This window comes from Rhinolophus sinicus, chromosome 8, assembly GCF_057876585.1.
Source record: "Rhinolophus sinicus isolate RSI-liver-muscle chromosome 8, RSI-T2T, whole genome shotgun sequence".
Lineage (NCBI taxonomy): Eukaryota > Metazoa > Chordata > Mammalia > Chiroptera > Rhinolophidae > Rhinolophus > Rhinolophus sinicus.
The window spans coordinates 33,729,911-33,801,999 of NC_142508.1; the positions used below are offsets into that span (position 1 = coordinate 33,729,911).

The 72,089-nt window shown below is 41.3% G+C and overlaps 2 protein-coding genes and 2 pseudogenes across 2 annotated transcripts; 2 read left to right on the forward strand and 2 right to left on the reverse strand.

Annotated features, from left to right (window-relative positions):
- The first annotated feature begins 746 nt into the window (after window positions 1-746).
- On the forward strand, window positions 747-32,084 carry NLRP13 (NLR family pyrin domain containing 13). Its single transcript, XM_019710894.3, has 9 exons — window positions 747-1,047; window positions 4,913-4,981; window positions 9,643-11,230; window positions 13,077-13,244; window positions 16,419-16,586; window positions 18,963-19,133; window positions 22,263-22,433; window positions 25,558-25,728; window positions 31,910-32,084. The coding sequence occupies exons 1-9, from the start codon at window positions 747-749 to the stop codon at window positions 32,082-32,084; spliced, it is 2,982 nt and encodes a 993-aa protein (XP_019566453.3).
- LOC109434158 (L-lactate dehydrogenase A chain pseudogene) lies at window positions 14,909-16,050 on the reverse strand (annotated as a pseudogene).
- LOC109434157 (RNA-binding motif protein, X chromosome-like) lies at window positions 28,337-29,507 on the forward strand (annotated as a pseudogene).
- A 15,976-nt stretch (window positions 32,085-48,060) lies between the features above and the next one.
- Window positions 48,061-69,186, reverse strand: LOC109434164 (NACHT, LRR and PYD domains-containing protein 4-like). The gene is made up of 9 exons (XM_019710893.2): window positions 68,907-69,186; window positions 61,869-63,438; window positions 60,338-60,499; window positions 58,602-58,769; window positions 57,435-57,602; window positions 56,300-56,470; window positions 52,042-52,212; window positions 51,024-51,194; window positions 48,061-48,151 (listed from the first exon to the last, which is right to left on the reverse strand). The coding sequence occupies exons 1-9, from the start codon at window positions 69,184-69,186 to the stop codon at window positions 48,061-48,063; spliced, it is 2,952 nt and encodes a 983-aa protein (XP_019566452.2).
- Window positions 69,187-72,089: the final 2,903 nt, after the last annotated feature.

Sequence of the window (72,089 nt, forward strand, 5' to 3'; positions counted from 1 at the left end):
CACTGAGCTGGGTCTGCATCCTGCGCCCGCGCGGCTCCGTCTCCGTGCGCTTCTCCCTTTCCTCCTCCCTCCACTCGCACGAATCTCCCACCTGTAGGTGATTTCAGTCAGTAGTGGGCCTCTTCGTCTTGCCTGTCTGCTGTGCAGGGAGTCCTTTGTGGAGTTTTTGTTGTTCGATTCTTTGTAAATTCCAGGGGAGCTTTACAGAGGCTCACCTCACGCCGCCATTTTTCCGGAACTCCTATTTTGCCTTAATTTTTAATGGACATTTTCACTGAACACAGAAATCCAGGTAAGCAGGGTTTTGTGGGGGGTTTTTCTGTACAACTTTTGGAGATATCATGTCATTGTCACTTTTATAAGCTAGAGACCCTACGTGTCCCCATGTATGACTGGTTGTTTAGAGAATGAAAGGTGGGTAAGAATTCATGGCGGGGCATAGTACCATTTGTTCTTCTTTCTGTCACCGAGGGCCTTGTGTGCACCAGGCCCTGGTGACACAGCCAAGAACAGGCAACATCTCCATTGAAAAGGAGCTGACATCCTTGTGGAAGAGAGAGAGAAATCTGCACAAACATGGGTAACAGGAAGTGCTAAGAGGGGAAAATAAATAGCGAGGGTACAGAGCAGATAGTTTTGGAGGATGTGAAAGTCGCAGCTTATGGTTTCAACTCTCTTTTCTAAGGTCCTGTTTGTTTGTGGACGTGACGGGTCTTGGGTGAAGCTAGGAATTGTGTGTTGGCAGGATGAGCTCCTCCGCTAACCTCGTGGTGGACGACTGTTCCTGTGATAAGCTCCTGTCTCACCTGAGGGGTCTGGATCAGCACCAGCTGGAGGAATTCAAACTTGGCCTCCAGTCCCCACGGCTGCTGCCTGAGAACTTCCAGCAGATCCCCTGGGCCAACTTGAAGGCCGCTGATCCCACTAACCTGCTGTGTCTGTTGCGTGAATACTTCCCGGAAAGGCAGATGTGGGAAATGACCCTCAGAATCTTTGAGAACATGAATCTGACTTCACTGTGTGAGGGAGTTAGAGCAGAGATGGATGGTGAGTGTGTCTGATGTGGGGATGGGGGGTCCAGGGACGGATGGAGGTCTGGGTGACAGGACACAGAGAGAGGAGGGGGACCGAGAAGACAGCTACCCTCAGGGGAGCAAGGAGGTTGTTGCTGGATTTCCAAGTTGCTAGTCTATCCCTAAGAAAGAATCTCCCTAATGGGCTATGAAGGATTAAAGCTTAAAGGTCTAAAAGCTGTAAAGATTGGGAGTTCTAATGTGGGAGGGAATTGGAAGAGGCACATTCATTCTGTTACAGGGCTTTTTTTTTCAGTTTTACAAAACAATGTAATAGACATTTACACCCCTCACAAAGTGATAATCCCCCTCCCCCAATCTACTACCCCTCTGATATTGTATGTAGCTGTTACAGTTCCAAGGACTCTATTCCCTATGCTGTACTCCACATCCTGTGACTATATATTTATCAAATTATAGCTGACACTCAGTATTATTCAGCTTCAGCTCCAGGTGTACACTGCAGTGGTCAGGCATCTACACCATCCATGAAGTGGTCTCCCTAATAAGACATGTACCCATCTGATAACCTACAAATCTTTCCAGCATTATTGATTATATTCCCTAAACTGTCCATCGTATCCCCATGGCAATATTGTGGTTACTGACTGTGCTTTCTAATCCCCTCACCTTCTCCCTCATCCCCCCCCCCCCATCTAGCAACCCTCAGTGTTTTCTCTATGTCTCTGTAACTGTTTCTCATTAGTTTGCTCATTTATTCTGTTCTTTAGATTCCACATATAAGTGAGATCATATGGTATTTGTCTTTCTCCGACTGATTTATTTCACTTAGCATAATGTTCTCTAGGCCCATCCACATCATTGCAAATGGTAAAATTTCACTCTTCTTTATGACCGAGCAGTATTCCATTGTATAAATGTACCACAGTTTCTTAATCCAGTCGTCTACCGATGGGCATTTTGGTTGTTTCCATGTGTTGGCTATTGTGAATAGCACTGCAATAAATATAGGGCTGCATATATTTTTTCAAATTAACATCTTGGATTTCTCTGGATAGATACCTAAGAGTGGAATTGCTGGGTCATAAGATAGTTCCATTTCCAGTTTTTTGAGATACCTCCATACTGATTTCCATAGTGGTTGCACCAATCTGCAATCCCACCAACAGTGCACAAGGGTTCCCTTTTTCCACATCCTCGCCAGCACTTGTTGTTTGTTGATTTATTGATGATAGCCATTCTAACCGGAGTGAAGTGGTATCTCAAAAAGGCACATTTGTCCCAATGCAACATTGTATGAAGAGATGCTTTGAGCATAGCAGGAGTTCCACGTTGCTTGATTTTTTTTCCCAAGGGAAACATGCATGATTTTTTTCCCAAGGGAAATACTAGGTAAATGCAAAAAAAACCCAAAACCCCAAAACCAAACAAAAAACAAAATTGCATCTGGCTGTAGTATTTATTTATTTTAGCATTGTAGTATTTTTACTGTAGCATTGTAATATTTATTGTAGTGTTATATTTACTGATTAATTGTAGTGGTAATGTTTCATAATCAGTTAGTAAGTGTAAAATTGTTCTACCATTTTTTTCAGCTTGTATTTTTAAAATTTTTTTTAAATTACAGTTGACGTTGACTATTTTATATTAGTTTCAGGTATAGCATTTTTGTTTAATGTGTTACTGATTCCATTTTCCTAGATAATAAAAACCCATGTGGTCTGTATCATGCAACCTTACCTACTACAGTATTGTGTCATGTTGTGGCAGAACTGACTGCCTCTGAGACCTGGAGAAAAAAAAATCATAACTTTGCTGCTACTGGTTACAGTCTAGGCCTTGATCCCAGTGCTTTCTGTGCACTGTTACTTTTCATGACACTCATAAGAAGAAGGTCCTGCTGTTCATGTCTTACAGCCAGGGAAACTGTGGCCCAGAGCTCAAGTGAAGTGCTCAAGGTCGTGAGCTGGGACTTAACCAGGCTGTGGGTTTCCAGGGGCTCTGTGCTTGACCATATACTGCTCCTGTGCCCGCAAATGAGGGCATGAGTTCTGAGTCGCCAACATAGTCTTCCTTATCAGAGCTCTGGGTGTTGGAAGCTGAGTCATGGCAATTCAGGTTTTGTGTATCATCTGGTGGGCAGGAGGACAGGATGGGGACCCACAGGAACCCCTCTTGGTGGTCCTTATCCAGTTACCACTTGGCCTTCTAAAGGGATGGGGCTTTAGAAAGCAACCTCTTATGCAGGAGGCAGCCCTAGCCCACATCCATCTCACAAGCAAAATGGGCAGTGATAAAAAGGTCAGGGTCACTTATGCTGCCCCATTAGCTTCATCTCCTAGGACACACAGCATGCTGAGTGTGTCTGTGCGTGAACAGAGCTGTGGAATATGTATTTGTGAGTAAGTTTGTGAGTGTGCGTGTGTTTACAGGCACATACATGCTGTCTTCAGGCAACTATGGGTTTAAGAGCTCAGATTCTAGCGTCCAACTGCCTGATTCAAAGGCTGGTTCCACCTACCCAAATGTACTTTCAGGCAAATGACTAACCACTGGACCCCTATTCTTTTTTTTTTCTTTTTTTTGAAAGTGGGGCTAACAGCATACCCACATCTGAGTTTCCAGGATGAAATGCTTAGAGGGTATGGGGAGTAGGTCCTCACTCATTTGTTCATCTTTGGGATGTTTTATTTTCTAACAGCATCATCTTTCCTGGTGGTTTCTAGAGGCTAGTTTGCCATCTCACCCCACCCAACACAATTTCAACAGATTTGGGGAGGTGAGGCTGTGGTTCAGCAGGCTTCCTCCGATAGCCAAAGTCAGAATTGCAAATCCATCCTTCCTTCTTTCCTTCCTTCCTTCCTTCCTTCCTTCCTTCCTTCCTTCCTTCCTTCCTTCCTTCCTTCCTTCCTTCCTTCCCCTCTCTTTCTTGGAATTGGACTTAAATTCCTGACTATTCAGCTGGAACAGCACGGCTCTTTACACAGGTGGCCCCCGCTAGATATAGAGTCTTCAATTTAATGTGTCAAGATACAAGTCGTGGCACCTGATACTCAACAATAAAGCCATACCATGGAAGGTTCACACTGGGACCACTTGCAACACAGCAATGCCACATGTCATGTAGTTGGCTTACAGGCAAATGGAGTCAGTGACAAGGGACCATCTTAGCTTTACTGGGCTGTGCTTGGGAAAAGATTGCCATTGTGTTTCCCTGATGCTAAGTGAGATAGCCTAACCCTGGACTGACTGCCTCTGGGGCCTGTGGGGCTCCACAGAATTGGGCAACTGTGGGTGGAGAATAATGGATTCCTGTTCTTCAAAGGAACAGGGAGTGTGAGGAGGAATCTCAGGACCCAGTTTGCTACCCAGATGAAGTCCTATAAACCTGGGCAATCAATGGAATCATAAATGTTAGAGCCTTATCTCTTTCAGATTCAAATTTCTTATGGGCACTGGCTCATAAGTACTAGCCATGTGCTTAGTACTGGGCCATGGAATTTAGGTTGCTGGTGTGTGAGTGCATCACAGAAGGGGTCCTTTGGTTCACGGTGAAGAGGGGATTCAGAGCAGTTATGTGAAACACATTGGTGAGCTGGCGTTACAACCCAATTCTTAGTACTTTTCTTCCTATGGTATTTTATTCCAAAAATATTAGAATGTCTTCTATGTACTGGGCACTGTTCTACACACTTGGGACAAATCAGTGAGTGGAGACTAGCCATGTGTGTCCCCTTCTAGCTGGAGGATGTGACTCCTTCCATCTCTCCCATCCCAAGCTTATCAGGGAAATAGTTGGCTCTACTGAGAGCACCAAACATTGCCTACTCATTTCCAGCCTAGGGAATCTCAGATCCCACAATCACTGTTTATTTCAGAGCTGTCCCAGATGCAGGGACCCCAAAACTCCGACCAAGAGGAACCAGAGATGCCAGGAGAAGAATCAGGTTTGTACACTGTTTTATGATGATCACAGGCAAAATGCTTGATTGGGCATTTTACCAGATCTGCATTTGTCATTTCCCCTGAAACTTTATCCTATTTATAGTATTCCAGAAGTGACCCCCTTCTCAACCTTTCTTCTAGCACTGCTTATTCAATAAGCTACTGTGCCAGACACTCTCTCTGATTCCACTAAGTTCTTCGATGCCAGTGTTTGTTTGTGGACTTTGTGTTGACTTAATAGGTAGCTGTAATTTTTTTTGTACCCATGATCACATGGAGATTTTCACATTGACAAAGTAATACATGCAGTTATAGAACAAGTTAATTTCATTCAAGAAATAGATGTACTTGTGTATAATACAAAAAGAATCACAGAAATGCAAAATGTATAATGAAAGGCGTCAATTCTTTGCCTAACCCTTGAATTCTGATCTACAGAAGCAGCCACATGCCACTCTCAGCTGCCATCTTTGCTATCCATTTCTTGGCTCATAAGTAATTAACATGTACTGCTGTTTCTGAGTTTTTCAATCAATTATCTACTGACTTCTTTTCATGGTAGGTAAGTATCTCTCTTCTATCCTCCAATAAAGTTATATGAGTGTGTGTGTGTGTGTGTGTGTGTGTGTGTGAGGAGAAGGTATTCAGTGTGTCCTGTGGATATACACATAAATTAATGCTGAACTATGTAATAAATTAGGATTACATATTTGTTTTCTAGAGCTGATGTAATAAATTAGCAAAAACCGGGTGGCTTAAACAATAGGTTTACTCTCATGGTTCTGTAGACTAGACATCCAAAGTCAAGGTCAAAAGTCAGCAGGGCTGTGCGTCCTCCAGAGGTTTGAGAGATGAATTTGTCCTTGCTTTTTCAGCTTCTGGTGGCTGCATTGACTTTCTTCATAATTATTACTACATTATCGCAGAGTTATTTGGGAAGCATAATGCAATCAAACAGATGAAGGAGTCCATCAGCTCCCTTGTCATTCTTTCTAGATGGTTTCCTGAAGCCCCATATTTTCCAGTCTGTATCGGTTGCCATGCAGCCCCCATCCTGTGACCTCATTTAATCTCAAATTCCGTTTTCTACTCTGGAATGTTGCCTCCATCTTGTCCCTGTGGATTCCACGTCCATCTGTCTGTCTCACCACTGTCCCAGTGGACCCATTTTATAGTAACTTATTGAGAACTGTCAATACAAGAGGGTTTTCCAGAGCTTCCTTGATTGAAAATTCCTCTAGTGCACTTTTTGATGAATAATTTGTGTCATATTCCAAGTCAAGAGACATCTTCCCTTGATATTTCTGGTGTCCAATGTCCTCCAGTGCCCAGTGGTGATAAATCTGATGCCACTTTGATTTTTTATGTTGTATGTGACCTGTCTTTCACACTATGAAAGCTGTTGGAGTCTTCCCCCCCGTGTTCTGAAATGTCCTCGTGTGACTAGGATCTGGGCCTGGCCCTACTCATTGGGTTGCATACAAAGTGGGACTTTTACATTTAATTAATTAATTTATTTATTTATTTATTTATTTGTTTGTTTATTTATGTTGTCAATTACAGTTGACATTCAATATTATTTATATGAGTTTCAAGTGTACAGCTTATGGTTAGACATTTATATCATTTATACAGTGATCCCCCCGATAAGTCTAGTACCCACCTTGCACTATACATAGTTGTTACAACATTATTGACTCTATTCTCTATGCTGTACTTTACATGGGGCCTTAACATTTAAAAACATGTGTCCTATTCTCAAACTTTTTTATTTCTTTGACAGTGATCATTCCTTCTCTGTTCTTGTTTTGGTTTTTTTCCCCCCTGAAATTCCAATTAGGTGTTGTGTTTCCTGGGATTAACATTTAGTTTTCATACCTTCCCACCAGCCCCCACATGCTTCCATCTTTTTTTTTTTGGTTATAATTTGAAAGATTACTTCAACTTTCTATCACACCTGTGATGAAACATTCCATCAACAGTATTTTTTTCAATAGATGTGATATCTCCTTAAATATTTTTCATAACTTTCGGGGCAGTTTTTGGTTTCCCAAATTATCTGTTCTCTGGTCAGAGTAAAGTGATTAAACAATGTAAATGTGTTTAATATTAATATTAATTTGTAACATATTCAATATTTTAAAATCTTCCTTTTCATATGTAAGCAATTAATTTTACAAAAATAACCACTTTAAGAATGTTTGTTCTCCCAGCTTGAATACATAAATTAGATGATAGGTCTACACTGCTTTTCTCAATTGATCATATCTTTATATAAACACATCAGCCACATTCTTTAATGAATATGCCATTGTATGGATATATTTTGGTCTATATCTAACATCCTGTTGACAGGCTGCCAGGTTTTTTTTTAATAGTTAACACTACTTAGATATTCATGACATTGTCTGTCTGCAAGTTATTTCTGTAGAGGACACTCCTAAACTAGAAGTCCTACATGAAAGCATGTATGTAATATAAATTTTGATGTGGCAAGTTGATCCCCTAAAAATCTGTTTAAAAGGCCATCCCCAATGATACCGTGTCTATTCTGTCCTGCTAGCAACACAAAATTCCTTCAAAAAATTGCCAACTTGATCAAAGTAGTCGTGATTTAATATTTGGTATGCATTCATTCTATTAGTGAGTTGAAAACCGTAATTGCATATTAGCTTTTTTATTTCTTGCAAAATGACAATTCTGCCCCCCTTCTCACTTTTCTGGTGGATGCTCATTTTCTTCTCATTGACTTGTCAGAGCACGTCACATGTTGAGGATGGCCTCTTGGTTTGTCACATAGATGGTAAATCTTCTCCCTCATGCAGTTTTCCTCTCTTGAGTTTGTGTGGTGCTTTCATGCTCAGCTTTACAGCGTCTGGATGGCAAGACTCATCCCCAAATCGGTTAGGTTAAAGGGTGCCTCTGCTGTGATAGCCACCTGAGATTTTGATCTGATAGTTTTAGATTTCACTAAACTCGAGCTGCATAGAAGAGAAACTAAGGCAAACAAAGGGAGATGGCTTGACTCATGCTGAGGGAGCAGGTCCTAGAGGAATCACCCTTTGGTCCATAAGATCCATTTCTTGAAGGCTGATCGATCAAGTCTTGGAATTTGCTCAATCCAGAACAATAGTTCTTTTCTGGAGGTGGGTAAAGCTCCGGAAGTTTGGACATTTGAAAAACGCAACATTCCAAGATGCTTGATAATCCGATAGAACGTTGCCCAAGATCCCATCTCCAGAAGATGCCTCTTTGTAGGCAAAAAACAGTGCTTCTGCATTCTTTCCTGGTTATTTGGATTTTACAGACAAGGGAACCAAGATTCTAGAAGTGTCCACAAAGCTTCGCAGCCATAAGTATCAGTTCTAAATCTTGAAGAAAATGTGAGGGTAGTTCTTGATATTCCTACTCTAATGCTTTCTCTACCAGAAACTTTATATATTTAAAAACTTTATATATTTTATATTTATATATTTATGTAAAATATACATTTTATTTATATATTAAAATATAAAAATATTAAATGTGTATTTAGATATTTACATTAAAATATATTTAAATGTTATGTATTTATATTTAATTTATATATAATTTATATATTTATGTAAAACATATAATTTGTATATTTAAATGTAATATATAATATGTTTAAAATATATTTTATGTATATATTTAGATATTTACATAAAATATATTTAATTTATATCTATAAGTGTGTGTGTTTATATATATATATATATATATATATATATATATATATATATATATATATATATATAATTTTTTTGCTGGCATGTGGAATCATCATCCACCCTGATATTTAAGCCAAAACCCTAGAATCTGTGCAGAACTCAAATTTCCTTAGCATTCCCCACCCCCTTGTTATAAATCATTAGAAGTCCTACTGGTTCCATTCTCAATATAGACCCTAAATCTATTTCTTTTATTTCTAATTCTGTGATCTAGTCCTTCTGAGGCTCTACGTTCTTCCACAAAAGAACTGGGGATCTGTGGTTGTTGTGTTACCCATGGCCATGTTTGACCAAACAGACCAGCTTTCACTTAGATACAGGTGTAGTTTTCTCACCTGGTCTTCTTGCCTCCTTTCTTGGACCACAGTCCCTTCTTCAAAGAACAGCAAACTTCAAAGAACAGCAAACTTTTACGCATGTAAATTATGGCTTTTCAGCTCTAGACCTTTAGAATGAAGACGGTCATGACCTAGTTCCTCCCCACTGTTCAGTTAGCCCCCTACCAGGCCCCTCCGTCACTGTGCTCTAGAATGTTCTCATTCCCATCTCAGGGCATTTGCACTCATAGTTCCCGTGCCTGAAAGCATCTCTTTCTACATCTTGGACTGGCTTCTTCTCATGATTAAGGTGTCAACTCTCATGCAGAAGTCTGCTGATCCCTTTCCCCCTTCAGAAGGCATCTTCTATCTCTCTTGTGTCATCCTAGGGTTTTTATTTGTGTATATCATCACACTATTTAACTTTTGCTACCTTTTGTGACTTGCCACCACCACACTCACCCACCTCCCAAAAGTTAGACCTTTAAAGGCAGAGATTGTCTGTTTTGTTCAAGGCGACTTCACTATTGAATAATTCCTAATGCTGACATTCCTTCTGATTGCTGTTGTGTTTTGCCATAGTTCTCTGTTTAGTCCACAGAAAAACATACAGAGAGAGGATGAAGGCTAAAATGCTGGTGATGTGGGACAATATCCCTTGGCCGGAAGACCATATATACCTCCGCGATGTGACAGAGAATGAGCATGAAGTGCTGAAGAGCCTGGTGTATCCTAACAGGACTGGCGCCCAGCCCCAGACTATAATCTTGGAGGGGATGGCAGGGGTTGGGAAGACTACGCTGGTGGTGAAGGTCATGCTGCATTGGGCAGAGGGCTTTCTCTTTCACCATAGGTTCTCCTATGTTTTCTACATCAGCTGCCATCAAGTGAGAGAGATGAGGGACACCACCTTTGCTGACCTGCTTTCCCAGGACTGGCCCAACTCACAGGCCCCCATTGAAGAGTTCATGAGTCACCCCGAGAGGCTTCTGTTTATCATTGATGGCTTTGAGGAAATGACCATGCCTTCCAACTTGGCTGACAGCCTGCCATGTACAGACTGGTACCAGCAGCTCCCAGTGGCCAGAATCCTATTCTACTTGTTGAAGAAAGAACTGGTCCCCATGGCTACCTTACTAATCACGACCAGGGATGGTAGGCGTGAAGATCTTAAAAAGTTGTTACTAAACCCCCGATTTGTACTAATCTCAGGGTTCACAGAGGGAGACCAGGAGGAGTATTTCTTCAGGTACTTTGGGGACCAAGACAAAGCCAGGAAAATCTTGCATTGGGTAAGAAATAACAAAACTCTGTTTCATTCTTGCTCCGCCCCCCTGGTGTGCTGGATTGTGTGTTCCTGCCTGAAGCGACAGATGACAAGATGTCCTTATTTCCAGCTGAGCACCCAGACCACCACCAGTCTGTATGCCTATTTCTTCTCCAGCTCATTTGCAACAGCAGACTTCAATTGGTCAGGGCAGAGTTGGCCAGAGCAATGGAGGGCCCTCTGTTCTCTGGCTGCAGATGGGATGTGGTCTTCAAACTTCACATTTGCAAAAGAGGACATAGAACATTGGCACCTGCAGGCACCGCTCATTGATTTTCTCTTCAGGCTGAATATTCTTCAGAAGGTCAGTGACTGTGAGGATTGTATTACCTTCACTCACCAAAGTCTCCAGGTGTTTTTGGGGGCTATGTTCTATGTACTCAGGGGAATGGAAGGATCCACCGGGGGTCTCTCAACTCATCAAGAGATGAGGGTACTACTGAGTGATGCCTTCGCTGACATGAACGTCTACTGGCATCAAATGGCTCTTTTTTTCTTTGGTCTCTTAAAAAGAGACCTCTCAAGAGAACTGGAAGATACTTTGCATTGTAGGCTGTCTCCCAGGATAATGGATGAATTGTTAGAATGGGCAGAAGAGTCCTTGAAGTATGAAACAGTCTCCTTCCATTTTGAATTCCTCATGTTTTTTCAGTGCTTATATGAAACACATGAGGAGAACTTTGTAAAGCAGATTTTGGATTACCTCCCTGAAGCTGACCTGGACATTTTGGGGGACCTACAACTCCGAGTTAGTTCATTTTGCCTAAAGCACTGTCAAAGATTAAGTAAGCTAAGGCTTTCTGTCAGCTGTCTCAACCCTCAAAAGGAGTCAACTTTCAACAGGGAAACTCTGGGGTGAGTAATGCTACACCATTTCTTTACCCACATTCTCTCATCTTCACATGCTCTGCCTGAGTTCTACCATGAAAAACGGGGGTTCTGCTGCTGCTGCTGTGTTATCAATGGTTGTGATTGACCAAACATCATAAATCAGCCCCAACCTGTGAGAATATTTTCCTTTAGTTATCATTGTGGGTTCCCTGGCTTCTTTAACTGGCTGACTTAAAGGTAGATCTTCTATCTCAGACACAGCCTATCGAAAGTTTCTGTGCCAGGCATTGTGCTGAGACATCTTTTGGCATCGAATTGATGCCCATAACTGAATGGAGGGGGAACTGTTATTGCCACTCACCGATGAGGAAACTGAAAGATGGGAACTCAATTTGCTTACATCCATGTGGCTGTTAAGTACTCAGCCTAGACCAGTGTGCCCAGCTCTCGCCCTCTCAGAGCTCTAGATTGTAATAAAAATGCTGATGCTGCTTATTTGAGTGTGAGCTGGGGTGGGAGCAGGGCAAGTGGTGTCAAGTAAATCCTAATGTTTGTTCTAATGAGTTTGTTCCTTTGTCTCCTGGAAGAAGTATCCTGGAAATACTTCACCTACTTTGGCTTCTTATCCTATGACCTTGTGTCATCACTGACACTAATGACTTCCAGTTTGGGAAATAAGGAAACCTGACTGTTCTGCTAATTATTTCAGGTCCCAGAGATGTTTTCTAAACTTTTCTTGTAAGTAGAGCCTGCTACATGTGTTCTCAACCCTTGTTTAACCCTCAAACCTGCAAGAAGTACCATTTCAATTTTGGTTGAACATATTGAAATTTCAAGAAGACTAATTTATTTGTGTTCACCCAGATTGGAATATTAGTAAGGTGATGTGTTTGGAGTAATAAATGTTCAATATATACTGGTTATCATTTACCCTGTCTTGGAATGCCTAAAACTTAAATAAAGGACTTTATTTAGGGAGGGGCCCCTGTTGGGTCATGTCAATAAGTGCTCTTAATACAAAGTATTTTCCCAAGGATCATTCCATTTATTTGAGGATCGATACTCCATCAACATCATTTCTCCCTTGACACATGATCACCCTAAGGCTTCCATGAGACTTCATGCCTTCTCCAAAGGTCATAATAGATCTTCTGATGTTAAGGTCATTTCCTATTTCTCTACAGCACAGCTTCTTACTGTTTTTCTGAGAGGTTTTTAACTGCATATTAGAATGAACTGGGATGTTAAACACATAAAGCACACACACTTAAGATTGGAAACGATTACACTAACCAATGCTACATTCTGGGCTCACAGAGCAGATGTAGATTAGGAAATTTATATCCTTCAGGTACTTTAGGAATGTTCTTTGTTCGACTTCCCTCATCTTATCTGAGGTTAAAAAAAAGTATTACTTTAATGCTGTTTTGCTCTTATTAACATTGAAAGCCTACTGTATTGGGGAAATTCTAAATAATTAGAATGCTAATAATTCTAAATATTTACATGAATCTAATCATCACAAGATCCTATGAGAGTAAGTTTTATTATGTACTTTTAGAGATAGAAAATTGGAGCACAGAGTTTTGAATTCATTTTAGGTCTGATTCACTTAAAGTCTGAACTTTAAAGGGTTATACCTGTAGTCCACCTCACCTCACTTATGTGGTTGCTTTCCTCCAAAAATAGTTGTTGAGGATTGCAGGAATTACACATCCGGTGTTTTGAGATCTATGCTTTTTGGGTTACAGATCTCCATACCCAGAATGCTACAGAATTTCCACACCATTTGTTAGGGTCTCTTTTTGCCTCTTCTGGGTGTTGGTTGAGCTTCATTTACTCATCAGCCTTCTCTCTCTCCCTCATAAAGAATGAGTCTCGTCAATTCCAAGATACATCAGTGGGAGGACGTTTGTTCTGTGTTTCACAATGGGAACCTGAGTGAGCTGGACCTGAGTAACAGCAAGCTAAATGCTGCATCTATGAAGAAACTCTGTTATGAACTGAGAAATCCAAGGTGCAAACTTCAAAAACTAACGTAAGTGTGATATTCTCACTGTTTGATGAATACCAGAGGAGACTAATCCTCTTTTTTCCCCTTCTATTTACTGCAATATGTATTTGCCAGAAAGTAAGCTAGGTGCTCAGAAGAATTAAATAATTGTGCCAGTATTAGTGAAGTTGCTACTTAGGCAAAGATGATTGAAATTTATAAAAAATGGCAGTCATGAGTGATCTTGCCCTAGAGGTACATGTAAAGCAGCAAATTTTTCCTCAAGACCTCTGAGTGAGGCTGCCATTTTGAGCTGGATATGAAGGAGTGGAGAGGTTCTAGGATGTTATAGGGGCATCTCTAGCTCCGTTTTTGGATTGTGAACAGAGAACAGAGCAGATGAATTCCTGCATCCATAGAGTTGACATTGTGTTAAAGAAACACACATAATGGTCAGAATAGTATATGAGATGGTGACACCTCCCAAAGCAGAAGGAAATCAGTTCCTTAAGAAGGGCCTACTCATTGGAGCTGAAACATAGTTTTTTGAATTGAGTTTATTTGTTCTCTAGCATGATGTCAGTAGACATTACGGGGTCTCAAGTCTGGCTTGAAGATAGGGAAGAATAAGCAGGTGGAGGTGGACCTTGTGGGAGAAGCCAGGAAGAAATACTGAGAGAGGACAGAGTGAGTAATGCTTCGAGTGGAATTTGAGATGGCATTTGGTTGGATGCTGGAGAGTCTTGGCCAACTAATTGTATCCTGCTCTTCATCCACAATTCCATCATACCTTGAGGTTTAAAAATTCAGACACATGCTGATTCAACGAGTTAAGAGCAGAAGATTCAGCAATAATGACTGTTCTCAACTTCAATGTATTGAATGAGCTGGATCAAATACATGGAAGGCAGGCTTAAACAGTTGTCTTTTTCGTCTTTTTTCTTTTTCCCCTACCCCATTTTGGTTTTGTCACTTAATCCTCAAGATAAGGAGAAACAAGCTCAAGGAAAAACAAGAGGCGTTTTCTCACCAGACCTCTCTGGGTTGGTATGGGGGGGTCACCTTCCTAGAAGACCAGGTGACCCCAGGACTTTATTTATTTATTTATTAGTTTTAGGTGCACAAAACAATGCAATAGCCATACATGTACACCCCTCACAAAGCAACAACCCCCCCCCCAATATGCTGTGCCTCTGACATCATATATAGCTGTTACAATTCCATTGACTCTATTCCCTATGCTGTACCCTAGGACTTCTTTTTTTTCACTGTTCAAGGTTTATTTGGTGTTTTTGTTGGTATGATACTTGGATAGTTGGCTGCATTATTAATATGTAGACTTTTCATTTTGTATTAGCCTCCAGTATATGCTGATGCATATAGTACATAAAATAAGGTCCCTTAGAACATGCAATTTTGTATTTATACATTGGATCCCCAGCTTTGGGACTGGAGGAAAGAAAGTTGGACTAGGCACATAGGGTAAAGGAACCGAGTTATAAAACACACAGTAAACACACGTCTGGTTTGAAGGGCAACTGTAGCATCGTGTGCAACAATGGCAGTGGTGGTGCCTCTGGGGGTGGAACTAGTCCACACTAACCAAGTTAGGATGAGATAAGTACCATCCAGCATCAGGATATAGCTGCAGGGATTTATGAACCATTCCTATTGCTAACTTTAGGAAATCGATGTTTTCCCTAGGCTGTCTTAATAATATTACTGCTTTAGTACAGATCAGATAAAAAGGACAATATGCACAACCTCCAACTAAAATCCTGTTGTACCCTAGACAGTGAAGTGGCACGACATTAGAAGACTCTAAAACTGCAGCTCTTTTTGGATCCCCCAAAGTGTATCTGCACTCTTCTTCAAATGGGCCTCTTCCTCAGGTGTCAGAGTCACCTTCACAACATCTGAGATTCCAGTCTGTCCCAAGATGCAAGAAACACTAAGGAAGACGTCATCTTTTATTCCATCTAGACCCTTAATCACGGTGGAAATTGGATGCACCCGCCTAAGATTCTTCATCATACTTTCTGCCAAATCTGCCACGGATAGTCCCATGGCTCAGGATTTGTAGCCTTTCAGTTTGATCACCTCATAAGCACTGTCAACCATCTGTTTGTGAACTTCTTTCCACTGTTCCTTATCAGCATCAGTGCCTAAATTAGGGTGCAGAGACTTCAGGGAGACACCAGCAACATTCACTCTACTCCATACAGGCATACTCGGTCTCCATGCTCCCCAAGGACCCATGCATGACAGCTTGGTGGGTGAACTCCCAGCCTTTCCCCCAGGAGATAACGGAACCGGGCTGAATCCAGATTGCAACCACTTCCAATAACACAGTTTTTGGGAAAGCCGCTAATCTTCCAAGCCACATAGGTCAAGATATCCACTGGATTGGAAACAATAAGCAATTTGCAGTTGGGGCTGTATTTGACAACATTAGGAATGATGAATTTAAAGATGCTCACATTACACTGGACCAAATTAAGATGGCTTTCTCCCTCTTGTTGACGTGCCCCAGCTGTGATAATCACCAGCTTGGAGTTTACAGTCACATTATAATCTTTGCCAGAGACAATTTGTGCTGTTATAAGGAAAAGGCTGCCATGTTGGAGATCCATCATCTCTCCCTTCAATTTGTCTTCCATGACATCAACATGAGCAAGCTCATCTGCCAAGTCCTTCATTAGGATACTGACGGCACAGGCCATGCCAACAGCACCAACCCCAACCACTGTAATCTTATTCTGGGGGCTTTGTTCTTCCTTAAGAAGATTCACAATCAGCTGATGCTTGAGAGTTGCCATATTGAATTTAGAACCAAAAGGAATCCAAGTTGAGTGACATCCAACAGTTGACGCTGCTTTTCCCCCTGCTGCTAAACCTTCCGAGTCCCACAACTCCTAGTGCCCTAGGACTTCTTAATGGCAAATTGGGGGGGGGGGGGGCGGGGAAGAGCTCGGCTTGAGTGACTCCTGACTTCATATATCCAACTGAGAGTCTTGACCAACTAATTGTATACTAATTGTAACTAATTGTATCTTTGGGGAGTATACCATGACTCAAAAATCAAATTTTGGGTTCCTCTTATATCTTCTACATCCTTGAGGGTCTCTGTGTGTTTTTAATGGTAGAAAGGCAAGATGAAGAAACAGTCTCCCCTACACACATGCCAAGCTAAGCTTTCTCACTGCTTCTCTTCCTCAGTTGCAAATCGGTAACCCCTGTGAGGGTTCTGAAGGAGCTGGTCCTGGTACTTTATGGTAACAGCAGGCTGACCCATCTGAACTTGAGCTCTAACAACCTGGGAATTACTGTATCCATGATGATCTTTAGAACCTTGAGACACTCAGCCTGCAACCTCAAGTATCTGTGGTAAGTCTGGTTTTCCAGATCTGTCCCCAAGGTTACCCCTAGGTTTGATGACTCGGGGAGAACAGGAATGAGCATGGCAGTGAAAGATACAGAGAAAGATTAGCAAAGGGAAAAGGTACATGGGTGTGGAGCAGTGATTCTCAAATTTTAATGTAGATCAGAACCACCCACGGGGTGTGTTAACACACAGATTCCTGGAACTCACCCCTGAGCTACAGCAGGTCCACTGTGGGGCCTGATAATCAGCATTTGTAGTAGGCCTGGAGGCAATGCTGGACCGTGGACCACACTTGGAGTAGCATTGACTTGGAGGCCGTCCTGCCTCTGGAAGGGACAAGGAATGGGGAGAAATCAGCTTTTGTTCATGGAGTAAGGTGACCTCTAACTGAAAACTACTCTGCCCAGAACTAACTGCCTGTCTGGGGACCTTTTTGCCAGGTTGGAGTCGTGTGGCCTCACCTCTCTGGTTTGTCGGTGTCTCTTTCTGGAGCTCAGCAAGAACTCCAGTCTGCATTTCCTCAGTGTGGGGGACAATGACCTCTCTGATATCCAGGAGAAAGGACCACAGAAGCCTTTTGACATGTCAAAGTGTGCCCTGAAGGAGCTGTGGTAACTCTTCCTGCTTTGAGGGGCAAAGCCAGGGCAGCCGTGGGAGTATGTTTTGGGGAGCCTTGGGGATCCCCCTATTGTATTTACCTATCCTGTTGACACACTTCTTTTTTTTCTTTTTTTAAAGATTTTATTGGGGAAGGGGAACAGGACTTTATTGGGGAACAGTGTGTACTTCCAGGACTTTTTCTCCAAGTCAAGTTGTTGTCCTTTCAATCTTAGTTGTGGAGGGTGCAGCTCAGCTCCAGGTCCAGTTGCCATTTTCTAGTTGCAGGGGGCACAGCCCACCATCCCTTGCGAGAGTCGAACCGGCAACCTTGTGGTTGAGAGGACGCTCTCCCACCAACTGAGCCATCTGGGAGCTCAGTGGCAGCTCAGCTCAAGGTGCCGTGACTTGAGGAATTGAACTGACAACCTTGTAGTTGAGAGCCCACTGGCCCATGTGGGAATCGAACTGGTAGCCTTCGGAGTTAGGAGCATGGAGCTCTAACCGCCTGAGCCACTGGGCCGGCCCCTTGACACACTTCTTTTCATCTTCATCCTTTCCACCTTGTATCGATGAGTATTATCGATTGCTGTGCACAGACTTAATTTCAAGGCTCGATATGCAAGACACCACCACCACAAGCTGGGATGGAAGTTAAAGAGTTTTATTACAAAGCGAAAGTAAATAAGACAAGATAGAAGTTAGGGGAATATATCATCATACCACTGACAAGCAAGGTGGCAAATCATCATACCACCAGGACGCAGTCAATTAGAGGCGCAGAAACAGCACCAGCCTTTCATCAGCACCGTCGAAATATCTTGCATCAGCAGAGGCAGCGCGGGGAACAACCGTGCCTGCCTTTGTTCTTCTGGGGTTTTAAGGACTTCACTAACAACAGTGGCAAGGAGCCAATAAGCATATGTGTCAGCAACACAAGGAATTGGTCCCGGATCTGGCTAGGAGCTGGGGCCAGTCTTTGGTACCAGATTAGATGTGCCGGAGCCTGCGAAGGCCAGACTCCCCATCCTGTACTTGGTCCTTCAGAGGGTAGACAGTCCTCCCAAGGCCAAGCACATATCCAAGTCACTGTGAAAGTTTACCTCCCCAAATGTTCCCAGGTAGACCTTCATATATTCTATCCTTTACACACCTTTCTCCCTAGGCCTCAGTCTCGGCCAGTTTTGCCCTCACCCAGACTGTGGGCCTCTTACTTGCTGGCCTCTTTGGTTTAACCCCTTAGGCTTCTGTCAGCCTCCCCTAAACCCAGTGATTTTCAACTGGGGCAATTTTGTCCCTCAGAGGACATTTGACAATGTCTGAACACATACTTTGTTTCCACAATTGGGAGCGGATGATGTTTCTGGCATCTAGTGTATAAAGACCAGGTATAACCAATATCCTACCATGCACTGGGAGACCCCCCACAACCAGCGTGACCTGGCCCTGGAGGACCCCCCACAACCAGAGTGACCTGGCCCTGGAGGACCCCCCACAACCAGAGTGACCTGGCCCTGGAGGACCCCCCACAACCAGAGTGACCTGGCGCTGGAGGACCCCCCCACAGCCAGAGTGATCTGGCCCAAAGCTCAGTAGGGCTGAGACTGAGAAACTGTACCTTGACCTACCTTTTCCTCCTTCTTGAAGCTTTTGTTTTTTACCTGATTGAATCTTGCCATGATGTTGGGGTCCCAGACTGTGGCCCAGCTGAGGGTTTGAGAAAGAAAGAAAAAGGAGGATGGGTATAGCTGAGGCTCACCTTGAATCTGCACCTTCCACAGCCTGGAGAAATGCAACCTGTCGGTGGCCAGCTCTGAGGGGCTGGCGTTGCTTCTCACCAGCACCGAGAGAACAACTAGGCTGTGCCTGGGGTTTAATCAGCTCCAAGATGATGGTGTAAGGTGGCTGTGCACTCTCCTGAGTCAACCCGAGTGTGCCTTAGAGAGATTGGTGTAAGTTCCTCTTGGTTCCAGTTCTATAAATGAGCCTCTGGGAGGTTCAGCACTGGGGAGAATGATGGTTCCTTCATTGGGGACCCACTTATATCCTTGAAAACTAACATGTATTGAGCAGTTATTCCACGTGCTAGGCATTGTTGTAAAACACAGATTGAGTAGCATCCCAGGTTTGTTGATTCAATTACTGGGGGTTGTGCCAAGGAATTCAGTTTTAGCAAGGACACCGGGAAATTATGGTTGTTTTAGTCAACCCAGCCCTGACCTCCCATCTCCAGACACTGAGCTGGCACCAAGGTCAGGGCAGGAGACAAGACAGACATGCTTCCTGCCTGTGTGGAGGATGTAGTTTCATGAGTGAGAGACCAAAGAAAAGCCAACAGTAGTGCAGATATGAAGAAGGACAAAGAATGAGTAGACCGAGTGTTGGGGTTGGTTTCCCAGTAAGGTCTCCTCTCACCATCTTATCTGAGGAGGTGATGCTTGCAGACTTGCGCAAAAGACAGGAAGCCATACACAGAGAGAAGAAACAGGAGGGTTGGCCTGTTGGGGTAGGAACAACAAGAAGACATGTATGGCAAGAGTAATGTGAGTGGGGCAGGGGAAAGCCTGAAGAGGAAGTTGCAGAGGCAGAAAGATGCTGGAATATGCTGGGGCCGTGTAGGAATCTGTGTTTTGTTTGGGGGGAGATGAAAAGGCCTCTGGGGGTTGGAAGTTGGACAGTGACATCTCTGAAAAGTCACTGAGGCTGTCCTTGAATGATGGACTCTGATGGGGGCACAGGGGGAACAGAAGCAACTCCCTGAAGACCAGATGAGACGGTATGAGGGAGTCGGCCTGATGAGGTGTAGGATTTCAGGGCATATTTGAAGGTAGAGCCAGTGGGACTTGGCGATGGATGAGAGGTAGTTTAGGCGGGAAGGGAGCCCAGAACCCCTGCAAGTGATGGGCTTGGGCAGCTGGGGGGAGGGTGGTGTCATGTTATGACATGGGGAGGAGTGGAGGAAGAGCAGCTTTGGGTGTACAGAGTGTAGACTGGGACATGGGCGCGGGACGTGCCTGTTCATGTGCCACGTGGAGGTGTCATGGGAACAGGTGTAGGTGGGTCGACAGGGCTCCAGGGCTTCACTGGGCAGGGATGAGGGTCCATTTGCAGTGTGATTATGCAGACCTTTTCCTCATTAGCCACGTCTGCTTCCTGGTGCAGTATGAAATAAATGGAGAGTTGGGTTTTCATGGGGTCAGCTATTGTGCAAGTGGGTATGAAAGAATGGAGAAGGCCAAGGGTCTGAGGTCCATCGGGGGGGCGATTATGGTAAAAAACTATGAAGTCTGAGCCTGGGAGCCAGAGGTTGGCACTCACCTAGCACTGGGTCTCAAGGAACCAGAATATTAGTAAGAAGTTAATGCAAATATAGGATGAACTGATATTATACATGTACAATTATTTGTTATATTTATAATATAGTCTAAAGTATATAATATAATTAGCTATGTTATAATTATGTTTATATACTTTAATATATAATTTATGATGTGTCATATTTAATGTCATATATAACTATATAAAATATTTAATAAATAACATAATAAATAACAACATATTAATATATTAATAATCATAATGTATTCTCCATATAATAACATTGAATGTAATTTAAATTATATTTAATAATTTAATATATAACCATATTATATGTAATATAAGTAATATGTATCATTTATATAAGATTTATTATGTTATATAAAATATATATAGTTATATGTATGTAATACACAATGTTATATATCTATATATCATATATATATCTATAAGAGCTCACATATTATAGGTAATATATATAATTTATATAACATGTAAGATTTGTTACACAATAACAACAGTATCTATTACATGTAATATGTGTTATATAATACCTATAGATCTACTATATATATAAAATCTCTATATGTTGTATATCTCCTATCACTTGTAGTACTGTCCTGAGCACTTTGCATGCATGGCTCATTGGCAGTCATCACTCCTGTGACAAGCCATCGTAGTCTCCACTTTAGAGCAGCAGAGCTGAAGGAGGACACAGCTTGCCAACAGCAGTTAGTGACAGCTGAGTGGCGTCTGAACCCAGGACTGGCTCCAGAGCCTGAGGCTGCCTCAGTACCACTGAAAATGTTTTTCCTCAATTAATTTTTATTTTTACTTAAATGCTTTAAAATTCTCACATTAAAATTTATTTTTTCGACATGTAAAAAGTTGTACATACTGGAGGGTGCCAAAAAACTGTATACAAGTGGACACTTTGGTCAACGTTGCTCTAGCAGTAGTTCGCCATAATCAGAAATGTCCAGACACTGATGGTAACCACTTTGAGCACCTCTTGTAATTGCAGAAGTGCAACGTGACTTGTATTCATCTTTTATTATCGGTATATGTTGACTATTATAATTTTAACAGTTTTCCTTTCTTAAAATGTGTATACATTTTTTTGGCACCCTCTGTGTATAATGTGTACAACTCAGTGGGTTTGGGAATAAGTTACACCTGTGAAGCCATCACCACCCTCAAAACTGTGGGCATGTCCATCACCTCCCCCAGTTTCTTCCTGCCCTTTATTATTATCATTACAGTTGTGGTGGTGGTGGTAACACTTAACATAGGATCTACCATGTTTCCCCGAAAAGAAGACCTAACCAGAAAATAAGCCCTTGCATGATTTTTCAGGATGACATCCCCTGAACATAAGCCCTAATGTGTCTTTTGGAGCAAACTTTAATATAAGACCTGGTCTTATTTTCAGGGATTTTAAGCATATAGACAGCATTGTTAGCTGTAGGCACAATGCCATATGGTAGTAGATCTCCAGAACTTATCTTGCTTAACCGAAACTTTGTACCATCATTCCTTTATCTTTGTTTGAAACCCATCCCTAACTAGATGGGGACATTCTTGCCATGCTTGTTGTCCAGTCTGGAACTGGACAGGACAAGTAAGCAAACACAGATGCTCAACACATCCCAGGCTAGGGCCCAAGGAGACACTGTGGTGAATTTGGTGGGGTGGCTGCTGGTGGCTCAGGCCCTGGGTTTGGGATGCTTTCCCAAGCATCTGTCTCTGGCTCTGCTCCCCAGGCTCTGGTTCTGCCAGCTTGGTGTGCCCAGTTGCAGGTACTTGTCAGATGCTCTCCTCCAGAACAAGAGTCTGACGCACCTGAATCTGAGGAAGAACCACCTGGGAGATGAGGGGATAAGGCTTCTGTGTGGAGCACTGAGTCGTCCAGACTGCAGTCTGCAGAACCTGGAGTAAGTGTCATGCCTCCCTCTCGTTTAGTGGGTGGCAGGAGCACCCTGTGAGTGGACCTGTAAAGCCCTGAGTCCCAGGTGGGGTGTGCGTCCTGGGTGCAGATGTGATTATTGGCATAGAGGAGCTTAGGTTTGTGGGAGGTGGTGGGTAGGGGTACCTGTGGGGGGAAAACTGGGGTGACTATTAAGGGCCAACCACAATGTATGTTGGGGTCCGCAAGATGACCCTCGGGTTTGATGATTCACTAGGACCCTGACAACTCTGCATGCAGTCGTTTGTGGCTATGACTTGTTACAGTGAAAGGAGACAAAGCAACATCAGAAAGAGAAGGTGCACTGGCAAAGTCTGCAGGAACCTAGGTGCCAGCCCCCAGGAATTCGCTCCCAGCGGTCACCCAGGACCACTTTAATACCCCCAGCAATGAGCTGTGACAACTCCTGTGAAATGTTGTCCACCACGGAAGGTGTGACCTACACACTCAGTGCTCCAGATTTTCTCCTGGGCTCTGGTCCTGTGCACACTTACCGAGCACATCCCACGATCCCAGATCTGTGGGAGGAAAGCAGGGGTTCAGCATAAATCATGTTTGCACAGCTTAGGCACAATAAGTCACTTTTATCAGGGAACAGGGGAGCTCTCCTGGAATCCGTGTTGCCAGATGCCAACCGAAGGCCATCCTCGTCAGCCGGCCTTTCTAAGGACAGTGGCCAGGCGTGCTCTGCCAGCTCTCCTGCACACTGTGCCTATGTCTGATCTTCTTTATTCTGTGTCTGATAAAGAAGTCAAAATGAGCTTTGGGTCTCCCTAGTTTGCCAGTCACAATATAAATGATTTTGTATGTTATTTATGCCTGTGGATGTTTTTTAACATAGAGACCATATCTGTCTCAAAAAGGCTATGACCCCTCAGTGGAAATATAGATGACACTGGAGGCTATCCAAATAACCACAGAATAGTGTGCTAAGAGATTTGGAAACCTTTGTCTATAATTTTTTAATTAACATTAATAGTATTGGAAATATTTTAATGGCTTAACATGTAGCTGAGCCATAATTAGGTACAGTAGAATATTCTTGCATTGGTCACGGCACCCACATGTGCCTACATTTAAATTAAAATTAATGAAGATGAAATTTGGTTACAAATTCAATGCCTCAGTTACACTAACTACATCTCAAAGGCTTGGTGGTCACATGTGGCTAGTGGCTATCGTAGTGGACAGTGCAGCTACAGACTATTTCCACCATCATCATGGAAATTTCTATCGGACATTGCTGACTCAATGGGAACCAAAGGTCAGATAAAACCAGGTCCCACCGATGTCCTCCAACCACTTGCTTCCCCTCTTTGGGGCCCACCAGTGTTTTCAGTGTCTTTTTTATTTTAATCCTCCCAGAGGTCTTCTGTGCATATATAAGTGTGTTTTTACTCAGCTTTCATTCCCATGAAACATGCACCCCAAACAACATATCTGAGAATGTTGCATACCTGTACATGACAACCTTAACTCTTTTATGATGACATAGTGACTTGTTGAATGAGTGTACAGGTTATGTCTATCTCTCTCACCTCTCCCTCTCTCTGTTTCCTCTCTTATCTCTGCCTCTCCTCTCTATCTCTGTGTCTCTGTCTCTCTCTGTCCTTCTCTCTGTCTCCTCTCTACCTCTCTCTCTTTGGTTGTTTCCAATCTTCTTCAAAAGGTATAACAATTATACACTGTATCTCTGTTCCTGTATCATTTTGGACGTGGAAATATGCTTGTAGAATAAGTTCCTAGACCTAAAATGGCTGGGTCAAAGGGTATCTGCAATCAAAATTTAGCACATATTGCCTAATCGTCCTCTACTAACTCTGTCACCATCTGCCAAGAGCCCGTGTTATCCACACCCTCGCAGTGTCACTAAACCTCCTTGTTCTCCATCAATTTGAGAGGTAGAGTAATGGTAGCTCCAGCTATGTTTTATTTTTCCATGGAAATATTGAAACTGGTGCAAGAGTAGAGAGAGTAGTATGTAATGTATTCCATTATCCACTTCACCAATTGTTGATTCATGGTCAGTCTGCTTTTGTCTAAACCCTCAACGACACTCTCCCCTCAAGATTATTTTGAGGTTAGTCCCAGGGGTCATATTCCTTATTTGTGAACTCAGAGTTCTTGTTTATTTGTGTCTCTGTGAATAAGAATGGAGTTGAGCACTTTTGGAATGTTGAAAGTCATTTGTGCAAACTTACTTCCAAATGAAAAACCTGTTGATAAAACTTAAGGACTATTTTTTTCCCTATTGGCTTTTTTTCCTATGACCCGTAAGCATCCTTCACTAGGCAAGTTAGCCATGCTGGGTGTGATGTGTATAGATGTTTATCGAGTCAGCAGTTCCCTTAGACAGTTTTAATGATGTGGGTATTTTTCATGTAGTCAAGCTATTCCTATATGGCTGAAGCGTGTTGCCTTATGTTCATTTGCTTTCTCCACCTTAAGGTGTCACTCTTCCATTGTTTCACCTCCCTCCTCCATCTGTCTCTGTCTCTTCTCTGTGTCTCTGTGTCTCTGCCCCTCTCTCTCCCCCCCTCTCTGTCTCTTTCTCCCTCTGTCTCTTTCCTCTCTGTCCCTCTCTCTCTCCTCTCTGTCTCTGTGTCTGTCTCTCTCTGTCCTTCTCTCTCTCCTCTCTGTCTCTCTCCTTTCTCTCTGTCCCCTCTCCCCCGTCTCCCTCTCACCTCACCTCCTCTCATTCTCTCTCCAAACACTTACCTGAATTCCTCATCCTGAACTCCTTTTGGTACCATAGCTCATTCTTGGAAGTTGAGGTCTGCCCTACATGAGATTTTAGTATGTTTTCCAGCTCAAGTGTTGAGCTCAGAGGCTGAGACACATGTTCTGTGACAGCAGAGGGGAGCCCGGGCCCCTGTGGTGAGAAGCAGCCCTTCCCAGGACAGGACTTTGTGGTCCCTCCTCTCTGTGTGTCACAGGGAGCTGGAGGACCAGGTGTGGGGACCTCCTAACCAGCTCTTCCTCTTTCCGGGGCTCTGCCATCTCTTTTCCTTGGAAGAAAGTGAGGTGGGCTGGAGCTTATAAAGAGGGCTCGAGGATGATTTCCCTCCTCCTTTTCTGTCTTTATTTTGCAGTTTGTCAGAGTGTTTTGTCACAGCGGAGGGCTGTGGGGGGCTGGCTGACGTCCTCAAGCACAATCAGAATGTGAAGGTTTTGGATATTGGGAGAAACCGTGTCCAGGATGACGGAGTGAGGAGACTGTGTGAGGTTCTCCACTGTTCACAGTGTGCACTGAGCACACTTGGGTGAGTCAATGCTGTCCTTTTGCAGAAGTTCCCCCTTCTCCCCCTCCACCGCCCTGTTACTCCTGGGTGGGGACAGAGTAATATGTGGTCACTTTGGGGGCAAGAAGAGGTGACATGGTAAGGGGCAAAGTTTTACTTTTAAAAATCTCTTTGCTGATAGATATTCTTTCTTTCAATCTGTACGTTTCGGATAGAAGATGCTGGGGGAGGTGGCATGCCCCCTGCCCTGTGAATCTTCACTCTCTAACAGGGAGATGGATTTTTTTTTTAATTAATTTTTTTAGATTATTTTCTAAAATTTATTTTTTAGTTATAATTGAAATACATTAATATTAGTTTCAGGTGTACAGCATAGTGATTCAATATTAAGATGTTCAAATTGGCACTTATAAAATAGTCACAGGGATGTAAAGTACGGCACAGGGAATGTAGTCAGTAATATTGTATTAACAACGGATGGTGCCAGGTGGGGACTAGCCACATGGGGGAGCACTTTGTAAGTGAAGGTGGATTTTAACCACAATGTGATATGTTTGCTGGGCAAACTAGGATGGTTTAGCATCAAGTAGTAGGGTTTAGGGTTTAATGTGGCTCAAATGTAGCCCCTCTTCACACAGACAATGGTTTATTGTTCTCACAAACTGCTTAGGGGCTGGGGGAGGGCTGCACTGAGGAAGTTGGGTTTTGAAATGAACCTTGAAACAGGAGTCTTTGTCCCCACCCCCCTCCAGAAAGAAAGTCCTGGCAGAGAGTGATGGCACGGTCAAGGGCCCAGAGGTGGAACAGAGTGATGGGCCTGGGAAAGGGGAGGACACCATGCAGGGAAAAGTCCTGTGTGGTTTGAGTGCTTACTATGTGCATGGAAATGGGAAACCCATGACAATTATCACTTCATGCTCCAGCGGGGAGACCCTAGGAGGGCAGGAACTTTATACCCATTTTATAGATGGGGAAACTGAGGCAAGGAGGTCATTTAGCTAAATAACGATGGGAACAGGGACCCAATCCAAGTCTGATTCAGAAGCCAATTCTCCCTCCCCCCACCCCAACCAAAGCTTTATTGAGAGATAATGGACACATAACATTGTGTAAGTTTTAGGTGTACAATGTATTGATCTGAGACACTTAAGTGTTGCAATACAATCACCACCTTATGGTTGATTTGATACACATCATCTAATTGCCACTTCTTTTTTTTTTTTTTTTTTTGTGGTGAGAACATTCATGATCTACTTTCTTGTCAATTGTCGAGTATATAATGCAGAGTTATTAAGTATAGTCACCGTGCTGGACATTACATCCCCAGGACTTATTCATCTCGTGAATGGAAGCTTGTACTCTTTGACCATCATCTCCCATTTCCCGGCCCCTGGCAACTACCACTCTAATCTGTTTCTATGAGCTTTTAGATTCCACATATGAGATTATACAGTACTTCTCTTTCTCTGTGGAAACCCTGCCATATACAGTGACATGGACGGACCTTGAGGGCATTGTGCTAAGTGGTAAAAGTAGGAAGCCAATACTTTTCGCCACTTCCCTAACCTTTAAGAAGTATCTTCGGGTGCAATATTCTTTACCCTGCAGGTAAGGAAGAAGCCACCAGATTTATACAAGCAAACCAGGGTCATATTTATGCTTAAAAAGAGTGAGGGTCTGGTTTTAAGCTCTCACTCTCCAGGTACTTTTCCCCAGAGGCAGAAATGAGTAAAACATTTGCAGCAGTTATTGCATCGTCTTTACTGATGAATCTCTTCCTGATTTCCAGTTTGCGTCCATCCAGTCTCACTCTCCAGCGTGGTAACCTGAAAGCAGGTTCCTGCATATCCGCATTTGTATGCACAGGGTTCCATTTTACCATCTAGACCAGGGGTTCTCAGTCTTGGCACTACTGACATTTGGGGCTGAATTTTGTCCTGTGAGGACCATCCTGTGCACTGTAGGATGTTGAGCAGCATCCCAGGCTCTGCCCACTCGACGCCAGGAGCACCTCCCCAGTCCTCACACATCCCCAAATCTCCTCTGTGGGGAAAAACCATTCCTGATTGAGCAACACTTGTCTAGAAGACCGAAGGAATACTCTTAAAGGTACATGTTCAAGGTCAATGATATACTTTATAGCTGTGGCATTAGACCTGAGATTTTGAGACACAACGATTTGACAGTGGAGCCCATATTTTTCTCATACTATGCTCTTCCTGTCCATTAAATGGTACCTTTACCTGGAAGCGTCCTCTGGGTCCTACCCAGCCCCTTCCAACCTAAACAAATAGATTGCTACCCTCTACTTGTCATGTGTTGATTTTGCATGTACAGCCGCATGTCACGTTTCTTTATAGATTCAGGTGGAAATCCCCGCTATGTTAAACTGACATAATACACATTCACTGTCATCTTTGTATTCCTAGTAGCTAGCCCACCACATGTTCAGATTTTGTGTTCTTGAATTTAGAAATAAGATGGAGGTTGTGCAATAGTGTTAGTGGCTTATCTTTTCCGTCTTTCAAGCTGGCAGCCCTCCCTCCAGCTGAACTGCTAAAAGCCTCTGCCCACAAGCTCATAGGAGCTTGAAACTGTCTTCACCCATCTGATTCTCACCGAGGGAAAAATGGTTGAAGCAGATCACCCAGGAAAGCTCTTCACTGGTGGCCTGAAACAAATGCAGAAACAAATGAGAAAACCCTTGAAGGAGTATTTGGCAAATATGGATGAATAGTGGAAGTACTCTTAATGAAAGATCGTGAAACCAACAAATCAAGAGGATTTGCTTTTGTCACCTTTGAAAGCCCAGCAGATGCTAAGGATGCAGCCGAGACATGAATGGAAAGTCCTTAGATGGAAAAGCCATTAAGGTAGAACAAGCCACTAAGCCATCATTGGAAAGTGGTAGGCATGGACCACCTCTGCCTCCAAGAAGCAGAGGCCCTCCAAGAGGCCTTAGAGGTGGAAAAGGAGGAAATGGAGGAACCAGGCAACCTCCCTCACATGGAGGGTGTATGGATGATGGTGGCTATTCCATGAACTATAACATGAGTTCTTCTGGGGATCACTTCCAGTAAAAAGAGGACCACCATCACGAAGTTGGGGTCCTCCCCTTAAAAGATCTCCTTCACGACCAGTTTGCAGCAGCAGTGGAATGGGAGGAAAAGCTCCTGTATCACGTGGAAGAGACAGCTGTGGAGGCCTTCCTCGAAGGGGATACTTGCCTTCTCGTAGAGATGTTTATTTGTCCCCAAGAGATGATAGATATTCTACTAAAGATAGCTATTCAAGCAGAGATTACCCCAGTTCTCATGGTATAAGAGATTATGCAGCACCACCGAGAGATTATACCGTGATGATGGTCACTCCAGTCCACGCAATGACTGTCCACCAAGAGGCTGCAGTGACAGAGGTGGCCATGGTGGTGCTTGTGACTATTCAGATCATCCAAGTGGAGGTTCCTACGGGGATTCACATAACAGTCATGGTAACTCACATAGTGCTCCACCGACACAAGGGCCTCCACCATCTTATGGTAGAAACAGTTGCTATGATGGTTATAGCAGCTCACATGATGGATGTGTTGGAAGTCGAGACAGTTACTCAAGCAGCCAAAGTGATCTCTACTCAAGTGGTCATAATCGGGTTGGCAGACAAGAAAGAAGGTTTCCCCCTTCTATGGAAAGGGGTACCCTCCTCCATGTGATTCTTACAGCAGTTCAAGCGATGGAGCACCAAGGGGTGGTGGCCATGGAGGAAGCCAGTCTGATAGAGAGGGAGGCAGAAGTACATATTAAAAACAAAACTTTGGACCAAAATCCCTGTTCAAAGAAACAAAAAGGAACCTATTTTGTCACAACTACCCAAGAACTACTAAAAGATAATTGTTACTTTTTTAAATTTTCCTGTTAAGTTCCCCCTTCCATAATTTTTATGTTCTTGTAAGGAAAAGCATAAAATATGTTTAAACTTATTTGATTTTTATGACATTGTTTTGAACAAGCAAATGTTACATGTGTTAAGACTTGACTTGTGTACTAATGTTGTAATTTTTCAAGTGTCCCTAATGGTCACTTTCTGATTTTTCCCTGTAAATGAGGCAAACCAATCTAAGATCTTCCACAAACACCTAGCCATCTGAAATGGAGAGATGAATCCCTCTGCCTATGCAAACAAGCTAGCTATTAGAGAGTGGTCGGGAGTATCTACTCTTAGGGTATCAGTCTTCAAACTGAAATCTCAAATATTTTCAGTATGAAATACCTGAGATCGGGTGCTGATGTAAGAAAAGTGTTATTCACCCAGTAAGCCCAAAACAAAGGGATAGTTCTGGCCATATTTTTGCCTTTCGGACATTTCCTTAGGAATCTATAAGAACCTCCCTTTTCCCTCTCCCCCAATAAGACCATTTAAGTGGGTGTTAATCAGTTACAAAATACTAAATAAAAGGTTTGGCCAAAACCAACCATGAAGCAAGAAAAAAAAGATGGAAAAGGTGTAATGAAAGGGTTGTAATGCTGTTTTAGGCCTTTCAAGGGCCTTATAAATAAATCACATCCACTTTATACTAAAATTGTTTCTTTCATGTTTGGTCAGGTGAATCATATTTCCCCCTCTGTCAAATTGGCGATAAGGTGTCATCTGCTTTTATAGGATTTGTGTACAAGGTGTGATCAAAAGATATGGTGAATGTTTAAATAAAAAAAATTTATTACAGTAAAAGATACATTGTCATTCCTCATTGTCAATCTCCCTCAAAATACTCCCCCTCGCTTCGAACATACTTATCCCATCATTCTTACAACTTTCTAAAGCAGTTCTGGAAGTCCTCTTTCATGAGTGTCTTTATTTGTGCTGTCATGGCTGCCTCAATGTCTTGAATCCATTCAAAACATTTACCTTTCATGGTCATTTTGACTTTGGGGAAGAGCCAGAAGTCACATGGTGCCAGATCCGGTGAATAAGGTGGATGAGGACACACCATAGTGTTTTTGTTTGATAGAAATTGCTTTGTTTACGGTGGCCAAGACATGGAAACAACCAAAATGTCCTTCGATAGATGAATGGATGAAGAAGTTGTGGTATATATACACAATGGAATACTATTCGGCGGTAAGAAAAGATGATATAGGAACATTTGTGACAACATGGATGTATCTTGAGAGAGTAATGCTGAGCGAAATAAGTCAGACAGAAAAAGCAGAGAACCATGTGATTTCACTGATATGTGGTATATAAACCAAAAACAACAAAAGAACAAGACAAACAAATGAGAAACAGAAACTCATAGACACAGACAATGGTTTGGTGGTTGCCAGAGGGTAAGGGGGATCGAATATATGGTGATGGAAGGAGAACTGACTCTGGGTGATGAACACACAATGGGATTTATAGATGATGTAATACAGAATTGTACACCTGAAATCTATGTAATTTTACTAACAATTGTCACCTCAATAAATTTAATAAATAAATAAATAAAAAGTTGCCATAAACCAGAAGCGATGTGTGACACGGAGCCTTTCTCATTGTGATCAAAAAATGCTGTGAATGCTGCTGCCAAGTGCCATCCAATGGAAAGGCAGGGATCTTCAATACTAAAAGCAGCACATCAAAACTTAGTAACACTCTGTGACAAGAAGTTTCAACTTGCTCAGCGCAGTCAGTCAGGTATGAGGTGTGATTGAGAGAAGGTGTGTTTTAAAGTGTGCCATAAATCACCCTCCATTATGACAACACTCCGTGTCACACATCACTTCTGGTACACGGCAATTTCTGTCAAATAAAAACATTATGGTGTCCTCATCCACCTTATTTACCAGATCTGGCACTGTGTGACTTCTGGCTCTTCCCCAAAGTCAAAATGATTCAGGACATAGAGGCAGCCATGACAGCACAACTGAAGACATGAAAGAGGACTTCCAGAACTGCTTCAGAAAGTGGCAAGAACAATTGGATAAGTGAGTTCAAAGTGAGGGGGATTAATGGCAATGTGTCTTTTACTGTAAACATTTTTAATTTAAACACCGTATTGATTGATTACACCTCGTATGGATTAAATGAGTCCGGTGTGTGCTAAGCACTCTGCTATTAGCCAGTCTGTTTTAGTAATACTTTCCCCCTAGGCCTTGTTTCAGTTTTCTAATTTCTCAATCTTGGTCGACCATCTTTAATGCTTCCTTCCCACCCCACCCCCTAGGTTGGAAAAATGCGATCTGACGTCTGCTTGCTGCCGGCATCTCGCCTCCGTTCTCAGAAGCAGTAAAAGCCTGGTGAATCTGAACCTTTTAGGAAATGACTTGGGGTCTGATGGAGTCAACAAGCTGTGGGTGTCTCTGAAAAAATCAAAGTGCAAACTACGGAGACTCGGGTAACCCCCACTGACTCTTACAGGAGGAAGCACCTGCTGAGATCTGGGGGTGGATGGGCTAATGTTTTCAAGCAAGCATCAAGTTTAGCCTGAATTCCATTTCCTAGGATAGTGCTGGCCAACAGTACCTTCAGTAATGATGGCAATGATCTCTGTCTGCATTACCCAATAGAGTAGCCACTCGCTGCAGGCAGTAACTGGGCACTTGCAATGTGAACAGTGCAACTGAGGGACTGAAATTTTCGCTTTCTTTAGTTTGAATTAACTTGAATAGCCACAAGCAGCTAGCTACAACCATATTGGATGGCACAGTCCTATAGGCATTAGGGCATTTGAGGAGTCACGTCATCTTTCCCATTCTCTAGTGCCTACTTTATTTCACTCAGCAGATATTCACTGAACAACTTCTTTTTCCGTGCTGACTGTGGGTCAAGCACAATGGCATGGTGGACAGTGGGAAATAAATGGACGTGAGCCTTGTCCTCGTGGATCTGTATTCTCCCCAGGGAGATGGCAAATTTGAGACCTATGAAAGCAGTGTTAGTTGTCATAAGTGCTATGAAGGAAACTCTGGGTTGTGGTATAGAAAATAAGAGTGGTCAGGGTGGTAAGGAAAGGCATGTCTGAGGTGATGTCATTGACCCTGAGTCCAACAAGACTAGAAGGAGGAGCCCATGTATCAGGAAGGGAACATGGAAAGTGACTAGAGATGAAGAGTCGAGTGTCCTAAGGAAGCAGCAGTAGCATGCACAAAGGTCCAGAGAGTATTTAATTAGAACACTCTATACCTCGATCAGTATTCTGGAGATGATGTCAGAAAGATATTAAACTAGGCACATTTTAGCAGAAATCATGTCAGAAAGCAAGGAACTTTGCCTACTTGGAAGTTGGTCAGAATCTGTACATGAAAGCTTGCTACCAACTTCACATCGAAGTAATGCATTTTTACAAGAGTTCTGGGCTGGTGACCACCAGAGATGTACATGTCTCCCCTTACCCATTATGTATGTGTGCAATTCAGGTTGTAGAGGGGATTTATGGCCAGGTACCCAGACGCTCACCTCTTTTCAAAGAAGGGAATGTAAGGACTTTACTTTCAAAAGTCTGATAAGCATAGACTAATAACACAAATGAGAGGAATCAGATTTATGCACACGCATAGCAGTGACCTCTGTTACTCTGCCCTATGTCTATTTTGTCATCTTTCCCAAGGATTTTCCATCTCTTTCCTTTCTGGTTGTGCCTTTCCCTTATGGAAAGGGGTCCTTGTACCATCATATCTCCTGCCCAGTCTCTGTGGGTGAAGCTAGACGGGGAGGTATACCTCTGTGAGGGCACACAGAAGTTAGCCTCTGTATTTTATCATCTCATTCCCTCATCTCTTCTTCTCACTCTAATTATATATTTGCAGGCTGGAAAAAGACTTGTACAATATAGTAAAAGAGGAGTTGGAGGAATTACAGGAGAAGGGATCCTACCTGAGAATCACGTGTAAGTGGGATTTTTATGACCTTGAAGACAAATGGTGGTGGTGACCCAAGGAGAGGCCACCACTTTTCCCTGGAAGGTTCTTGGAGCACAAACACCAGCAGGCCCTGACCTACGTGTTGCTCAGATGTCAGGATAAATGAGCTGTTACCTCCGTTGTTTCTCCAGTTTGTTGTAGGCAGCATTTAAATACCGAATCTCCAGAATTCTAATCTAATCCTATTTTTGACCTGAAGAGCCTACTTTGACCTTGAAGTTGGTGGGGGTTTTTTTGTTTTTGTTTTTGTTTTGGTCTTTCTTGGTGTAATGTTTTTAATTCCTGGGTGTGTTATAACGATTCAATAAAGTGAAGGATATGAAAATACCTTGAGGAAGTCTAAAGCTTCATTTCCCATGGATTGAGAGGTGATAATATACGTGATTATAATACCATAGTTATTACACTGTGATTATATAAGCCCGATGGACATCCAGAACCCCTTCTAATATGCCAGTACACCCAACTTTGGCTTTTGCTTCTACCTTTGAGTGACCTGTGGCTGTATTATATCTAAAATGTATTTTACCTACCTGAAAAATACCAAGGAACGTGGACCCCACACAGGATGCAATGTGAACTCGATGATGTCGCATGGGGTTGTATGTGAGGAACAGGAGTTCATTACATTGTGATTTTTCTCTCCCTTGCCCTAACACCAAGATTACGGTATCAGGAGCAGTCTTAGGGCACAGTTGGATATTCATTTTATTTTGCATTTCATAGCTGATAAAACATCTTCATGTTTTATCTTCAATCTTCATCAGAGCTCCCCTGTAGGTAGGGAAATCCTGCTTTCCTAATTTAAAAACATGCTGACAGAAAATGCTTTGCAACAGATCAGAGAAATAGTAGGTCACATAATTGGCCTTTGAATGCAACTCTTTTGTTAAGAGCGAACATATCTTACAAGACCTAGTGAGGTCTTCTGATATGTTGAATGCTATGACCCTTCTATCCAGCCATGTACCCTCACTATTAAACATTTTAAAACATATGTGAAGCCCATGGTCCTTGAAATAAGTATCTCATTCCCTTCCTTCTTCTGCATCTCCATAGTTCATTGTAGGTGCAAGCTGGGATAGAATGAAAGTGGGGACAGGTATATGAAATAATTTAGAAAATTGTGTCAAGGTAGAGACTTTTGAAAAATCACAGCTTTAGATCTGCCATAATCAACATGTCATCAATTCATCACATTAGGTCACTAGTTTTTAAAATGGGATCATATGACAAGCCATGCATTTGTTAACCCCAGATCTAAGACGATCCAAAATTTCTTTGAAAAACAACACAGGAATATTTTTTCTGTGAGTGCTGGATCCACAAGTTTTCAGTAACTGTTTTCATCATGTTTTAGGAACTTTCTGTTATTCTAGAATTCCTGAATTTGTCCTGGAATCACTTCAGTTACATCAATGTACTTCAAAACAACATTTTTAGGATACTTGAAGGTGATTTCAAAGCAACTTCACAGTAATGCCAAATTGAGTTGGCAGGGCTTGGGGGTTAATACTAGATGCACCCCACCAGGAACAGGAATGCCAAATATGGGAGTTCAAAGCTGGCTTGCTTGGGAGTTCTGGTCAAGATGGTGGAGTAGATAAACACTGCTTACGTTCTCTCATGACCACATCAAAATTACAACTAAACTGGAGCAGATCAAAATGGCGGCGTGATGTGAGCCTCTGTAAAGCTCCCCTGGAATTCACAACTAATTGAACAACAATAACTCCACAAAGGACTCCCTGCACAGCAGACAGGCAAGATGAACAGGCCCACTACTGAATTCACCTAAAGGTGGACGAATTGCGTGAGCGGGGGAGGAGGGAAGGGAGAAGTGTGGAGACGGAGCCGCGCAGGCGCAGGATGCAGACCTAGCTCAGTGCTCCAAGCTCGCTACATCCTGGAACTACTGCAGCTGCAGGAAAGGGAAGAACTCGGACTGCTAAGGCTCCGCTTATGGCCCACAGGGCTGAGCGGGCAGCATATAACACGGCTGAACCCAATGCTCACCGCAGAGACCTCGGAGAAAAGACTGAGGGAGGAAGGCTGAAAATGGTGGTTTAAGCCCTCACTGCTGAGCAGAGAACAGAAGCCTTAGGCACTGAGACAAGCCGTCCCCTCCCTACCCTCTCACACTCGCACGGCCCCCACCTACCGGTGTAAGAAGCAGAACAGTAGCAGTGTCAGATCAAAAGAACAGAATATTTGCTGTTCTGAGAACTGTAAAACACAGACACAGATTCACAGCCCAACTACTTCCAGCAAAGCGGAGGGAGCTGTGGAAGCAGGACCGGCTGTGGTGATGGTCACCGCCATTGCTCTGGGCCACCTCTCACAACTCACCCCGCCCCTGGCCCCACCTATCTGTGCAGATACATGCAGGAATAAACAGAACTGCTGAAACATATGGGCTCTGAATCTGGTGCAGGAAGAGCTTTGGAACTTCAAAAGCTCTCCGCATACCCACACGGACACTGCGCCCTGTGACCCAGGCGAACTAATAATAGAGGGGAAGCCCATCTCCCAGGGAATCCCCCCATTGTGTGAGAAGCTGGAATAGTGCAGAGAAAACATAGCACTACCGTGTGAGAGAGAAAAAAAGTCTACAGTCGGAGAGAAAATAAAACATTCTACCAACAAGTACTGGAAAACAAAAGAAAGACCTCTTCCTATCAACCTGTTGCAGCAGCCACTCCTGTAGATGTCTAGGAAGAGAAATAATAAATCAGTCATTGCCATGAATAACCAAGGCAACAAGACGGCTCAGAAAGAAAGTGAAAAGTCTCCAGAAAAGGCACTTAAAGATATGGAAATATGTGACTTAAATGACAGAGAATTCAAGATTGCAGTTCTGAAAAAACTCAACGAGATGCAAGAAAACACAGAAAGGCAGTTTAAGGAACTCAGAAACACAATCAAAGAACAACATGAGAACTTTACGAAAGAGATTGAAATTTTAAAAAAGAACCAAATAGAATTTCTGGAGATTAAGAACTCAATAGAAGAAATCAAGAATGAGATAACCAGCTTAGGGTAGAGTTGACTGAATGGAGGAAAGAATCAGTGACATCAAAGATAGAAGTGTTTATAAGGGTGTTCACAGCAACATTATAACAGAAAGCTGAGAAACAACCTAAATAATCATCAATAAAAGACTGATTAAATGAAAAAAAAAAAGAAAAAAAAAGATAGAAACCTGGAAATTACACAGATGGAAGAAGAAGAGACTTGAGACTTAAAAGAAATGAAACAACTCTACAAGAACTTTCTGACTCCATCAGAAAAAGCAATATAAGAATAATGGGCATACCAGAAGGAGAAGAAAGAGAGAAGGGAACAGAGAATATATTCAAATAAATTGTTGAAGAGAACTTCCCAAACTTGTGGACAGAACTGGATCCTCGAATCCAAGAAGCAAATAGAACACCTAATTAATGCAATCCCAACAGGCCTTCTCCAAGGCACATTGTAATGAAGCTGTCTAAAATCAACGACAAAGAAAGAATCCTCAAGGCAGCCAGGGAAAAGTTGAAGGTAACCTGCAAAGGAAAGCCCATTAGATTATCATCAGATTTTTCAGCAGAAACTCTACAAGCCAGGAGAGAGTGGAACCAAATATTCAAACTATTGAAAGAGAGAAATTATGAGCCAAGAATAATATATCCAGCAAACATATCCTTTAGATATGAAGGAGGAATAAAGACCTTTCCAGACATACACAAGCTGAGGGAATTTTCTATACATGACCTGCACTACAAGAAATACTAAAAGAGGCTATTCGACCACCATCAACTGGGACAATTTGTGGCAACCAAAACATAAAAAGGGGGAGAGTAAAGGCCTGAACTGGAATATGGGACTGGAGAAAGCAAGCGTGCTGAAGAAAATGGAATACTCTAAATATCAAATTTTATTTTACATAAACTTAAGGGTAACCACTCAAAAAAAATCCAGAACTGAAATATATACTGTAATAGAAGAAGAAACAGAGGGCAGCATCATAGAATACCACCACAGAGAAATAATAGACAACAACAAAAAGGCAAAGAAACAATGGAAACACAGCATTACCAGAAAACTAAAGATAGAATGACAGGAAATCCTCACATATCAATAATCACCCTAAATGTAAATGGACTGAACTCACCAATAAACAGGCACAGAGTAGCAGATTGGATCAAAAAACTAAACCCAACCATATGCAGTCTCCAAGAGACACATCTCACCTACAAGGACAAGCATAGACTCAAAGTGAAAGGGTGGAAATTGACACTCCAAGCAAATGGTACCCAGAGAAAATCAGATGTAGCCATAATGATATCAGATGAAACAGACTTCAGGGTGAAAAAGATAACAAGAGACAAAGATGGACATTTCATAATGGTAAAGGGGACTATACAACAAGAAGACATAACAGTCATCAATATTTATGCCCCCAATCAGGGAGCACAGAAATATACCAAGCAACTACTAACAGAACTAAAGGGAGAAATTGACCAAAACACAATTATACTAGGGGACTTAAACACATCATTGACAGCTATAGATAGATCATCCAAAAAGAAAATAAATAATGAAATAGCAGCCCTAAATGACACATTAGATGAAATGGACATAATTGACATATATAGAGCACTTCATCCTAAAACATCAGACTATACATTCTTTTCTAGTGTACACGGAACATTCTCAAGGATAGACCACATATTGGGACATAAAATCAGCCTCAGCAAATTTAAGAAGATTGAAATCATACCATGCATATTCTCTGATCACAAGGCTTTGAAATTGGATCTCAACTGCAAAAAAAAAAGTGGGAAAAAACACAACTACATGGAGATTAAACAACATACTTTTAAAGAATGACTGGGTCAAAGAAGAAGTTAGAGGAGAGATCAAAAGATACATAGAAACAAATGACAATGAAAATACATCCTACCAAAATTTTTGGGATGCAGCGAAAGCAGTTTAAGAGGGAAATTTATCTCATTACAGGCCTATCTCAAGACACAAGAAAACTCCAAAATAAATAACCTTATGTTACACCTTAAAGAACTAGAAAAAGAAGAACAAGTGAAACCCAAGGTCAGCAGAAGAAAGGAAATAACAAAAATCAGAGCAGTACTAAATGAAATAGAGAACAAAAAGACAAAAGAAAAAATTAATGTGACAAAGAGCTGGTTCTTTGAAAAGATTAACAAAATTGACAAACCCTTGGCTAGGCTCACTAAGATAAAAAGAGAGAAGACACTAATTAACAAAATAGAAATGAAAAAGGGGAAGTTATCACGGACACCACAGAAATACAAAAGATCATCCAAGAATACTATGAAGGACTATATGCCACCAAATTCAATAACCTAGAAGAAATGGACAAGTTCTTAGAAACATATAGCCTTCCAAGGCTGAACCATGAAGAACTGGAAAATCTAAACAGACCGATCACCAGTAATGAGATTGAATCAGTCATCCAAAACCTTCCCAAAAGCAAAAGTCCAGGACCAGATGGCTTCACTAGTGAATTCTGCCACACCTTCAAAGAGGATCTAATACCAATCCTGCTCAAACTCTTCCAAAAAATTGAAGAAGAGACAGTACTCCCTAACTCATTTTATGAGGTCAACATTACCCTGATACCAAAACCTGGTAGGGACAACACAAAAAAAGAAAACTACAGACCAATCTCTCTGATGAATACAGATGCAGAAATCCCAAATAAAATTCTAGCAAATCGAATGCAACAATGCATTAAAAAGATTATTCATCACGACCAAGTGGGGTTCATCCCCGGGGCACAAGGATGGTTCAACATACGCAAATCCATCAATGTGATACATCACATAAACAAAATAAAGGATAAAAATCATATGATTATATCAATTGATGCAGAAAAAGCATTTGACAAGATACAACATCCATTTATGATTAAAACACTTAATAAAATAGGTATAGAAGGAAAATACCTTAACATAATAAAGGCCATATATGACAAGCCCTCTGCTAATCTCATAATTAATGGTGAAAAACTGAAGCCCTTTGCTCTACGTTCAGGAACACAACAGGGCTGTCCCCTATCACCTCTGCTTTTCAACATCGTGTTGGAAGTCCTTGCCAGAGCAATCATGCAGGAGAAAGAAATAAAAGGCATCCAAATTGGGAATGAAGAAGTTAAATTGTCACTCTTTGCACATGGCATGATGCTATATATAGAAAACCCTAAAGACTCCACCAAAAAGCTATTAGAAACAATAAATGAAAACAGTAAAGTTGCCGGCTACAAAATCAACGTACAAAAGTCCATTGCATTCCTATATACTAACAATGAAATCTCGGAAAAAGAAATACAAAAAGCAATTCCTTTTGCAATTGCAATAAAAAGAATAAAATACCTAGGAATAAACTTAACCAAGGGTGTGAAGGACCTATATGCTAAAAACTATAAGGCATTTTTGAAAGAAATTGAAGAAGACACAAAGAAATGGAAAGACATTCCATGCTCATGTATTGAAAGAATCAACATAGTTAAAATGGCCGTAACACCCATAGCAATATACAGACTTAATGCAATCCCCATGAAAATCCCAATGACATTTTTTAAAGAAATAGAACAAAAAATCATCAGATTTGTCTGGAACCACAAAAGACCCGGAATAGCCAAAGCAATCTTAAGAAAAAAGAACAATACTGGAGGTATCACACTCCCTGACTTTAGCTTGTACTACAAGGCTACAATAATCAAAACAGCATGGTATTGGCAGCAACACAGACACATAGACCAATGGAATAGAATTGAGAACCCAGAAATAAAACCACATAAATATGGACAGATAATTTTTGACAAAGAAGCTAAAAACATACAATGGAGGAAAGACAGCCTCTTCAATAAATGGTGCTGGGAGAATTGGAAAGCCACGTGCAAAAGAATGAAACTGGACTGCTATTTGTCACCATGTACCAAAGTTAATTCAAAATGGATCAAAGACTTAAGCATAAGACCTGACACAATAAACTGCATAGAAAAAAACATAGGTACTAAACTTATGGACCTTGGGTTTAAAGAGCATTTTATGAATTTGACTCCAAAGGCAATGGAAGTAAAAGCTAAAATATATGAATGGGATTATATGAAACTTAAAAGCTTCTGCATAGCAAAAGAAACCATCGACAAAATAAAGAGACAACCAACTGAATGGAGAAGATTTTTGCAAACAGTGCCTCTGATAATGGGCTAATATCCAAAATATACAAGGAACTCATGCAACTCAACACCAAAAAAAAAAAAGAAACCCAATTGAAAAATGGGCAGAGGACCTGAAGAGACATTTCTCCAAAGAGGACATACAAATGGCAAATAGACATATGAAAAAATGCTCAACATCACTAATCAACAGAGAAATGCAAATCAAAACCACAATGAGATATCACCTCACCCCAGTCAGAATGACTATCATCAACAAGACAAATAATAACAAGTGTTGGAGAGGCTGTGGAGAAAAAGGAACCCTCATACATTGTTGGTGGGAATGCAGACTGGTACAGCCATTATGGAAGGCAGTGTGGAGGTTCCTCAAAAAATTAAGAATAGAATTACCATGTGACCCAGCAATCCCTCTCCTGGGTATCTACCAAAAAAATCTGAAAACATTTATACATAAAGACACGTGTGCTCCAATGTTCATTGCAGCTTTGTTTACAGTGGCCAAGACATGGAAATAATCAAAATGGCCTTCAATAGATGAATGGATAAAGAAGTTGTGGTATATATACACAATGGAATACTATTCGGCGGTAAGAAAAGATGATATAGGAACATTTGTGACAACATGCAGGGATCTTGAGAGTATGATACTAAGCGAAATAAGTCAGACAGAAAGAGCAGAGAACCATATGATTTCACTGATATGTGGTATATAAACCAAAAACAACAAAAGAACAAGACAAACAAATGAGAAACAAAAACCTATAGACACAGAAAATAGTTTAGTGGTTACCAGAGGGTAAGGGGGTTGGGGGGTGGGAGATGAGGGTAAGGGGGATCAAATATATGGTGATGGAAGGAGAACTGACTTGGGTGGTGAACACACAATGGGATTTATAGATGATATAATACAGAATTGTACACCTGAAATCTGTGTAATTTTACTAACAATTGTCACCCCAATGAATTTAAAAAGCATTCCAACTAAATTACAGAACAATCATCATTGAGAATCACCTAAAATCTTGCTGAACTGAAGCTCTACAACCACAGACATACAGAAAAAGCCACCTTCAGACTGGTAGGAGGAGCAGAGATGTGGAAAGGGCTGGTCCCACACCTGCATGTGACCATTAAAAATTGGGAGGGATATCGCAGTTGTGGAGGTCCCCCCAGAGGAGTGAGGGGTTCCAGTCCAGGGTTCCAATGCTAGGGAGAGAAGCCCCCATAACTTCTGGTTGTGAAAACCAACAGAGATTGTGGCTGAATGAGGCAGAGGATGGCTAGCGTTCCAGGTACTCCTCTTAAACAGACCATGTATGGACTTAGTGACAGAATCACTGACTCTGAGCTCCAGTGCTGTGACAGCAGTTGAAGAGGTGGCAGGGATGTATGGTGGGGAACTGAATTGTCTGGCTTCAGGATGGGGGCTGGAGGGGCAGCTTTTCCCCAGATGGAGGAGCTGTCAGAAGCCATTGTTTCTTTGTTGAGCCCCGCTTCCCAGAGCAGACTCAAGTGGTCGCCATATCTGAGTCTCCATCAAGCTGGCTTACACCATTCATTTGCCATGCCCTGGTGATTCTGAGATCCCCCACTCCACCCAACTTTGTGGCACACCCAAGCCACTTCCAGTAGCTTTTTCATACAAACCGCCTGCCTTGGCTCATGCTGCATACTTTCCTAGGGTCCCTCAAAGGTTCATGGAACCCAGACAAGCAGCATCTGGCTTGAGCCTGTCCCATACCTCTGGCTGAGCAGCCCTAAGTGCAGCATTAGTGACAGCCAGCCTTGGTTCATAGCTAAGCCTCTCAAGGCACTTCCAAGCACAGTGCAGGTGCAGCCATCTGTGGATTGCTTTGTGGCTCCTTCCAGGTGGCCCCAGGTGGGGCACAAGCAGTGGCTGAACTTGACCTGCAGTGGATTCCCTCCCAGGTGGCCCTGGGGCTGGCACATGGAGTGGCCAACTTTGAAATGAGCTAGAGGAACAACCAGCTGCCTCCAAGAATGACACACCCAAGGGGCAGATTGGGCAGGCACCAGAACCCTATTGAGGCAGATCCTGCTCTGTAGGTTCAGACCCTGCACCACAACTCCTCCACTGTAGTCACAACCAGTCCTCACAACCAATGAGCCTGAGGGTCAATCTCTCCCATTGATGTTCAAACAGCAACCAAGGCTCAAGTACAATAGGAGGGCACACACAAGGGACACACCTAGAGTGCATGGCTCAGGTGACCAGAAAAACTGAGCCCACAGCACACCTACTACATACGGCCATTCTACTAAAAGCTGGAGACATAGCAGCCCTTCCTAATACATAGAAAGGCACAGAGAGGCAGCCCAAATGGGAAGACAAAGAAATGTCCCAAATAAAAGAACAGAACAAAGCTCCAGAAAAAGAACTAAACAAAATGGAGATAAGCAATCTACCAGATTCAGAGTTCCAAACACAGGTTATAAGGATGCTCAGTGATCTCAGGGAGAACTTCAACGAAAAGACAGGAAACATAAAAATGGAGATAGAAAACATAAAAAAGAACAAGTCAGAAATAAAGAATAGGATAATGAAAATAAAGAATACATTACAAGATGGCAGCCGGTTAGCTCAGGTCATTAGAGCACAGTGCTCTTAACAACAAGGTTGCTGGTTCGATCCCCACATGGGCCACTGTGAGCTGCACCTGCCACAACTAGATTGAAACAACTATGTGACTTGGAGCTGATGGGTCCTAGAATAACACACTTAAATAATAAACAAGCTTTAAAAAAAAAAAAAAAAAAAAAAAGAATGCATTACAGGGAATCAACAGTGGATTAAATGAAGCAGAGGCTCAAATCAGCAATTTAAAACATAAGGTAGCAGAAAACACCCAAGAAAAACAGCAAAAAGAAAAAAGAATTAAAAAAAAGAGAGAGAATTTAAGGGGCTTCGGGGACAACATCAAGAGTACCAACATTTGGGGCAGCCAGTTAGCTCAGCTGGTTGGGGCGCGGTGCTCTTAACAACAATATTGCCGGTTTGATCCCCACATGGGCCACTGTGAACTGCACCTTCCACAACTAGATTGAAACAACTACTTGAGTTGGAGCTGATGGGTCCTGGAAAAACACACTTAAAAATAAATAAAAGTTGTTGGTTTTTTTTAAAGTACCAACGTTTGCATTATAGGGATACTAGAAGAAGAGAGAGAGCAAGGAATTGAAAACCTATTTGAAGAAATAATGATGGAAAATTTCCCTAACCTGGTGAAGGAAATAGATATACAAGTCCAGGAAGTGCAGAGAGTACCAAACAAGATGAACCCAAAGAGGCCCACGCCAAGACACATCATAATTAAAATGCCAAAGTTTAAAGATGGAGAAAATCTTAAAAGCAGCAAGAGAAAAGCAGTTAGTTACGTACAAGGGAGCTCCCATAAGACTGTCAGCTGATTTCTCAACAGAAACTTTGCAGGCCAGAAAGGATTGGTAGGAAATATTCAAAGTGATGAAAAGTTCAGAACTACAACCAAGATTACTCTACCCGGCAAAGCTACCACTTAGATCGAAGACCAGATGAAAAACTTCCCAGCCAAGAAAAAGCTAAAGGAGTTCATCACCACCAAACCAGTATTACAAGGAATCTTAGAGGGACTTCTTCAAGATGAAAAAAAATGTATGAATAATAAAATGGCAATACCTACATATCTATCAACAATTACTTTCAATGTAACGCTCCATTCAAAAGATAGGGGAACTGAATGGATAAGAAAACAAAACCCTTACATATGCTGCATACAAGAGACTCATTTCAGATAGAAAGATACAGACAGACTGAAAGTAAAAGGATAGAAAAATATATTCCATCAAATTGGAAACAAATACTTGGGGTAGTAATACTTAAACCAGACAAAATAGACTTTAAATGAAACACCATAACAAGAGACAAAGAAAGACCTAGTAATCATGCTTCTGGGTATTTATCCAAAGAAACCCAAAACACTACTTCAAGGGGACGTGCTTATCCATATGTTCATTGCAGCATTATTTACAATAGCCAAGATATGAAGGTAACCTGGGTATCCCTGAATGAATGAATGGATAAAGAATAGGTGGTACATATATACAATGATTCCACTACTCAGCCAGAAAAAGAATGAAATCTTGCCATCTGTGACAACATGAGTGGACCTGGAGGGTATTGTATTGAGTGTAGTAAGTCAGACAGTGAAAAACAAATGTCATGTGATTTCACTTATAAGTAGAATCTAAAGAACAAAGTAAACAAATAAAACAGAAACAAACTCATAGATACAGAGAACGTTTTGAGGATTGCCTGATGGGAGAGGGTTTAGGGGTGGGTGAAAAGGGGAAGGAATTAAGAAATACAAATTGGTTGTTACACAGTAGTCATGGGGATGTAGGGTATAGCATAAGGAATATAGTCAATAATATTGTAATGACTATGTATGGTGTCAGATGGTACTAGATTTATTAGGGTGATAGAGGGGACGGGGGTTGGGGCAGGGTAAAAAAGGTGAAGGGATTAAGAAATACAAATTGGTAGTTACAAAATAGTCATAAGGATGTAAAGTAAAGCATAGGGAATATAATCAATAATATGGAAATAAATATGTATAGTGCCAGGCGGGTACCAGACTAGTCAAGGGGATCACTTCTTAAGTCGTTTAAATGTCTAACCTCTATGCTGTATACCTGAAATTAATATAAAACAATACTTAATGTCAACCGTAATTGAAAAATTAAAAAGAGGGGGGTGAAAGGTAAAGGGTCCTGGAAAAACACAACAAGAGATTCAAATTTCCAGATATAAAACAAATAAGCCATGGGGATGTAACATACAGCATAGGAAATACAGTGGTACCTCAGTTTTCTAACGTAATCTGTTCCGGACGACTGTTCAAGTTCTGAAACGTTCGAAAACAGCTGACAGCTAGGCCTCAGGATCTTGCACTCAGCGGAAGCCACGTGACATGTTCGACTTCTGAGGTGTGTTCAAAAACGGAAGTATTTACTTCTGGGTTTACAGCGTTCGTAAACCGAAATGTTCATAAATGGAGATGTTCAAAAACTGAGGTACTACTGTATTATCAATAATACATGATAGCATGGTACGGTGTCAGATGGTTGCTGGGCTTATCATGGTGATACTTCTTTAGCACAGGGAATATAACCAATAATATGGTAACAACTAGGTATAGTGCCAGGTGAGTACTGTTGAATAACTATGATGTACACCTGAAACTAATGTATTGTATGTCAGCTATATTTTAATAAAAGTCTTAAAAAAAAAAAAAAGCTGGCTCTCTCAGGACTCACAAAGCCTTCACATCAATAGGGAAACTCCCCTTTGAAGGTTTACTGGTGAAGACAAATCCATCTTTAGGTCAGCTAGGGGTTTAGTCCTTCCCCTGCATGTCCATCGACACCAGTAGCTCAACTTGCTGACACATTGATTTTTCACATTGTGGGCTAGTATCGCACTGTGTCCTTTTCGCTCACTTCCATCTGCATTCCTCACTCCACCCACCTCCCTCCCACTGGAGTTATTTTCATCCTTCTGTCAGTTGCCTTTGTAACTGCACGTGCTACCCTTACTTCTCCAGGTGGCTACCTTTAAAAAGACTCAGACTGGGGTACCAGAAGGGATTTGCAAGGTTGTACATTGTAGCAATTTGTATACCAGCTAAATGCCTATCAACAGAGGAATAGGTAATTCAAATGAAATATTCAAATGAATATATATATATATATATATATATATATATATATATATGTAGTACCATTCTATGTGTGAGGTTACAAAAGGTTTGGATAGATGACATAAAGTTAAATATACAGATAGACATAGATATACAGATAGATTACAGATAGATATATACATAGCTATATGATTTATATATACATATAATAGTATATATCAACCTTTTCATATATATATATATATATATATATATATATATATATATATATATATATATATATATATATGCTAGACTAACAGAATGAAAAAACTTGCAGAACCATGCATTTAGTTTGGCATATTTTATGTAATTAAAAAAACTCCTCCATGCTACATTGTTGATGGATGTATTCAAGTATATAGAAGTATAGGAATGGTATTAGAGGGCTATACATGAACTTGTGGGTTTAGGGAGAGGTGAATGAGACAGGCCTGGTGGTCAAAAGGATCTTCACCTTTATCTGTACTCTCAGGGAGAGGGAATGTGTGATCTGTACCTTTCTGGTTTTTAAAAATGTACTTTTAAAACACTGTCATATAAATTTCCAATTATAAAAACAGTCACAAGGATGTAAAGTACAGCACAGGGAATATAGTCAATAATATTGTAATAATTATGGATGGTGTCAGATGGTACTAGACTTATTGGGGGGATCACTTCATAAGATATATAAATGTCTGGGGAGGGGCGTGGTAGATGAGGGTAAAGGGGATCAAATATATGGTGATGGAAGGAAAACTGACTCTGGGTGGTGAACACACAATGGGATTTATAGATAATGTAACACAGAATTGTACACCTGAAATCTATGTAACTTTACTAACAATTGTCATCCCAATAAACTTTATATATATATATATATATATATATATATATATATATATATATATATATATATATATATATATATATAAATGTCTACCTGAAACTAATATTATATTGTATGTCAACTGTAATTGAAAAATAAAAATTATTAAAAGAATAAAATACTGTCATGAGGCAAAAAAAAAAAAGAAAGAGCCTGCGTTAGAACACTGATAGGACTCAGAAAAGAGAGCAATCAAGGTAAACCTGCATTTCCAGTGTTCTCAGAAGGGTCAGCATCTTTCCAAGCCCACGTGGAGATAGGACCTCAGTTTCTTCAATCTACACGCTTGCTCCAGGCACTTACCAGTAACAAATCCTTGTTCAAGATTTTGCAAAATGTTTTAAAATATAAAACTTTATTGAGGGTTTAAAATGTCATTGTAAGACAGGATAGAAAGTTTATCTTGAAGGTCTCTCCATGGCTTGCCCAAAGCCACAAAGCAAACAAAAACCAGATAAATGCACAATATATAAAACACATCTGAATGGGGTCCCAGAAAACACCAGGGTCAGTGATTTGTAGTTCTTGGGCCCAGAGCAGGATCAAGTTCAGGTCTTATCCTCTGTTGGTGCTCAAGTCAGAATGGGTCCAGCTTGCTTGCAAGTAGATTTCTCCCCGTCTGGTCCTGTGTCTGTCCCATTAGTTATCTGTGATCGTCAAGGAGGGATTTCTCTCTTTCTCAGCCATTAGAAGTCTCTGAGTTTCCTCATCAAAGACAGCTTTTTCCAGCCTGGTAAAATATAAAAGGGGCTCTATTTAATTCATACCTTTTTGTTTCTTCTTCTCCGTATGTCATTTTCCTCCATCACTTCTTCCCCGGGCAAGCCTAGGAGAACCTGGTGGTGCCTCCAAGAGAAAAGACACACCAACCAGGCAGCAGTGAGCTGACAAATGTTGGATGGCTGGCTCGCACACACACAAGCCCTGATTTGTAGTGCTGTATGGTGTTTCTGTGCTGTACATTCTCCAACTACAGTTGATATCAAGCTGCCAACTTGATATCACTGAACACGGCACTGGGAAGAGACGCACACTCAGGGTTCTCCCACATGCTGGGAGCTGGCTCCAACACATCAATGGACCAAAAGTCCTGTGTGATAGCATCAGATTTTACCTAAACATTAGAATTTGGAACAGGAACTCAGTGGAAGCTTGGGAGAAAGAATGAAGTCATTTTTATTTTTAGAAAGACAAAACAGTAATAGTTTGCATTCTCTGAGTGCCTGGTCCTGGCCTTCTGCTAAGGGTTTTACAAGCATTATCTCATTAAAATTTTACAACAACCTATGAGAGGCCACTATTGACCTGATTTGTGACGAAGACACAGAGGCCCAAGGTCACCTGCCATCAAGTGGTCGAGTCAGGATACAGATCACAGGAGTTTGCTCCTGGAGATCCTGCCCTCGCATCAGGCACATGGCTGCTGCTGTTGCTTTGAGTTAAACAGGAGGGCTCAGGATCACTGTGTCCTGGTTCTCCTGTGGGTGTAACCGTCTCTTGTCTCTGTTGGTATCTGTCTATTTGCAATGATCCCTATGTAGCTTCATGTTGGAGTGAAGTACCTTTCTTCTTCCTGCAACTGTACATCTTAACACACAGTTTGGGAGCCTGTCCATAAATGGGGGGATACAGAGGCGGTGCAAACCTTCTTATTGGTTCCTTCACTTTTATCGTATTATGCAATTTATATTTTCATAATTACCATGTCAAATAATGTCCCCTATTTTGCAGGTAGGAGATGGATAATCAGAGAGGACGAGTGCCTTCCCCAGGGCTACAGGACCAAACACAGAAGACCTAGAGTTCCAACACTGACCTCCAGGACTCAAAAAATAATGGACCATCCAAGTCTTCCCGCAACCTCACATACCACCTCTGATGCTCTGTGCTCTGAATCTTAGCACACCTTAAAATAAGCGTGACATCATGGCAGACACCTGAAGTTTCTAGAACTAGATTGACAAGGATGGACTTTAAAGACATGGACCTATATCTTCACAAGACATAAAAGAAGGTAATGTTCTTAGTGTTGGAGGTATTCCAGTTTTAGTCCAATACCCTATATTTCCCTTTCCAGAAATGAATGGTCTAATAATTACCTATGACTCCAAAATTTCATGTAGGTTCTAAAAGTGTAGGGGAAAATGAATAAGAAAGAGAGATACTAAAAATTCATTACATTGCTATCTAGTAAAATAATATTTATCTGATAAAATAATGTAATTTGTATTATAATTAGAATTATATAAACATAGTATACAATATTATATTTATGAATTTAAAACTATGTAATGTGTATAATTAAACATTACATGATTACATGTATTATACATAATGTGTATAATTTGTATTATAATTCTTCTATCCTTATATAACATATTAAATCATGTCTCTACTTATAAATGTAATTATAACACAAATTATGCATATTTTATTTTATTAGATAAATGTTATTTTATTAAATATATATTACAACTATCATATTTATATTGTTAAATAAATATATATTATATTAAAAGTCTATAATTATAAATATAATTTATATTAACATTTTAATATGTAATATGTAAAGATATTAAATATGATTTATCTTTATACATACTTATGTACTATATTATAATTATATTTATATTATGTATTATTTATTAATTGTTGTGTATTATAATTATAATTGTGTTATAATTATAATTTGTATTATAATAGTACCAATGCCACCATTCACTGGGCACTCATCAGTCATCAGTTACTGTGCTGAGTAAGAGATGTAAGCCGTCTCTCACTCCTGTAACAACCATGAGACTGGCAACATCATTTGCATTTTTTTTATTAGTTTCAGGTATACAAAACAATATAATAGTTAGATATCCACACCCCTCACAAAGTGATAACCCCTCTCCCCCAATCTACTACCCGTCTGACATCGTATATAGCTGTTACAGTTCCATTGACTCTATTCCCTACGCTGCACTCCACATCCTGTGACCATAGATATTTTAAATTATAGTTGACATTCATTGTTATTCAGCTTCAGCCTCAGCTGTTACAGCGCAGTGATCAGAAATCTACACTGTCCCTGAAGTGGTCTCCCTAATAAAACAAGTGCCTATCTGACACGCTACAAAATCTTTACAACATTATTGATTATATTCCCCAAACTGTCTTTCGTATCCCTGTGGCAATCTTGTGGTTACAAATTTGTGCTTTCTAATCCCTTCAGCTTTTCCCTCATCCCCACCCCTCTCCCAAATAGCAACACTCATTGTTCGATGACTGGATTAAGAAACTGTGGTACATTTATACAATGGAGTATTACTCGGCCATAAAGAAGAACGAAATCTTACCATTTGCAATGATATGGATGGGCCTAGAGAACGTTATGCTAAGTGAAATAAGTCAGATGGAGAAAGACACATACCGTATGATCTCACTTATATGTGGAATCTAAAGAACAGAATAAATGAACAAACTGATAGAAACAGTCTCAGAGACATAGAGAAAAACATCATTTGCATTCTAAATGCAGTGAAATTCGACAGTGGAGGTCCCAGTCCTCCCTCCTTAGCCCCAGGACTGTCCCCAGCACAAGCCCAGGCACAGCTCACCAGAGAACCTGCAGCCTGCACTCAGGGTGTCTCAGGGCCTCACACAACACCAGCACCCCACCGTGGTCCAAGGAGTTTCCAGTCAGGTTGAGTCTTCTCAGAGTTTTACTGCTGGTGAGAGCTGAAGCGAGGTCCTTGCAGCAGGCACTAGTTAACTTGCATGCATCCAGCCTGCAACAGACACTCGGTGAGAAGGGGCCCGTCCTTGGGGCGGAAGAGGGGGAGGGCATGTGGATGGCATGTGAGCAGGATGTGTGGCCAACACTCTGCCCCTAGCCTTGGAGTACAGCATCTCACAGTCCCGTGTTAATGACATCTGATCACTGCCCTGGGGCAGACTGTACCAGTGACCACATCATCTATTCCTCTCTGAACACAGGCCCGTGGCAATGTGACTTTGCAGCTCATCACACTCCGTCTTAAGGTCTGTTTGCCACCCCCTGCACCTGGGCTGGCCTTGGCCTTGCTTTGGCTAATAAAACACAGTGGAGGCAAGGTTATGTGGGTTCTTGCACATTTCTTGCTGTCTTGAACCCCTGAGATGCTGACTATGTCCTTCCAAAAATTTATAAGTTGAAGCCCTAACCCTCAGCACCTCAAAATGTGACTGCATTTGGAGATGGGGTCTTTATAGAGGCAATTAAGTTAAAACGAGGTTATTAGGTTCGGCTCTAATCCAATACGACTGGTGTCCTTTTAAGAAGAGGAGATTAGAACAGACACAAATAAAGAGGAGACCCTGTAAGGACACAGAGAGAAAATGGCCATCTACATGCCAAGGAGAGAGGCCTCAACCACCGATTCCTGATTAGCTATGCCCGGCCAGACCAGAGGAACCAGCCTGCCATTGTCAGGGCCCATCGATGTAAGCCTCTACGTTTTGGAGTACTTAATCATACCATGCCAGCTAACTGGTATATGCTCCGACAGGGTTTTCACTTTTCTTTCTCTTACTGTCCACCAATCCTCCATCTGTGGCCACCCATGGAGATACAGCCATGACATTGAGCATACCCACCCCAGATCCTCTAAGCGACAGTCGGGATGTGTTAGAGCTTCACACAACAGCTTCACGCCAACGTCTTCTATGTCGTTGTACCCAACTTGCAGACTTCTGAGGTTTGGGTTTTCAGTGAGAACGGAGGCGAGGTCTCGACAGCCATCGGCAGTGATGACGCAGTTTGTCACGCTGCGAGGGAACAGTAAGGCGGCCACTCACCAGGGGGACTACGTTTTTGTCTGATGTCAGGAAAAGAAAGGTGCCAAAGCACGACTCTTTTCTCATCCAGAGGGATGGACAGGTAATCAGCATCCCTGACCACCTCAGATACAACTGTGCACAGGGCACCGTGTGAACACACGTGGACAATCTGTTTGTGGACTCCCTCTTCTGTGTCTTAGATCTATGTGTTCATGCCTGTGGGTTCTACATTGCTTTTAACTCCTAAAACTTCGTAATATCTTCATATCTTTAGAGCAAGGCCTCCCACCTATTACTCTGCAGGTGTTTCTTAGGGATTCCTGGCCCTTGCAAATTCCATGTACATTTTAAAATCCACGTTTCAGGTTCAAGACAACAACAACCAACCATCACATTTTGATTGGGATTTCATTAAAACTAAAATCAGTTTGTAGAGAATTGACTTTAAAAAGGATCTCTCCTCTTTTCCCACATTGCACTATCATTTGGTGATATTCACTACCAGTGTCTCACAGGCATTGTGTTAGCTTTATTAATTCCTTTTTAAAATCTTTCTATTTTGGCAATTACTTTTTGATACTGCTGTAAATGGTACTTTTGTTTAATCCTATTAGTTTATTGCTTCTTGTTGGTCTATAGGAAATGTTCTTTGTACACTGTTTGTTTAAAGGAAGCTTGTTGGACTCATTAATTTTGATAATTTAGCTACAGATTTAAAAAATTTTGTATGTACACTATTATATCATCTGCAGAGAATTAGGTGTTTCTTCTTTTCTAATATTTTATTTTTAAGGATTACAGGTTCTATATTTTATCTGTCTTGTCTTATTTACAGGACAATATACATTAGAAGTGATTATAACCAGCATTCTTAGCTTTTTCTTGATATAAAAGAGAAAGCTTTTATGCTTTCATCATTAAACAAATATTTGCTTTAGATTTTTCTAACATATACTTTGTTGGTTCAAGGAAGTTCCCAATTATTAATTCCAACAGTTATAATAAATGGTTATTGTGTTTTAATTCAAAGCCTTTTCTGTGTTTTAGATGATAGTGATTTTTATTTTTAATCAGTTAATACGGTGAGCTACACTGACTGAATTTTTTAATGCTAAAGCAACTTTACATTCTTAAGATAAATTCAACTTGGTCATTATATTTATTCTTTTAATACATTTCAGGATTCTGTTTGGTAATATATTATTTAGTACTTTTGCACTGCATGAATGATATTGGCCTATACTTTTCCTTTTTCTTATTGGTTTCTGTTGTCAAGAGTATGCTAGCCTCAAAAGATGGTGGGAAATGTTTCTTCACTTTCTAATCTTGGAAGAATTTGTTTAAGACTAGAATTACTTCTCCCTTCAATATCTGGTAGCAGTTCTTAATGAAGACTTCCATGCCTGGATTTTTTTTATGGAAAGATTTGACTGACTTAATTTCCTTAATGGTTTAGAGCTATTCATTTTTCTTTCTTAAGTTTGGTAAGACATATTATTCTGGAAGCTTAGTGAGTTTTGGGGAAAAAAATCTAAATTTTCAGATTTATTGTATAAAGTTGCTCATGATATTCTTTTTAATATCTGTAGCACCTGTAATAATGTTTCTTTTCCCATTCTTGATAGAGATCAGTGCTGTTCAATTCAGTAGCTGCCAGCAACATGTGACCACTGGGGACTTGAAATGAAGCTTATTTGAATCGAAATGTGCTATCATATACCTCACACCAGATTTTAAAGAGTGCAAAAATGTCTCATCAATAATTTTTATATTGATTACATGATAAAGCGATGAGATTTGATATGCAGATGGTGCTAGTCTAATCTGGGGATCACTTTGTAAGGCATATAAATGTCAAGCCACTATGCTGTGAACCTGAAGCTAACATAATAATGAATGTCAACTGTAATTGAAAAAAAAAAGCAAATTTTACTCTTAAAGTTAATATCACCTGTTTATTTTCAGGTTTTTTTTTAATGTGGCTACATTTAAAATGTGGCTAGAAAGTTTACTATTACATATGTGGCTTGCATTAGCCTTACCTACAAGACACTTACTGGTTAGTCTTTGTCAAGAACCAACTTCCAGCCCTCTGATCCTTTCTATGGTGGGCTTGCTTGTTTCATTAATTTTTGCTCTTGTTTTTATTTTCTTCCATCTTTCTCTGGGCTTATATTGCCACTGAAGAAGTTTCTTAAGATGGATACTTAGGCCATTGCTGTTCAGCCTCTGTCTTTCTAACATATACACCTGCTTCAGCTTTATCCCTTTAGTTTGTGATGAAATATGTTCTTTTTCATTTCAGTATATCTTCTGATTTCCATTATGATTTCTTTGACTCATGGATAATGTATGGGGAGTAATTACATTCACCGCATAAGAATTAGAGTTCAGTCGAGTAGAATGATAATTTTAAAAAGAGCATGATCCAAATAATATATGTATCAATGCTCTTTGCCTGAAATTCTATTTTTTTCTGTTTAATGTGGCCACATAAACTTTTTTTTTAAGTCTAGTTGGTATACAACATTATATCATATATATCAGTGTCAGGTGTACAATATAGTGATTTGACATTTTTATATCTTACAATGTGATCACCCCACTAATTCTAATCATCTGTCACCGTGTAAACTTATCACAATATTATTGACTATATTCACCTGCCCCTTTTCACCCATTCCCCAAAATAAACTCAAAATGTATCAAAGACTTAAATGTAAGGCCTGAAACCATAAAACTCCTAAAAGAAAACACAGGTAGTAAACTACCTGACATTAGTGAGTAATATCTTTTTGGATAGGTCCCCTCAAGCAAAGGAAACAAAGGCAAAAATAAACAAATGGGATTTCATCAAACTAAAGAGCTTCTGCACAGCGAAGGAAACCATCAACTAAATAAGAAGATAACCTATTTAATGGGAGAAGATATTCACAAATAACATATCCCATAAGAGGTTATCTAAAATATATAAGAAAATCATACAACTCAATAACAAAAAAATTAAATAAACAATCTGATCAAAAAATGGGCAGAGGATCTGAATAGACATGTCTCCAAAGAGGACATACAGATGGCCAATAATAGACATACGAAAAGATGCTCAATGTCACTAATCATCCAGGAAATGCAAATTAAAACCCCAATGAGATACCACCTCACACCTGTCAGAATGGTTATCATCAATAAAGCAACAAACAACAAGTGCTGGTGAGGATGTGGGAAAAAGGGATTCCTCGTGCACTGTTGGTGGGATTGCAGATTGGTGCAGCCACTATGGAAAACAGCATGGAGTTGCCTCAGAGAATTAAAAATAGAACTACCAATGACCTAGCAATTCCCACTTCTGGGTATTTAGTTGAAGAAAACAAAACACTAATTCAAAAAGATATATGCACATAAACTTCCTTTTAGGTTAACATTCACATGGTAAACTCAGATTTCTTGAGAGATTAGGTAAAAGTAATTCTGCCTAATTCCACAAGTGTCTTGATTTCTCAGGGAAAGAAATATTTAATAATAAAATGCTATCCCAGTTGTTAATTCCAAAACCACAACAGCACTTCCACCACAAAGTTACCCAAATATTTCTCAATTTTATAACATTAAATTAGGTCTCTATTATCTACTTTTCCATAGCTCTCTTACTGCACTTATTCCTTCCTCCAGTGTCCCTGGTTTTATCCATATTAATTCCCACATGTATTATCAGGTCTCCTATTCCTATCCCCATGTTTAATCCTTCTACCTGGAATTTCGGCTCTACTTTTCCCCCTGATGAAACTTATACATCTTGCAGAACACATGGCAAACATCTTACCATGGAACTGTCCCTCTGTCCCTCAGCCCCACCTAGTCATAATTATTTCTCTCTCTCTCTCTTTCTGCTGAAGAACCATTTACAACATATTAAATCTGTGGCACAAGACTCAAGGTACAGGTTTGTTCACCTGAACATCTCTACACCTTCTGAGGCACAGATGCTGTGGCTTTCCTCAGTTCCAGGGGCCTCCTCAGCAATGCAGGCCGCTGAGAAGGAGGTACGGTCTTCCAAGCAAACCTCAAAGACACTTACCATAGTGACTTTAAGTGGCAGCTTGGCTGTTTCAAGGCCTCACAGAGAAGTTTAATATCTTCATATTTCAGGACATTTGCACTGAGGTCTAGATGGATTAAGCTCTTATTACACAGAAGCACTTCATAGAGGTTTCCCCAGAAATGTTCACTGATATAGCAGCAACCTAACCTGTGGGGACAAACATGTAGGAGAAAAGGAGGGAAAGGACATGTCAGAGAGCTTTGTGTAACTCCACATTACAGGTAGTGTTCCTATAACCTCATACCCACGAAATCCTCAAGTGAGGCCATGAACTCATGTCTGATCTGAAAATACCCCCTTTTGTTCCTTCTTACATGATGGAGCGATCAGAACAAACAACTGACAAAGTAACGTAGAAGAAAGAATATGGCACAACTGATTCTCTAGAACTTGGAAAATTTTGGTTCTAATTCTACATTTGATACTGTCCTTGGCCAAGACACTGCTCCCTCATGGATTGGTGACATGTATGGGACTACCTTATGTGTACAATCCTCAGCTTTTTCAATTCTGTTATTTTAAAAATCATAGTAAGTCCATGACTCGCAGAGGAAAATGACTTACTTTGGAAAGAATTGTAAGGTACAGCAGAGAACAAAGCAGAGGTTGCAAGCTGGTGATGTCCACCTCAATGGATATGCGGCCGTGTCATGCAGGGTGTCATGTGGGGTCTCAGCTCCCGCCCCCCACACAAGAACACAGGACATGGTGAGGCCAAAAAGGAACACCCACGGAGCCATAGGTAGGGGAGTCAGACCACTATATTCTCGCTGGCGGCCAAGCGAGACACATGAAGTAGGATCCACACGATCCGCAACCCGCCGGCCACTTTTCTGCCTGCCAACCAACGCCTTCACAGCAGTCATATCAGTGGCCAATTGGACAACTGGTTACAGCTGATGGCCAACCAGTCACAGCCGGCGACCATCCAATCACAGCTGATGGTCATTTACTACCCGAGCACCTTTCCACATGAGGCAGAGAGCCTGGAAACTGTACTCCTGGCTCTGTCCCCACACTCTCCATCAATAGAGATTTTAGCCAGCAGGCCAAAGGTCAAACTAACAGCCTCCGTGGTTCTCTGTAGTGGAGCCTGCCAATATTCACTTACACCAAGACCTCCAGAGCACAGGCTGGGTGACACAAGGCTTCACACAACAGAGGCAGCCCTTTATCCAAGTAGTTGTATGAGACATTAAGAAGCTTCAACTTCGTGCTGCTGTGTAGGACCCAGGTGAAGCCTTCACAATCATCAGCTGAGAGACCACAATTTGCCAGCCTGTAGGAAAAGAGAAAATGTCACATTCCATTGGGTTTATGTCCCTGACTCATTCCTCTTGCTAATCCTTTAAGTCAGGAAGCACATGTTTGCTGAGAACCTCGCTGGTCCCCATCACACTTAGACTTGGGTCACAAACAGGCTAAGTTATTGTCCATACATGGCTTAAACTTCCCCGGTGCAAAGCCCAAAATACATCACATGAGCTACAAGCCTCCAGCCTTTCCCTAAATCCTTGTGTCTCAGCCACACTGGCCAATTTCAGTTGCTTGACCTGTGTCAGGTGTTATTATTCAAGGTATTCATTCATGTTTGCTGTTCCCCAAATTCTTTCCCCTCAACTCCTCTGTCCCACTTGAGTTTTTGTACTTGGTCACCTTGAATTGTCACGAATTAGACACACTTGTGTTACCAGTATCCAGGTCCAAAAACAGATCATGTCCATCACAGTCACTACCCTCACCTCTAACACCACATTCTTGCTCATCTCTGAATTTTTTATAAATAAAATCATAAGATATGTGTACTCTTAAGTTTGATTCTTTTGCATCAGCTAGGTCTGTGAGATTCATCCAAATTGTTGCCTATAATTGTAGATCATTCACTTTCAGGAAATGAGACTCTAACCACAGGTCTCTTATCTAACTTACTGTTAGTAGGTATTTCCATTTTTCAAGCATTATGAATATTTCCCATGAGTATTTTTGTATTTATATTTCAGCAAACCTATGCATGCAGCTCTGTTGAACATACACCTCAAAGTGGAATTTCTAGGTTATTCCAAATGCCAGAACCTATGAAAGCTGAATACAAGGCAAACTGTTTTCCAAAGTGGCTGTACCAATTTAGAAACTTAAACTCCCATATTCTAGTCTCAAGTTCACAGGAGGTTAACTTTGCATATGAATAATAGAAAAGAAGGTGAAAGTGGACAGATAAAAAACATGCATGGTCCTCTCTGGACTCAAATCAGTGAACCTGGTGAGCATGGAGTCTTACAGTAACTTTTCTATGTTGCATGTCGGGTTGTTCAAGGCATTACAGAGCAACACCACGTCGTTAAGGGACAGCCTTGTGCCACTGAGGTCCAGATGTTTCAAATCTGGGCTATGAGTGAGCACCTCGAAGAAAAGCCAACTGCCACCAGAGAAGGAAACATTTTTTATCCTGCAAAAATGAAGAAAGTTTTGGATAGATTTCATTCACTGAAACCCGAGAAGACGACCTGAGCACCCAACTGTACTTAACTCTTATGACCCAGTTATGTAGCTCAGTGGTTCTCAATCAGCCTACTGGCCCAAAGGGGGCAAAATTGTCCAATGTTTGGAGATACTTTTGGTTGTCACACTGGGAGTGTGTGCTGCTGGCATCTAGTGGACCGAGGTCAGGGATGCTGATAAACATCCTACAATGCACAGGACAGACCCCACCATGAAAAGTCATCCAGCCCATAACGTCAATAGTGCTGAGACTAACACTACCCAGTGTTACAAACTTCCAAATTTAAGTGAATTAACACATAGTATTTTTTTCTCATGTTTCAATGAAAGTGTTACTGTTTGGGTGTGTGTAAGGGGGTTTCTTTAAGACAGGAGTTCTCTACCTTGACTGAAATTGAAATCAAATGGGGATATTCTGATAAATTGGTTTGAGGACTTGATCTGGGCATAAAGAACTTTTTTTAAAGGTCCTTGGATGATTTGAACATGCAGGCAATATTAAGAAGTCCCTGCTCTACATTCTGCTTCTCCAAGCATGGGTCCTGGACAAGCCACGTCAGCATCACTTGTTAGACATTCAGACCCGTATGCCCTCCCCCAGGCCTACTCCCATTTTAATGAAATTCCATTTCCATTTTAATGGCATCAAAGTGGGAGAAACACTGCACCATGTTATTACACACCCGGTTCCTCTGCCTTGTGACTTCGTCATTCCACTAGCAAATGGGAGATGCATGTGATGTAGAGGTCCGGTCTCTTCTTAAAGGCTTTGGCGCAGTGACCCTTCTCACATTTTATTGCCAAGAAAGAGCCACATACCCATATTCAGATGCCAGGGAGCCTTGGATGTGAGCCCTTGGCTGGAGACAATGCCACTCTAAGGCACGTGGAGCACATGTTAATGTAGAGGGGGCACCTACATATCTCTGCCACACCAATTCTCAGGCTAATATTGTTCTTGCATGTCCCTCCCTCTCTCTGGAATCCTTCAGCTCCGGGTCATGTCAGAGGATATTTTAAAATCCTAGGCTAGGATGACTTTCCAGACAATCTCAGCTTCTCCCTCATTTCTTTCCTAGCCACCTTCCACTGAGAAGTGTCTATACCTATTATGGTGGGGAAACAGAAATCAACCAAACCTCAGTTGACCATATTTCCCTTGATGTGAGGACCATAACCCTAAGCCTCATTTAATCCTTGGGACTTAGTACAAAGCCTGACACCCAATTGGCCTTCAAATATTGGTTGACATAATGCCCCTCAAGCATTTAAGGAAGGAGCAGGTGTAATAGCCACTAGCTGAAGCTCAGCAACTGAGTTCAGAACTCAGCTTTGCCCTATAGTAGCTTTGTGACCTTGAGAAACTCACTTTAATGTGGTGAATATGGGAAAAGAACACACAGCAAGAGACATGTGCCTGTGAAACTCTGCTCTAGATTGGCCTCACCTAAAAGTTAGAAGTGAGGCTCATTTATCTCCACAACAGACTCAAGTCCAGATGGGTCTCTAACTTACTGAAGCTTTTGAAGGTGACATCTGGGATGCTTCAGCTGACTACACAGAGTCACAAAGGCTGACCGATGGAGGCTACTGTCACTCACTTGAAGGTCTGTGAGGTTCTCATTTGTAGTGAGCACAGAGCAGACGTGATGCCAACAGATTAAATGGTAACTTGACCTATAAGGAAGGAGACAGGAAATGCTTTCCATGGGTAAACAGTCAACCCAAGCTATTCATAACATATAAGGATAATGAATTACTTCCTGAACACAAGACATCTGATGCAGACCCCCCTTAGTCAGGGAGGACAAGATCAGTCAGGTAAGTTCATCTTATATTTGTGATTCTCAACCATGGCAATGTTGTCCCCTTTGCCCAGGGGACATTGGGCAATATCTGGGGACATTATTTGTTGCTACAACTTGGGAGAGGGGTGCTTCTGGCATCTAGTGGGTAGAAACCAGGGAAGCTGCTAAACATACTACAAAGCTCAGGACAGCCCCCACACCCACAACAAAGAATTATGCATCCCAAAATGTCAATAGTGCCAAAGCTGAGGTACTTTCTTACACCCGGGTGGTTTTATGGTGAACGGTGGGGCCGCACAGCATAGCCATTAGGTCAGTCCCGAGCAAGATCGCCAAGGTTCATACCAAGCTTTCACCACGTCCTAACTTGTGCAGCTTGCATGACCTCTTTGCCCCAGTTTCCTCACTTATAACATGATAATAATAGAAGCTCTCTCCTATGGTTTTTGTGAGCATTAAAGTGAGTTAAAATTTTTAAGACCACTGGGACATCTTGACTCCCTAGGATATATTTTATCTATTCTGACATCTTGACTCCCTAGGATATATTTTAAAAGGTAATTTTCAGCTGGGAAGTCAGAAAAAGTCTGAGTGGGCTCCTATGGGAATGATACAAATATTAACTGTAAATGTATGTCACCCAATATTTGAGAAGTGCGGGAAACACATTTCACGTGGATTCTCATAGTCAAGCTTCACAAGGTCTCACAATGTAGCAGTTAACATTATTGCCCTTTTTACAATGAAGCAACTTCACCAAAGAAAGAAAACAGCAAAAGAACAAGACAAACAAATGAGAAACAGAAACTCATAGACACACACAATAGTTTAGTGGTTACCAGAGGGTAAGGGGGTTGGGGGGTGGGTGATGAGGGTAAGGGGGATCGAATATATGGTGATGGAAGGAGAACTGACTCTGGGTGATGAACACACAATGGGATTTATAGATGATGTAATACAGAATTGTACACCTGAAATCTATGTAATTTTACTAACAATTGTCACCCCAATAAATTTAATAAAATAAAATTTAAAAAAAAAAAAAAAAAAGAAAGAAAAACCCACAGACAAGGTGACATATTTCACAGAGTCCAGCCAGGATGTGAGCTGAGGTCTATTTGACAGAAAAGGTGAGAGCCTAACACCGATCTTATATTAAAAACTCCATTAGCAAAACCCACTTGGGAATATGAACAGACACCAAAAAGAGTTGAAAGAAAGTCATTGAATGGACTCACATGGAGGTGTCTGCATTCTCCTCTTTAAAGTCATTTTGGACGGAAAACCAAAGTTTCCTCAGGCCAGAACAGAGTTTTAAACAGTAGGCAGAAACCAACAAGTCCGACTTGTTGGTGACAGAAAAGTTAACGTCTTGGAAGAAGTCCACTGCCCAGCATACAAAGGCTTCATTCTGCATCTCGAACAGACAGTAAAATAATGCCAAGAAATAAATCTGTCCCCAAAGGTGTTCACTCTCACCTATGCTCTGTATGTGCTGCTGAAATTTCTGCTGTATCTCCTCCCGGCACAGGTGGGAGCCCCGAAATGCTTCCAGCTTCTTTTGCTCCTTTTCATTTAAAAGGCCAAACATGAAACACCCCAAATAAATCCAATGGACCTTTACTTTCTTTAAATAGGTAAAAAGCAGTTCCTCGGTACATCCAACAGCTGGATTGGGATGGTTGGTGTGGCTCTTGATGAAGTAGAACATGGCAGCACAGAACTCCTGGATGGACACGTGGATGAAGGTGAACGAGTTCTCAGTCTCCCTGCACTTCTGAAGAGCCTGGACATCCAGCAATATAGGGATGTCAGAAGCAACTAATCCATTTCTCCTGAGATCCTCTTCACTAAATACGAATGTGTCGGTCCACATGCCCTCCACAGCCAGGGAACACAGGCCCTTCAGTTGGCCTTGGCTTTGCTCATCTGGACCACTCGCCCCCTTGGGTGTGAACAAGTTCAAGATGAAAGAGGTATAAAGAGAGGTGGTCCGTTGGCAGATCAGTGCCAGATCTCTCCCCTTTTCCATCTCCTGCTTCAGACAGGTAGACACGACCCAGCAGAGGATGGGAATTTGGCACATGCAAAACAGTTGTTCGTTCTCTCTCATGAAACCAAAGGCTTCTATGGCTTTCCTCGTGTCTTGAAATATGCAGCAAAAGTACATCTTCTTTTCACTCTCACTAAACCCTGCAAGTGTTTTGATTTCTGGGTGCTCCAGCCTCTGCTCAATTGCCCGTGGGTACATGGGCACAGCTGCGATGAGCAGCGAGGACTCGGGGAGCATTTTCTTCCTCAGCAAGCTACTCAAGACCACCTGGACTGGCTGCTGCTCCATCCAGTCGCTGCACAGATCTGACTCGGGTTCGTTCAAGGCGTAGTTCAGTTCTTCAAAGCCATCGATGATGAACAAGAGTCTGTCTGGTTGGGATGTGATCTCTGCTATCGGGGTGAGGGAGTCAGACCAGCCTCTACAAATCAATGCAGCCAAGCTGGTCGTTGTCAACTGCTTCAATTCCCGGCAGCAAAAGTAGAAAACATATGAGAACTGCTCCCGGTAGAGCGTGCCCTCTGCCCAGGCCAACATCAACTTGACCAGGGTCGTGGTCTTCCCAATCCCTTGAATTCCTCTGAGAACTACTGTCCGTCTCCCGATTTTCTTGGGAACAAAAAGAAATTCCAAGTAGCTGCGTTCTTTCTGGGTGAGTTCCTTCTCAAAGTAATTATAAATCCTGGCAACAGATTCTCTGAACCAAATCTTGCTGAATTTCTCCTTTACATGAGCTCGATACGTCTTTGTGTATCCTGAGTCAGGAGCACAAGAGAACAACAACAACAACAACAGAAATTATACTCAAGTTAAAACACTCATATAGACACACATTTTGACCCTGCAATTTTTCTTCTCAATGTGTCTTCTCAGGGATCAGCAAACTGTGGCCCACTGGCCAAAGCCGGTCAGCAGTCTGTTCTGTAAATAAGATCTCACTGGAACATGGTCATGGTCTTCACTTACATGTTGTCTACGGCTGCTGTACCCCTACAATGGCAGAGTCGAGTAGTTGTGATGGAGACGATATGGCCCACAAAGTTTAAACTGTAAATTCTATGGCCTTCTATAAAAAAAAGTCAGCCAAACCTTGCTTTAGACACAAACACACACACACACACACACACACACACACACACACACACACACACACACACAGCTGTTCATTGCTGCTATTAGAGCAAACACTGGAGAACCGTATGACCATCGATAGAAGACCAGTTAAATAATTTATGGACCCATGGACTATCATGCAGATATTAAAAGTAAGGAATGATCTTCATGTGGAAAAAAACCAAGACAATGTCTATAGTATGTACCCATTTATGTCTATAAGAGATTTAGATGCAGATAGAGGTTTTCTGTGTATGAAATTTATCTGAAGGACCTGACACAGGCAGTTACCTCTAGGAAGGAAACTAGATATAAAAGAGGTTATACAGTGGCACCTAGTATTTGTCCCGACTTTATTCTGATGAGTACATTTTAGGGAAGAATGCTAAAAGCAAACACACAAACAAAGACAACTACACTTCCCAGAATGCTTTGCTGCTAAGATTCCAGGCACAGGTTAATTTCTGCAATTTACATGCATTCTCAAGAGACTGAAGGTGGAGCGGAGTACGGTCTATCTTCTGTTGCTTGAAGAGTTTTGCTGCCAGTTACCATGAATGTGGAGACACTGGGTTTTTCTATAATACCATTCTAGTCTCCAGTTGCTGTAGTCATGAATTTCAAGTAGCAGCTGCACCTGTCAGCTTCCTGATCTCTGAACCATAGCTAATCATGAAAATAGTGATGTATTTTTAAAGTCCTACGTCTCAGGGTGGCCTTCCCATTGCTCACCTTCCTAACAGAGCAGCTCCCCTGGCAGTAGAGCAGGGGAGTAGAGTTCTCAGTCATTTCTGGAAACACCTCCAGCCTGGACACTGATCCTTCAGTTCTTTCAAAAGTTCTGGAAACACCAAACTCCCTTGTAAAATCATTAAGTGACTAGTGTGATCTTGGTTTTCTGTACGTAAATGGTGGCTGATGGACCAGAGACCTTGGGGGTTACTGTAGGAAGGAAATTTTCACTACAGCCCTAAATAATTAATGGTCTTTGGGTTTGATTGAATGGAGGTGACAGATATAATCTAGCACCTATGGACAGCTATGTGTATCAGAACATAGCACTGCATTAACCCATATGGAGAACAATGGATTCTCGTAATCTTTCAGTCTCCTGAAGTTCCCAGCTGCTAACAATGCCACTTGATGTTCATAAGGATCCCACCAGTGTGTTAACTGTGGTAAGCGCTTTGCCCACCACTCAGGGGTTTTGAAAGACTTTTCTAGTCTTCTCACCTGTTCTGGAGATTCTGGTTATGTTTGGTTGCCCACTAAGGGAATTAAATGAGTATTCAACCTCAACCTTACTGTGAGAGGAGACAAAGGCGTACGTGACCATGGGAAGATTCCTCTTCCAACCTGCTTACAGCTCACTTTAGAAACATCCTTTGTTACATTGAGTTTACCACGTTCAATGAATATTCTTCGTGTAAGTTACTTTTGGCAAGCGAAAAACAGTGACGAAACTTGGCATATTAGAACATTTGAGAGACTTTTGTAGAAAAAGAACCTTGAATTTCAAGTTCAATGACCTGTGTTGAAGCCTGTATCTACTCCCACAGGCTAACCACATGCTCTGGGGAAGGAAAGAATCTCCCTGAACCTCAGGTTTCTCAGTTGTAAATGAAAGTAAGACTGAGCTGCCTAATGTAGGGATGTTGTTATGATCACCAGCTACAGGAGATAAACATGGGGGAGCATAACACGTTGACGGAGTATAGAATATGAGCTATTTGCCAGGTTTACACTTCAGTTTGGAAATTGATGATGGTATTGCCCATGGTTGAGAATGAGGAGAGCTATCAGCTAAATCATCCCCACCTATGTGTAAGCACTGTCATGTCTTATGAACCTAATTCTCTAATGGGTTCTGAGGAAGGTGGTGTTTATATAGCATTCTTAATGCCCATGATGCAATAGGTAGGGAATTTCCCTTTTTACAAACAGGTGTAAGAGAGAGATGATTTATCAGGGCTACGTGAAGCTCATTAGGATCCCAATCATTACCTACCTTCAAAACCTATGACCCCATCTGCTATATCCAACCAAGTACTACTGGAAGGCCAATTCTACAAAATATATTTGAATGATTCTTTCAACATGCCCTATATCCAGCAATAATGTTTGCTGACGTGGACTAGGAAAGATCACATTTCTCATGAGGTCTGATGTTCAACCTTTATTCTACGAAAAAAGAAATTGTAATAGAAAAGGAAAGTGAAGAGAAACACACAGAGGAGAAATGCCCCTAAAATACTTCCAAGAATAAAAAATAAAGGTTAAACAATCCATATTTAGGAGGACATCATGGAAGAAGAAAGCTTGAAAATTGTTAGAACAGAAAACCTATTTATAATTTCATTAACCAACAACAAAAGCCCCACCAAAAGCTTGAGTTTAGTATGTGTGATTTAGGCTATTAAACACAGTTATTTTAGACAGTTTTTAGATCACAAGTTGAATAATGATGTGATCACAAGTTGAAAAATGAATAATAATGAATGTATATTTTTAATACATTTGGCTCCTACTGAAAAATGAGGTAAATGTATTTTCAGGACTTCGTTCTGTAAGAAGAGACGGTGCTACCCAATATGGTGGCCACCAGCTACACGTAGCTTCAGTAATCGTAATGTGGCTAGTGCAACTGAGGAACTAAAAGTTTTCATTTAATTTAAAATAGTTTAAATGTTGATAGCCACATGTGGCTAGTGGATACCATAGTAGAGTATTACCCTATATGCTTCTAGTACAACGTTGCTCAACTTCAGACCACTGACATTTTGGGCTGGATAATTCTTTGTGGCAAGGGGCCATCTTGAGCATCTAGGATGTTTAATGTTTAGTTGCATCCTTGACCTCTGATCACTAGATGTACCCACTCCCAGTCTCCCACCCCCAGAAAGTGATTTATCATCAGGAATTGGTGTTGTACAGAAATCGCTTGAGTGTCTAGAGGAAGAGGCTGTAAACTAAGTTTCGGGGAGAATTTGCTGTCCCTGAGTCACGCTGCCTTCATCACAGTCCAGGAAGCTTCTGGCTAGACAACCACGATGAATCTGCCAGGTGTGTGCCCTATTCCCTCTTTAGTTCTGAGTCAGCAATTGTAAGAATGCATCTGATTGGTGAAACCTAAATCACAGACAGAATCCTGTACCCAGGGAGTCTGGGAAATGCAGATTTTAGCGCTCCACAGCTTCTCTGTTACAAGGGAGTATACAAAAAAGAGGTGGAAATAAATGTGGAGTAAATCCATAGATTTTGCCATACCTTTCTAAAATGGTTTGCTGGGAACTCTGAGCGTGGGATTGCCACCTAGAGTCTAGCCCAAATCTGTATCACAGTCATTGTCCCTCGAGAGATTATCTAAATAAGTGGTTTTCAGTCTTATTAGACTCAATGCCTTTTTTTAGTAGGAGATCTTTTGTCACATCTGCTTTAATGATCTGAAATGAAATTCATGACTCATATAACTTTCCTACAAATGCCATACCAAAAAAGTCAACATATGCCCATGTTCAATGCAGCATTATGTACAATAGCCAAGATATGCATGCAACCTAAGTGTTCATCAATAGACAATTGGATAAATAAGAGGTAAGATAGGGTAGCCAGATGGCTCAGTTGCTTAGAGCGCAAGCTCTGAACAACAGGGTTGCCGGTTCGATTCCCATGTGGGCCAGTGAGCTGTGCCCTCCACAACTAGATTGAAGACAACAAGCTGCTGCTGAGCTTCCAGAGGGGCAGCCGGATGGCTCAGTTGGTTAGAGCGCGAGCTCTCAACAATAAGGTTGCCAGTTCAATTCCCATATGGGATGGTGGACTGCGCCCCCTGCAACTAAAGATTGAATACGGCAACTGGACTTGGAGCTGAGCTGTGCCCTCCACAATCATATTGAAGGAAAACTACTTGGAGCTGATGGGCCTTGGAGAAACACACTGTTACCCAATATTCCCCAATAAAATTTATTTTAAAAAAAAGAGGTAAGACACACACACACACACACACACACACACACACAATGGACTATTACTCGGCCATAAAAAAGAATGAAATCTTGCTATTGTGACATCATGAATGGACCTAGAAGGTACTATGCTAAGTAAAATAAATCAGACAGAGAAAGACAAATACCATATGATCTAACGTATACATGGAATCTAAAGAAACAAAATTAATGAACAAAACAAGACAAAAATAGACTAATAATACAGAGAACAAACTGATGGTTGCCAGAGAGGATGTGGGTGGGGGATGGGTGGAAAAGATAAAGGGGAATACGGTCAATAATAGTGAGCTAACTTTGCTTGCAGACAGATGGTTACCAGACTTAGTGAGGTGACCACATTGTAAGGTGTATTAATGTTGAGTCATTATATTATTCACCTGAAACTAATATAGTATTGAATATCAACTATACTTAAATAGAAACATAATATCTTAACTGCAATTATAGTAAAGTGGTATGCATTCCAATATTTAAATGCTCCAACAGGGCTACTGTAAAAACATAATGAAGCTGCCAAGAACTTACATTGTACATGAAAAATGATATGTACAAATTCAGATGGTTGTAGTGGCAACTCAGATATCATGTTTTAAAATGCTCAGCTCTTAAAGTTCTGAACAAAAGACAGTGTTTCCTCAAAAAAACAAACAAAAAAATTGGCCCTTAAGACTCTATTGCTTATAGATCATAATTTCTCTGACATGAACTTTTGCTTGTTACATATTAAAATATATACATTGACAATGATTTGGAAATCATATTAAACATGGCATTCATGGCTGTTTTGAATAAATACACAGTATACCAGTTCACCTCCGTTCAGTGCCTCATGTACAAGAAGTGTTGTTAATTTTGCTAAAGTATCAAGTCCATAGTTCCTTGGATACCAGGACAAAATTAATCCAGATAGAGGTGCAATACAGGTTAAGATATGGTGTCCACTCATGTTTACCACGTATAACCACTGTCTTCTGTCTACAAGGACAGCATTGTCCCACAGTACATTCTGAGCCTGCTGTAGGCAGAGACCATTTATGAAAATTATGGCATGATACTCACTTTGAGAAGCCTTGTCCCCATCCCCCAATCTCAGACCCCCTCACCTGTAATCTCTTTCTTGGCCTTCTCACAGAGATCCTTCCGATTGATCTTGTGAAAGATGTTGAAGGTCACGTTCCAGGCTCCTTGTTCATCATAATGCTTCATCAATAAGTTTGCTAGGTCTTCCCGTGTCGCCTTCTTCACATCAGCCCAGGGGATCTGCGTGAGTCCAAGTTGCAAAGGCTCTTGCCTGAGGAGTTCCTTAAATTTTTTGAACTCGCCTTTTTTGAGCTCCTCCAGATACCACATCAGGCCAAAATCAGAAAAGAAAGATGATGCCATCTTGGCCAGGGCAGAGATGACAGTCTTCAGAGAATTACTAGGAACAAGAAATAAATGGAACCTGTAGAAAATTCATAACAGTACCAAGTTATTAAAAAACTGATTGAGATAAGTTCCTGCATGATAAGTACCTCACTAGTTTTGGGGGAGGTGAGGATGAGAGCAAAACATTCTTTACGCCAGATTCCTGTGTTCTCACCTTTTCATAGAAATGGTCATGAAAACATCAACACCTGAAATGAAATTCAGGATGAATAAGAAACAATCTCCCAAGGAATTACTTCTGCACCCAACTCTGATGATGCCTGGTAGACACATACAATAAAAAATGTCAAATGTTAGCATCCAGGTAAGCACTCTGGTGGAGATATTCAGATAAATACCTGGTGTAGACCAGCTGAAAAAATAAATCAGATAAGCCAAAACTGTCTAAATGAAGGCTTACACAATTATAGCACCTGATGAGTTCAACTCTAAGGCAAAGGCATGATGACAGATTAGGATTTTTCCCTAATACCAAATGGAACAGTTATTCAGAAGATATAAAAATCTTAACCTATATTCACCTGGTATATAAGTATCCTCAGTATAGAAGCAAATATAGACTTATCCAAAAATAGTGGGAAATTACATTTTTCTCAGTAAATAATAGAGGATAGATAATAGTGTCCCACAAATGTAGCCAATTCATTTTTGACAAATGCACAATGCAGAAACGATATTTTTTTTTTCAACAAATGGTTCTGGGACAGCTAGAAGTTTAAACGCAAATAAAGGAAGAAGGAGGAAGAGGAGGAAGAAGAGGAGGAGGAGGAGGAGGAGGAGGAGGACGAGGAGGACGAGGAGGACGAGGAGGACGAGGAGGACGAGGAGGACGAGGAGGACGAGGAGGACGAGGAGGACGAGGAGGAGGAGAAGAACCTAGACATATATCTTACACAGAAATTAAGTCTAAATGGATTATAGACGTAGAGAATGCAAAACTATGAAACTTCTAGAAGAAAACAGGAGAAAATCTACATGACCTTGAGTTTAGAGCAGAGTTTTTAGATACAATATAAAAAGCATAATTCATGGAAGAAAAAAATGATAAGTTCGACTTTATTAAAATTAAAGACGCTTGCTCTGGGAAGGACACTTGTTAAGAGAATGGAAAGACAAGCTACAGACTGGGAAAAAACATTTACAAATTACATACCTGATAAAAGACTTGTATCCAAAACATACAAAGAACTCTTAAAACTCAACAAGAAAATAACCCAATTAAAAAATGGGTAAAAGATCTGAGCAGATACCTCATCAAGAAAGACAAATAATGTGAAAAGATGCTTCTCATCATTTGTCATTAGGAAATAGTTACCACTGATATAGATATATAAAAATTAGCACATTCTCTACTGCATATCTATAGAATCCTGCACACAACAGTGAGGGAACAGTCTTTTTAAGCCCACACAGAACATCCACAATCATTGATTATGCACTGAGCTGTGGAGCAAATCTTAATAGAAGAAGGAAAAGCCAATAGCAGAAAGGCCATCTTCTCCATCCCAATGCAACAAAATTAGGTCTCAGTCATAAAAATCAATAAAAGGTTCAAATTATACAATGGTGATTTAGACAAAAATGTAAAATAAATCGTAATTGCATAAAAGATCTAAAAATTAGGATAAGTTGTTAAGTGGTACACAGAATGAGAATACAATTAAAGAAGATGACAGTCAAGCACCTTCACTGGCTTCTCCCCAGGGGACTTTTACCCACAGTGGTAAAAAGCCTGCTTTTGGTCAAATCTTGAGTCACAAGCACATCCGAGAACCACTGTCTACAGAGTAGCTATCACTGGGCAAGAACCTAAGTAAGCAGCTGGGGGGACTTCTGTTGGGTGGAGACAATATTTGAAAGACCAGAGGTCACCCTCTTGCCCACGGCTGAAATCTTAATGATCCTTCCTTCCCTGGGCAGAGACCCTCCGATAGAGAGGGGGCTGACTGCATTCAGGTCTGCTATGAGTCAAATTTTAAATATCCCCCAAAATACACAACACACACACACACACACACACACACACACACACACACACACACTCCTTTACCACCACCACAAAAATCAGCAGAGATGACCTGGTCTGCAACAATTTTAGATGTGTTATCGGTTGAATTGGGTCCTACCCTCCTAAGTCATATGTTGAAATCCTAATCCCCAGCACCTCAGAATGTGACCCTATTTGGAAGTAAGGTTGTTGTAGATGTAGTTAGGTAAGATGGCATCATCCTAGAGTAGGATGGGCCCCTAATCCAGTAGGTCCAGTGTCCTTATTAAAAGGGAAACTGGGACACAGACAAGCCTAGAGGGAAGCTAATGTGAAGACACAGCACGAGTGCATTATACAAGGCAAAGGACACCTAAAGCTAGCAGAAAGTAGGAGAGAGGAATGGTCCTCACAGCCCTCGGAACAAATTAAACCCGACAAAAACCTTGATCTTGGAATTGCAGCTTCCAGAACTCGGAGATAATAAATGCCTGTGGTTTAAGCCCCCCAGTTACAGCTGCCCTAGAAAACTATCACAATGTGTGAAAATCAGCTTAGACAGAGATAACTAGTGACTTATGGATGAAGAGAAAATATTGGAAATAAAGCTTTGAACTGAATATATAATGTTACATAGCAAAGTGAGTGGTGCAGCCAAAGCAGGACTCAGAAAAATGTACAAACTCTAAAGGTAGAAGAAAGGAAGGTGGAACAGTCATGAGCTAAGTATATGTTTTAAGTTAAAGAACAGCAAAATGCACCAAAAGAAAATTGACTGAAATAAGAGACTAATCAATTAAATAAATACAAGGCTCCAAGGATATTCTTTGAAAAGACTCAAATTTGATACCCCCCCCCAATAAATCTGATG

Bases quoted from the DNA above. Each gene is read 5' to 3' on its own strand.
- NLRP13 (XM_019710894.3), top strand. From the start codon at position 747: ATGAGCTCCTCCGCTAACCTCGTGGTGGACGACTGTTCCTGTGATAAG. The intron at 13,245-16,418 runs GTAAGTGTGATA...TCTCTTCCTCAG, and splicing joins TGCAAACTTCAAAAACTAAC to TTGCAAATCGGTAACCCCTG. The intron at 22,434-25,557 runs GTAAGTGTCATG...TTTATTTTGCAG, and splicing joins TGCAGTCTGCAGAACCTGGA to TTTGTCAGAGTGTTTTGTCA.
- LOC109434164 (XM_019710893.2), bottom strand. From the start codon at position 69,186: ATGGCATCATCTTTCTTTTCTGATTTTGGCCTGATGTGGTATCTGGAG. The intron at 58,770-60,337 runs GTAAGTTAGAGA...TCATTTTTGCAG, and splicing joins TGTCACCTTCAAAAGCTTCA to GATAAAAAATGTTTCCTTCT. The intron at 56,471-57,434 runs GTAAGTGAATAT...TTGTCCCCACAG, and splicing joins TGTGCTCTGGAGGTCTTGGT to GTTAGGTTGCTGCTATATCA.